Genomic DNA, 72,089 nt, shown 5'->3' with positions numbered 1-72,089 from the left:
GAAAAGATGAACTATGTGTACAAGAGTCGATAGACTATTGTTCTACCTTATTAAATGTAGGATATAAAACAAATATACCAGGCCTTTATTTCGAAAGTATAGAGCGATAATGCCAGTCCAGCCTCGGAAAATAATTCCTGCTACACATGTATACTTACTCAAAGCCTGATATATTTGTATATTACTAACCTAATATTTTAGAAGTAGAAGTATTGTGGTTTGGTGCCTTAAGTTCGCGGAGTGACCCTTGTTTGTGCGTGTGTATGTATGTGTGATTCTAATTAAGAAGACCCGCAACGACCACAAACTTTATACCAAATGCATTGACAAATATGCATTAAAAAATCTTGACTCAAAATGGTGAAACGATATTGCATTTCAGGTATTTTCTGTAACTATCTCAAAAGGCTCTCTTTCTTATAAAAATCCCTGAAACGTGTGTGGTGTTAATGGATGCGCAGACATGGGGCACTATTTATCCCCATCTGGAAATGACTGGCTGCAGGTTTTTTGAAGAAAATTTTAAATTTCTTGCATTTGTAAATATATTTTTGGCAGAATTACTCTTCAGAATATTAAAATTTTTGTGGGATTTTGAAGAAATTTATTTTTTCTCTTCAGTTCAAGTTTTAAGTGTGTAGACATTGGACACCCCTTGATGTACTGTAGATTGCTGACTGTGAATTAATTTATGCTTTCAATGAACAGGCGGTAGGGTTACTAGTAACTGGCGGGGGTAAAAAAAGCCTTCCCAGGGGAGTGTTTCATCAACATTTTCATCCGACAAGTTGTCAGATCTGACATCTTTCTCTGATGTTGATTGGCTGAGAGGTACTGTTACTATGGTAACTGTCAGATAAAATGGGACTTGTCGGATAAAACGTCCGACTAGTCCTTTCATGAAACGCCCCCCTGAAAGTCGCTGAAATTTCACATTTCATATCTTTACGTCCATGAAACGTCCCTCTATTTTCCACATTCCCTTATAAATTTTGTTGGAAATTATTGAGAAAACAAAGAATATTCCCTTCTTTCTTGAATATGAAAGATTGTCATATGATGTCTCACTTGATTTACCTACGTAAAAATCTACATGTAGGAAGACAATTTGCATGTAGACCCACATGGAGACTTTCATGTTAGTTGATGTCACTCATGATCTCTGCATACATGTTGGATTACAATATGCAGTCCCACATACAGTCCTTAAAGTTAGTCATTTTATTTTCACTGATCTTATCTTTTCCATGTAGTGTATCCACTGAGAGGCATAAAGCCGAAGTCCGCAGAGCTGTCAACGATGAGAAACTGACAACAATTGCCGAAAGGTATTTGAGGATTTGTATTCTGAACTGAACTCATACAATCTGTGCACTTAGTTATGAATTGATTTTGACAGGAAAAAAATGGGAAAAGTAATTGTGAGATAATGACTTCTGAAGCTTAAGTACATGTACATAACATCGAAAGTATGAAACCTTGACAAAAAGGCAATTAAGTCTCTCAGATCAGTTTGGCGTAAGTTTCAGGACACACGATCAAGACAAAGGTCAATAGGGTCAATGAACTAAGATTTACATGTATTTATTTTTAATTAATTATCAGTTCACATTCTGTACTCGACTCTCTCCCTCTGTTTGACTGTTGACTCTGTATATCTGTCTCTCTGTATCTCTGTCTCCTTCAGGGTTAGCGGTGAGAATAATTCCATGGAATGGTCATCAGAGGGTAGGAGACTAGCTCCCCTGATGCCGAGGTTCATTCCTCAGACGGCATACACGATGACGGCCAATCAGGTGGCTAATTTGGCCCATGCCCACAATGCATCGCTACCCGATCCAGGGCAAACAGCTAAAAAAGAAGGTAACGACTTTCTTCAATGACGTCATAATTTCCTGATCCAATATTTGCTCCTGCAAACGTTTTGGCTTTTAAAAATAAATTCAAAGAGGTTCTCAAACAGTGTCTTGTCAGGAACTATATTAAAACTTTGGAGATGTACATGTAAACCGAAGTGTGAAAATGAATGAGGGTTGGTTTCAATGAACACTTGTATAGAGGGAATCTGTGCAAACCATGAACTCTGGATGAACCCAGCATGCCTTAGATAAAAGTGAGTACATTCTACCCTGAATAATCTAGAGTTACACACAGAAAGCAGTCAACACAGCCAGCAGACTTGTGGATTTGCAAAAACATGGCATAAGTTACTGCTAAATGCATCTCAGAGACGGTTATCAAATCACTATTTCTGTCTGAATGATAGTTTTTCATCCTATATTTTGGTGTCTTTCAGGGGTTTTGAGGACAATGCACTCATACTCATGTTTCATCTTGGGTTTGAGAATTTTATATCCGCAGCAAACTCTTCTCATGGGTATAAGCCCTCTGTCATTCAGATGACTTCCCCCCTGTACACTGAACTTATGTCATATTCTAAACCAGAAGAGCGTTTCATGAAAGGACTTGTCGGACGTTTTATCCGACAGTCACCATAGGAACAGTACCTCTCAGCCAATCAAAATCAAGGAAAAATGTCAGATCTGACAACTTGTCGGACAAAAAAAAAAAATGTTGATGAAATGCTCCCCAGTTTGTTCGACTTTGTCAACATACATTAGCCGTTTTTATTAGTGTAATAAATGTGGCAAGGCTTCTATGTATTCACTTGCACAGATAAGTTCACATGCTTCCCATTGGAAGATGAGATGAGTAGTGGGGTCCTGTTTCAGAAAAAAACTTGTTATAATATCATGTACAATTTCTGTTACAAATTTATATTAACCAATCAGAATGAAGTATTTTAGCTTTTTTCTGTTGCAAATAATTAAATAATGAATAAAAAAAATGCACAGTTTCTGTAACAAATCTACTATCAGCCAATTAGATTGAAGTATTTCAGTAGCTTTCAACTGTTACTGCATTATAACAAGTTTTATGAAACAGGCCCCTGGTCCTTTATTATTGTTGCTTTCCTTTTAACCTTTGATTAGGAGATGAGTCAAGATCTTCATCGGATGGTTCCAGTGAAAGTAACTACGTTGTACTTCCTCCGGGAACCATCTTGCCAAAGTGTAAGTATTATTATTAATATTATTATAAAGTCTTGTTTATCCAGGATAGCCTCATCAGTGATGTACACTGTTTTCCCAGAGGGCCCTGCTACATTTTAACACATACAAAAGAAAAAAAGCAAAGGACTACAAAATTAGAACGATACAAACAGAATAAAGTTTAGGGAGTTGTGTCGTATAACCTGGGTTAAGATCTACGGTTTCTCCAATAGAATGAAATAAATGATTGCAAGGTTGCAGCCCTTCTTACTGCAGATGGAATATTATTCCACAGAATTGAACCATGTACTGGAATCCTTTTCTTTCCCTTCTCTGTTTTACACTTTTGTATTATGATCCCATAACTAGGGTCTAGGGTTGTACAGTGTTAAAATCAAGGGTTGAAGTTGGTCATTCATTAGTGTATGGAATTCAGAGTGGAGCAACTGTAGCTGGAGCAAATGTGATGGAACCATGTTTTGAGAGTGTTACATCAAAGGGAGTAGTGCTTCTGTTTTACGGTTTATAGAAGTTCACCCTGACACAAAAAGTTTGATGCAGAAATACTAGAAATATATATTGTTGAAGGTTTGAGGAAAATCCATCGAAGATTAAGAAAGTTATTAGAATTCAAAGATTTTTACCCTCAAGGCTGAATATGAGAAGCAAGAGGTCAAATACAAAAGAAATCTTTCCCCATGGGATGGGATGGACGGGAGAAGTCACATGTTATGATTTTTTTTGTAAAGGGTAAAAGTAAAATTTTACAGCTCCTGTTTATGAAACACAAAAATCGCACCTGAAAATTGTGATTCCTTTTTCTTTAATGTTTCCAAAGATCCCTCGTTATATTAGCCTTAAGGCCCCTGATGTCTCCCTTTCTAGGCTTAAAACAAAACAAAAAAATAAAGTGATTCTTGAGGTTTTAAGTTTTTCTGGCTCACTTGGTAGATTGTGATTCCTTTTGTTATCCAGCATCCCCCGATCTTGAGCAGCTCGACGAGTTGGCCAAACGGCGACCTACGTCCTCCTCGTCCTCGTATTCCAGCAGCCCTGCCTCCTTCCTCAGCGCCCTGACCTCTGCTAAGCTCTCCTCGTCGTCAGAGGGAAGGTCAAAGGGTAGGTCGTCTAGTGGCAGCAGTGCGGCGCCCTCTACCATGAAGATCACCTTCACTAAAGTCGGAAGTGGAACCACTCCCACCAGCAGTCAAGCTGCACAGAAGGTAATAGTAATAATAATAATAATGGTCGGATTTTATTTAGCGCATATCACATTATATAACAATGTCTCTATGCACTTCGGAAAAAAACCCGAAAAATATATTGCTGAGCTCACTTTGTTGAATCGAGGTACATTTTCAATAAGGAAGTGTTACGAGCCGTTTTCAAATGTCGACTGAATGAGGGAATTTGGAAGTTTGTTCCATAAAACAGGAGCTGCATGAGCAAATGAACTTTCACCATATGTTTATGTTGATATTGGAAGAACGCTGGTGTGAACATACATGTAGATGACGTTTTGGCTTGTAGACAGTACATGGAACTAAATCATATGTATGAAAGAGCTAGAAACATTGATGTACAAGAAGAAAAATCTTAAATTGGATTCGAAGGCAGTCTGCTTTCAAAGGGAGTTTGATGACATTCAAATGCAAAGTAAAAGTTGTTGTCTATCATCCAGGAAGGATTGAGTTTCACAACAAACGTATTCCTACATGTATATGGTAAGATTAATTTCATTCTGAATGTCGAGGTAGTTCTGAAGCTGAGTTGCTGAATTTCCAGCGTTTGGATGATGAGTTAGCTGGCTCCAATGAAATAAATCCTTTACAATTATTACCTGTTATTTACACAATTCTGGTGTCAGCAAATTACCAACTTTAAAACCTTTGCAACTGGCAAGATTATAAATGCCCCAGGACTACATGCATTAGGGATAATACCTATTCTTCCCTGCTCTTGGGTTTCATGGCTCAGGTTAAATATTTCTTTTAATTCTCATTCGAGGTGCATGCTGTATAGCCATCGGTTATAGTAATCAGTTTTTGTATAGGGCATATCATTATGATATACATGTAACTTCCCTATGTGCTTACAAAGGGTTGGGATGTACGGTGGCTTTAATAGTTCCGCAGCCTTTTCAAGGAATGAATTCCTACCAGGTACTCATTCACCTAACCTGAGTCGAGTGCAGCATAATGTGGATGAATGTCTTGCTGAAGGAAATTACACCATGGCTGGGATTCGAAACCCACAACCCTGTTTCATAGTCAGAAGACTAATCCACTGGGCCAGAACGCTATGATAGTGGACATTGTCAGACTGTTTATTGTGAAATGTTTGAGTTGTCGGTGTCTGCGATTTCACAAAACCCTGACAATTCAAACATTTGATTTTTTTCTTCTCCAATGGCTATTATCTTCTGCTATTTGTTTCTTGGTATCTGCAGCAAGTAATAATAATGTCGAGTGGAAACACCGACCAGGTTCCGCCAGCAGAGATGATGTCTGTCCGCTCTCCTAGCTTTCCTCCATCCAGTAAGGTTGCTATGTCTGATGGTCATCCACCTTTCCAGATGACTTACGAAGGTGAGTCAGGAATAAAGATGAAGTTGATAAAAGTGAATCATCTCTTTATTCAAAATGGATGCATGGTCTTTTTCATCAAAGGTTTTCTGGGAGAAGACTGAATTAACAGGGTTCCGAGCCCATCAGGGAAATCGGGGAAAATTATTTTACTTTTTCCCAGTCAGGGAAATATCAGGGAATATGATAAAAAATCCCTCAAATCAGGGAAAAGTGCCTCAAATGAGGGAAAGAATCAGGGAATTTTGACCGGCCTAAAAGTCAAAAGCACGGTAGTCAGTCAGACTCTGTTATATTTTGTTGCATATAAAAAAACAACATCCATTGAATCACTGGTTATGGTGGTACTAAGTTGTTTTATTATTGTTTTTATACTGAAAATACATGTAATTCACTGCAACAACCTAGAAAACATGGAAAACTGGGAATGGGTTTAAATAATTATTAGGGAATTTTTAAATTTCATCAGGGAAGTTTGTTTTCTTTTCATCAAGCTGGGAACCCTGATTAAGACACTTTAACTTTATTTGAAAGCCTGTCTTTAGTTTTAGCAAAGGGCCGATGATGTGAATTATTCTTGAGTATCTTCCAACCTTGCAACCTTACAAAGTTGTAGTAGCTGGTTGATATTTTTTCAACCGCCAATTAACCGGGGGGGGGGGGGGGGGATTTGGTAAACAAAAGACCCAATTTAAACAAAAGACCCTTCCCAAATTGTTGCTGAAATAACACATTTCACATCTTTACAGCCATGAAATGGACATCTATTTTTCATATTTCCTAGAAATTGTTTTGATTTAGTTGGAAACTATGAAAAAAGAAGAATATTCCCTTTCTTGATTCTGAAAGATCGTCTGTAGTTGATGTTACACTCGCTCTACCTACATGAAAGTCTTTAGGTGGGACTACAATATGTTGCAATATGTGAACAATTCCCATGTTTATTTGTCTTTGTATGTTCTCAACAGATCAGTTGACGGGCGTGGTCACACCCTACCCTCCTCCGACCAAGCACCATCGTAAGGGTTCTAAGCATAAGAGCTCAAAGCCCTTTACCATCATCCAACAAAGCCCAAGTGCAGGTGTGGGCACTTTCACAAGCAGTGGCTACAGCACACAGGTTACCGGCAGTGGCAGTGGTGCACCGATGGTGGTGGGGAGTAAGAGGGCTGGAATGGCACCACAGAGACCAGAACCAGGTTAGGGTCAAAATGATGATGATGATGATGTTGATGATGGTGGTGGTGGTGGTGGTGGTGGTGATGATGATGTTGATGATGATGATGATGATGATGATGGTGGTGGTGGTGGTGGTGGTGGTGGTGGTGATGATGATGATGATGATGGTGGTGATGATGATGATGATGGTGATGGTGATGATGATGATGATGATGATGATGATGAAGGCGGTGGTGATGGTTATAATGATGATGATAATGGACATGGTGGTGGTGGTGGTGATGATGATGATGATGATGGCTGTGCCTGTGATGATGATGATGATGGCCGTGATGATGATAATGATGACTTTATTGATGATGATGTGGAGTTTGTCCACTATCCACAGGGTCTAACACAGGGTCTAATTGTCATTTCGTTCACTCACCATTTCCTCTAACAACGAGTTGGTCCAATAACCAATTACTTTAGCCCATATACCATTTTGTCTAATTAGACTAGATGTTAATTGGGCGATATGAATGGAAAGATAATGGTTATTTGATCAACTGGTTATGACACGGAATGGTCATAGACGAACTGGCGATTAGCGGAAGTGATTCCTGGACCAAATGGTTGTTGATGTTGATGGACGGAATGGCATTAAACTAAATGAAGGTTGACTATGTGATGAGTAAATAAGTTGGCAATAGCAAATTGGTAATTTATCGATCGGATGACTGATAATGTTTAGTTACTGCTATGCAGGTATGAAGTTAATCACCCAGACGGTTGGTAGTAGCACCTCGTCGGGTAGAATGTCTTCTAAGACCGTAACAGCGACCCCATCGACACCGTCGGTTAGAACAACCACCATAGGAGCTCCGAGGAACACGATTTCCTCAGGTAAGGGCTGAATAATTCAATGCCTTATTGCAGACAAAATGGTTTATGTCTATGAATGTTTGCCAGCACCTATACTTGAGCAACTATATTTTTTTGTACAGGGTGGCAAATTGAAATGCTAGAATAAACTTAGGCAATACCTGAAAATATTCAAGAAATATTTTGTAGTATTTCTCTGCATTTCCCATTTATCTCAAAATTATTGAGGCAGTATTCACCGGTATTTACCATAAGTATTCCCCACTCTGGCCAACCCTGCTCTAAATCTTCATGTGAAACCATGTGATGTATCACAGGGCCCGATTCCACTAGTCTAGGAGCTAGGAATATTTTGACATATGTGTCCTACCACCCCAAAACCACCAATAAAGGCGACCGCACACCTTACGACTGTTCGCGATCCGACTTTGGAACAAATCGCATTTTGCTCAATTTCTGAAAATGTGAATGGAACATATCATTTTATTTGAGGTTAATATTAATTGAAAGAATACTAGTATAACCATTTTGAAAGATTGCAAGCCTTTATTTTGGAGTAAAATCCAAATTAGTTTCAAATCGTAGCCAATCGTACGACTGCTATGACGTCATTACGACTAGATATTAAATTCGCTTTTATTCTAAGAAGGATGATAGCATAGTCACAAATTTTATCATAGGTATTCGTACGATGATTTAGAACATTACACAGTAAGATATTCCAAGTCTCAATATTAGCATAAAATTGTATTACATTTTATTCTGAAATCGGGTCGCAGACCAGTCGTAAGGTGTGCAGTGGCCTTAAGTCGCCAGGTGAGGTTCTCTTTAAATAGCCAAAATAGTAATTTAGTCTAAAAAAAAAAAAAAAAAAAAAAAATATCTTGAAGTCATGAAGTTGAATAAAAGAAAAGATGCAAGAGTTTCTTGGACACTACTTTTTCGGACTGCTTGGAAGTTTCACTGAGATTACACAGAATGCACATCTCATGCTTGAGTGAACCCCAAACTTCAAACCTGGTTTTCTCCTTATTTGTTAAGCTCTTGCTGAATTTCCTCTGCATTCAATCAAGTACTTGTAGTGATTATTGTTGGTCAATTTTAACATATTATATATCATTTTAAAGCTTAATAAAAACCTAAATAATCATTTGGGTTGACTTATTGTTGGTTTTAGGGTGTCAGGTCACATCTTCTTCCCCTTAAAAAGATATTGGGTGATTTCAAGTTCAGTGTTGACCTTTTGGTGTTGGTGTTAGGTCAATTTTTACACGATTATAACACCAGATATAAAATGAAGATGGTCCTGAAAAGTCACTCACTGGTTGTTGAGATGTCAATAATGTGATCTGGATCAGTTTTACAAACTCTGAGTAAGGTTTGGAGCAAGGGGAAGCAATCAAAATTTTATCACCAACACCAAGGCCAACACCGGACTTGAAATCACCCATTGTTACTTTAAATCTTCATTTGAAACCACCCCATGTTATCACAGGGCCCCAGTCCACTAGTCTAGGAGCTAGGAATATTGTGACGTCGCCTGGTCCGAGGATTGTAACGGTTCCCGGTCAGATGGGAGGGCGCCATCCGTCTAGCAGCAGTAACGTTATCACGCTGTCGCCCATGTCACTTCAGAAGACAGCAGGGAAGAACACATCCACTACTGGTAAGTCTGTCCTCATTCAGAAAATGTTCAATTCAATTCAATTCAATAATGGTATTTATTTCAAAACTGCATTGCATACATAAGGCAGCAAAATGGCTGATTTTGGCATCCTTACATACTTTGCCACACACAGTACATTTCAAATAAGGAAACATGAGAAAGACATTGGCATGACACCATTATTACACCAATTTTTGAGGGCATCAAATATATTGAATATTAAAACCTAATATTCATTAATTAGAATTGTGTGGAATATAAATTGCTAAAAATTACCAATCCTAAGAATTAATATATTGATTACAAAATTCATACTTGCTAAAAATACATTAAGTACATTAAAAACAAAATAAAGTGAAAGACTGGTAAAATGTATGGCATGGACAGGCATATTGAGAATCCATTACTAAAAAGAAGAAATTTCTGTGAGTTTAGAAGATTTATCATAAAAGGTATTGCACTTTATTAATCTCTTTGTTTTCCACCTAACCTGTTTATATTTCAGTTTATCCTGAGCATGTAATTACTTTCATTTCTGTCATTGATCCAATGGTTGGTATGAACATTGTTTACTATGGCAAGTGCACAATTAAAGGGGAATCCAACCCAAATAAAAACTTGTTTTTATAAGAAAAAGAAAAATCAGACAAGTTGATAGGTGAAAGTTTGAACAATATTGGACAAACAACAAGAAAGTTATGAATTTTCAAAAGTTGTAAATATTGGTAATCCCTATACTCATGGAGACTACAAATTGGCCGCATATGGGATGGCATAGTGATGTAAGGCAAGGACTACTCTTCCATGTACTCCAATACATATTATGGCTAAAATGTCATTTTTCCCAAAAGTTTTATTTCAAATTATATTTTTCTTTCATGAGGACATTAAACAATATACTACCTGGGTTATATTTAGACTACTGCCCCAGGGGAATGGGCACTTGGGAGAAAACTACAAATCCCTGATAATAAAGTACATGGCCTATGGGAAAGTTGTCCTTGCCCCTTGTCATAATTTACTTACCAAGTTGCCAATTTGAAATCTACATACTATTAGTGATCTCAATTTTAAAGCAGCTATAACTTTCTTATTGCTTGTCCGATTTCTTTCAAACTTTCACCATTCTGTTTAATTACTTTTCTCCTTCCCAACACAACATTTGATGGCCAAGGCTGGATTCCCCTTTAAGACATAACTTCCTTCTCTCAAATGTGACCAGCCACCCCCCCCCCTCCAACCAACAACAAGTCACGAGGGAAGGTTCACTGTAAATGGCTCAAACAATAATTCGGTCTTCAGAGAGTAAATGATTAGAAAACTAACTTATTTGAAAGAATAATCCTTCTGCTTCAAACAGTCAAAAATTGAAGTCGTGAATTTAAAGGTCAAGTCCAACCCAGAAAATTGCTGATTTGAATAAATAAAGAAAAATCAAACTAGCATAACGCTGAATATTTCATCAAAAGCGGATGTAAAATAAGAAAGTTTTGCATTTTTTAAAGTTTTGCTTATTTTTCACAAAACAGTGATATGCATAACTCAGTGACATGCAAATGAGTCAGTCGATGATGTCCATCACTCACTATTTTATTGGTTTTTATTGTTTGAATTATACAATATTTCATTTTTGTACAGATTTGACAATAAGGACCAACTTGACTGAACCTTATAACATTAAACAATGCTAATTCCACATGTTCAGAGAGGAATTAATCGTTGTTTCACTTGACAATGAGGAGAAAAGAAGAATATTTCATATAATAAAATACAAAATAAATAGTGAGTGGATGACATCATCAGTCTCCTCATTTGCATACCAACCAGGATGTACATATAACTGTTTTGTAAATTTAAGCAAAACTTTAAAATGCCATAACTTTCTTATTTTACATCCGATTTTGATGAAATTTTCAGTGTTATGCTTGTTTGATTTGTCTCTTTTCTCTCAACTTTTTGTTGGGGTGGACTTGTCCTTTAAATAAGAGATAAGATGTGTATACGAGTTTCTTTTTCCTGAGTGCTTGGAAGTTTGACCTAAATTGTACAGTGTGCACATCTCATGCTTGAGTGAACCCCAAACTTCATACCATCTTTTCTCCTCAATCTTTCGAACTCACAGTGAATCTGATGGATTCTCATCAAACTTTCACCAGTATTTTTTGATCATTTTAATGCCCATTTTACCGTATAATTTTTCATCAGGGTGAGCTTTTCTTTACTTCTTAACCATCAAATCGTGTAATAATAATAATAAGCAGTTCTTAGAGACGCATAATACCATATAAATAGTGTCTATGCGTGTAGAACAATTGTTGTTTACTATAGGGCTAATACAAAAGAGATATGTTTTTAACACAGATTTGAATCTGTTGAAATCTGTTATTGATCTTATATTAGGAGGCAGATTGTTCCACAATTTTGGTGCCATTTTCCCAAAAGCTCAATCACCAAAAGTCTTGGACTTAACTCGTATTTCAGAGAGAAGATCCTTTGATTGTGAGCGAAGATTTCGACTGGGTTGATATTTCTGAATTAAATCACTGAGGTAAGCAGGGGCATTCCCATTAACACACTTAAAAACAAGAGTGGGGACTTTAAACAAAGTGCGAGCCTTTATCGGAAGCCAATGGAGACTATGCAGGATCGGTGTTACATGTTCAAATTTCTTTTTGCGAACTAAGAGACTTGCAGCTGAATTTTGTATGCGCTGGATTTTAGAAAGCTGAATATCTGGTACTCCAAGAAGCAGTCAATTATTACGGTCTAAGTGACTGAATATAAATGCATGAATGAGCCTTTCTGTGGTTGACTTATCCAGAAAATGCCTTATCTTTCTTCTCCTCCTCCTCCCAGTTGTTGTCACCAAGCCCGGTTCTGTAATGCCCGGTAAGACAAACGTCATTGTCGTTCAGAAATCCCAAATCAAATCCAAGATGATCAGCACACCACGTACCGGTGCGCCAGGGGTTGTGGTAAGTTGATATCAAGGCATTAGAAACTTACGTGGAGCGTTGTGGCCCAGTGGATTAGTCTTCGGACTTTGAAACAGAGGGTCGTGGGTTCGAATCCCAGCCATGGCGTAATTTCCTTCGGCAAGAAATTTATCCACATTGTGCTGCACTCGACCCAGGTGAGGTGAATGGGTACCCGGTAGGATTTATTCCTTGAATGCTTTAGCGCCTATATGGCCGCTCAGCTACAGCCGGGGTAATGATAATATACCAAGTATATTTCAGCGCCTTGAGCACATAATCAATGTGGATTTGGCGCTTTATAAATACTCTATATTATTATTATTATTATTACTGTCAAATATATTAGTAACTGTATCAGACATCTGAGCAGGGCAAATTTGCTACATTATTGCCTGCTTAAGTCTGGGATCAAGTTGTCGGTCAGTGAGTTTCTATTTGTTTAACTACATACAAATTTATTGCCCGCTCAGGAAAGTCAATGAGAAAATGCGCGGAAATGTAGGTTGAGAAGGTTGAGCAGAACATCAATATGAAATTATAATGACGCCATATGTATTTTAAAAACGATTGAATAAAAGGAAAGTTGTTTAAACCTGTCTATTAGTACATTGAGTGTTGGCAATCGAAAAAAGGTAAAATCAGTTAACTGGCTAGTGTGAGAGTACCATCAGTCATCTCCACACACACACAATGTATGCACATCATCCACTCCCTGGGGAGCATCCTAGCTAGTTTGCCAATGAGGCACACACAATACTAGACAATCTCGAATAACTTTCACATCCTACCAGGTACATGTATACCCATTGCCAAAGAATGCCTGGCTGCATTGGGATTGAAATGCATGACCTTTTGATTACAAGGCAAGAGTCAGAACAGACATGCCAACCGTTCCCTTTTTAGAGTATTTGTTCCTCTTTTTTGCTATAAATACACCAATACTTTTTTAAAATTTCTGATCATGTAGTAATTATTATACACAGCGTGTGACACTAGCGCTGGTCCGACAGTCCCAGACCGGTAAAAATCACTGCCGGGCTAGTAACTTGGTGCAGGAAAAGAACAAGTAAATTCTTGCCTATGAGCACATGTTTAAAAGGGTGAATTATCAGGTTTTCAAGAAGAGTCATTTCACTCGTTTTTTCAGCGATCTCACTACAACAGGCTGGCGATTGTTACGTTGAGACAAATTCTTAAAAATACTCTTTTTTTTAAATCAAAAAATACTTTTTTTTCCTAATAAGGATACTTTCGTTTGGTTTAGAAGGTTGGCAGGTCTGTCAGAACCACTGCACCATGGCTCTTCCACATTAAAAAGAGTTAATCACTTCAGTACAAGATGATCATTATCGTTGTATGAATCCAGCTATATCTCCTTTTGAATTGCACTCTTATTTCTCCCCTTCGTTCGTAGTCACACACCACGTCCGTTCTGACCCGTCCGAAGATCGCCATGACCATGACCGGCGGTCTCGCGAGCAGCGTGTCGCCAAACACACCCACCTCCCCAGGTACCATGGCTATGCATTCCATCCGGTTCCCATCGCCGCCGTCCTCCGCCCAGCAGAAGACTGTCCGTGGCCCGTCGCCCGTTTCCATGTCAACCATAATGGGTGGAGTCTCTGGGCGTGGTCCAAGTGCCGGACAGGGAGGGTTGGGAGCACTAGGCAAAAGTCAGGTTAGTTTCAAGCATCTTGCAGACACTATTGTGAAAGCATGCTCGTAAGAATAGTGGATAGCTAGATGGACTTTATTTCCAAATCAATTCAAAACATTGGACAAAACAATTACAAATTAGATAATATACGCACATTACTAGATTGAAAAATGATATGAGATAAAATAGAACTGTTTTGTGATGACTGAGGAATCTGTTGTGAGATCAACATCGAAATCTGATTGAATTTTGGTGTTACAAGTTCAAAGGTCACCGAGGTCATCATTTAATAAGTTTAGAAGTTAGGTTTGTAAGATATTCTTGATCTGTAATGTATTCTTGATCAGGAATTTCTACCGCATGCTTTTGGGGATCCATCAAGTTGTCCAGAAAATATAATTCTGAGTACAATGAAGCATTCATGGGCAAAAGCCTTATGCAGAGCTAAAAGAATGTACTTTCAGCATTATTTTATGAGAAAATCTTTTGAAAATAAATTTGGGGTTGATTGTCACCTCATCATCATAGATCTACATGTAGATCTGATACATTAATGTAAACCTAATTCTGTGAAGGCATAGAATCTTGGCTGAAAAAACAATCACACTGAATATCGCCAACACAGATAAGTACATGTGGGACAATGTATTACTACAGCTCGGAAAAAGAGCTGACATCTGGCTGGAATGTCATGCTTATTTTGATCATTTCTCAGCAGTCACTCATTTTCTTCCACTGTCACTTGGCACATATTCTTTATTTGTACATACCTCATAAACACTTGGGTGGTCATTTTATTGGATTATCGGAGCGTTGTGGCCCAGTGGATTAGTCTCCGGACTTCGAAACAAGAGGTTCGTGGGTTCGAATCCCAGCCATGGCATGATATTCTTCAGCAAGAACTTGATCCACATTGTGCTGTTCTCAACCCAGGTGAGGTGAATGGGTACCTGGCAAAAATTTATCCCTTGAAATGCTTGAGCGCGTAACAGCTGCTCGGCTATTCAAAAGCTAGGGTAATGATGCTGCATTTATTGAAAAGCGCTTTATAGAGATTTCTGATAAAGAGGTATTAGGCGCTATATAAGCAAGTACGATTATTATGCTCAAACTCATCTTGTGATGGTCAACAACTGAAGTTTATCTTGAATCATTTACCACTGACCAGGGTATGGTACGATCCAAGTCTCCCATCGCCCAGAGTATGTCTATGCTATCAGCTGATCTAGAGCTTCACAGCAAGGCCAAGGGTCATAGGAGGTCATCAGCGGGGTCATTAGGTCATGGGTCATCCAAGGTTGTAGTGGAAGAGGTTCCTAGCTGCGCCATGAGGAGTGCCAGCCTTGGTAAGTTGATTATGCATTCAACCTCCAGCTTTCTTACATTTCATTTTTACCAATCATGAACCTGTTTCAATAGCCTATAATCAAAGCAGAGGCTTCTGTTTTTGTCTTTGCCTTTGTGTGTCTGATGCTGTTTCGCGAAACATCACCAACAAGTCTTTTGATGCGGAAGACTATCGTAGTCAGCGCCTATACACATTGGTCTTGTGTCAGTTCTCTTTTTTAATCAACAAATGTCCGCTGGCAGTTTTTTTCGTAACAAAAAGCCCACAGCGAATCCTAGTAAAAAAAACAATAACTAACGCAAGGCCTGAGTGTTTAGGCAATGGCTGCTTTGTAGCAAAGGCTTCTGTTTTCGTCTTTGCCTTAGTGAATCTGATGCTGTTTCGCAAAACATCACCAACACGTCTTTTGATGCGAAAGACTATCGTAGTCAGCGCCTATACACATTGGTCTTGTGTCGGTTCTCTTTTTGAATCAACAAATGTCCGCTGGCAGTTTTTCCGTAACAAAAAGCCCACAGAGAATCCTAGTAAAAAAAACAATAACTAACGCAAGGCCTGAGTGTTTAGGCAATGGCTGCTTCGTAGCAGAGGCTTCTGTTTTCGTCTTTGCCTTTGTGAGTCTGATGCTGTTTCGCGAAACATCACCAACACGTCTTTTGATGCGGAAGACTATCGTAGTCAGCGCCTACATGTATACACATTGGTCTGGTCTTGTGTAAGTTCTTTTTTTTAATCAACAAATGTCCGCTGGCAGTTTTTTTCGTAACAAAAAGCCCACAGCGAATCCTAGTAAAAAAAACAATGACTAACGCAAGGCCTGAGTGTTTAGGCAATGGCTGCTTCGTAGCAAAGGTTTCTGTTTTTGTCTTTGCCTTTGTGAGTCTGATGCTGTTTCGCGAAACATCACCAACACGTCTTTTGATGCGAAAGACTATCGTAGTCAGCGCCTACATGTATACACATTGGTCTTGTGTCAGTTTTTTTTTTTTTTATCAACAAATGTCCGCTGGCAGTTTTTTTCGTAACAAAAAGCCCACAGCGAATCCTAGTAAAAAAACACACAATAACTAACGCAAGGCCGGAGTGTTTAGGCAATGGCTGCTTCGTACCAGAGTCTCCTGCATCAGACACACTACGGTCGTTTGGCCTACCGGCTTCAGATTCATAAAGGCAAAGACAAAAGCTGCAGTCTCTGCCTAGATTATAGGCTACTGTTTCACATTTGTCAGCTCTGAAGCCGGCCCTGGTCCTTAATTGCTCCAGCAGTTTTTGATATTACATTGGTTGTATTCAAATATCAAATAATAGTAGGTGTTTCATAAAGCTGTTCGTACTGTAAGAGCGACTTTAAGAACGACTGTTGATCCTTTCTTGTGGTAAAAGGTATATTCATTGGCGATGATTATGTGCGTAAGAAAGGTTCACCAGTCATTCTTAAAGTCGCTTTTAACTTACGAACAGCTTTATGAAACGGCCCCCAGGTGCCTTATTTAGTTACTTGCCCCTTGGCCTACACCCTTTTTGTCTTCTTACCATGTAGGATGAGACCAATGGTAAGAAGACAAAAAGGATGTAGGCCAAGTGGCAATTAACTAAATAAGGTACCTGGGGGCCGTTTCATAAAGCTGTTCGTAAGTTAAAAGCGACTTTGGTCTCGTCCTACATGGTCTAATCCTAGTTCGTCTACAAGCAGTTTATTTATCATTTGGTCTTATTAATATCGAGCCCATGTATCATTTTGTCCAATGTCCAGGGGGCCGTTTCATAAAGCTGTTCGTAAGTTAAGAGCGACTTTAAGAACGACTGGTGATCCTTTCTTGCGCGCTAGATCATCGCCAATGGTGTGTACTATTTACCACAATAAAGGATCACCAGTCGTTCTTATAGTCGCTCTTAACTTACGAACAGCTTTATGAAACACCCGCCAGGTGGGCTATGCCTATTTCGTCTTTGCGGACGCTTTCTACAACGTTGATAGTCCATGGAACATGCCGTCAAATCACAGTGGACAGATTAGTGGTCATTGTGAAAAGTTGGTAGACCGGGACAGCGCAACGTCTTAAGATTCGGACTTGGCGAAAAATTGCAAAAATGTTGTTTGTCCTGAGTCTTGTACTGACTGCACAGAAATGTTAGAGCTAACAATGAGCTAACAGAGACCCTGTTACAACCGGTAATGTGGCAGCCATGCCTTATGTACAACAATGCATTGCCTTCACATTGAAAGATGTGACTGGGCTTACTGTGAGGGCCCTGTTATTAGGCTAACAACGTTTCTGTGCGGCCGGCACAGCTGTTTTGATTCACTGATTTTCAACAAAGGCTGCCTTGTTATGAAGGGCTTTTGATTAAGGTTTCTTTGCATTATAGAAAGCATCTGTGTAGTGATTGCTAAAATGCCCTAATATCTACTTGGTCTAACACTCTGTGAACTGTTAATCCATTGACTACTGAATTCTATGATTCTCATATACGTTTGTACAGGGAAGGGTTAATGAATCAAAATTTAATTTGACAAAGTGCAAAATAATAAGTAGACAAAGACGATATTAGACCAACTGGAAATTAGACTAAATTATAGTAAGACAGTGCGTATAGGACCAAGTGATGGTTATACCAAATAGTAAGTTGGTTTAGCCATGATGGTGTTTAAATTAGACCATTTAAATAAGACTATATTGCAGAAGACCGAGTGGATATGAAGCCCTAATTCCCCTTGGTTGCATGTCAGAGTATGAATTCATAAAATCTGTATGAATTTGCCAGTGTTGGAATTTCCAAAGTGATTTTTTTTTCTTCCTTTCAGGCCGCGACCCCTCCCTTATTTTCCAATCCTCTGTCGGGAAGCCGAATACAGAATGGATTGAGTACGATGGGTCCCCCCCAGCCAGCCAATCCGCTTCCTCGGCCATCAAAGCTTTGCTTGAGATCAGAGGGCAGCCTTTACCCCCTGCTACTGCTGGTAAGTGTTCTCTGCAATCACTTCTATTCTATGTGGAGCGTTTGGTGGCCCAGTGGATTAGTCTCCGGACTTTGAAACGGAGGGTCATGGGTTCAAATCTCAGCCATGGCGTAGTCTCCTTCAGCAAGAAACTAATCCACATTGTGCTGCACTCAACCCAGGTGAGGTGAATGGGTACCTGGCAGGATTAATTCCTTGAATGCATGAGCGCTGAAAGGCTGCTTGAGCTAAAGCTGGGGTAATAATAATAATCACATCGCGCCTCGGAATAGAATATTTCTAGATAGATGGCGCTATATAAATGCCTATTATTATTATTATCCTATAATGGTGAAGAAAACTAATTCAGGGGGCCGTTTCATAAAGCTGTTCGTAAGTTAAGAGCGACTTCAATAACGACTGGTGATCCCTTCTTACGCGCTAAACCGTCGCCAATGAATATACCATTTACCACAAGAAAGGATCACCAGTCGTTCTTAAAGTCAATCTTAACTTACGAACAGCTTTATGAAACACCCACCAGGTCTTATTCCCAGACAGTTATGAATGATCTGAGTGACAGATGGACTGACATTCAATCGGACCTGTACTGTTAGATATCTGTGTCACAAATGGCTATCCATAGTTAAGCCGCAACTTCAGAATAAATTTTGAATGAATACTTGCCGACTGACCCTGATGTCCGTCATTCTTTCATTTTTTTAATACAAAAAATGTGTAGAAAAACTGGCCACCCTCGATCTCCATTTTACATGTATCATGTGCACACTCGGATATATGATCCATGTATGTGAAGAGTTCCTGCCACATGCACAAGAGCAATTAGATCTAGGAGTGTTCATGTAATATATTTATTTATTAGAACATATTTATTCAGGTACAAAAGATCAGCATAAAACTGTTTTTCATCAATAACCTGATGAAAACATAAAGAACAATAAAAATTATCATATCATACATGAAAATAAAGTCAAAATCTGAGTCAAGGATAACAACGCTTGGTAACATAAATAAACAAATATTTTTACTTAAATGATAATATGAATCAAACTGAAATATTTAAGTTATCAAAATGGAACAGTTACTAATTATAAAACTACTAATTGTATAATTTATTCACTGATAAAAAACACTGAAATGAAAGCAATGAATTAATTATGGCATTATAGGAAATATATAGAAAATTGAGTGAAACAATGACAATAAGGTATTAATGTACATGTATGTCTAAAACTATAAAATATCAAAGGGTTAAGATCATTACAAATAATAGCAAAGTGACATCAGTGTTAAAGAGGAATAAGGGAATTGTGTATATATATAATTATATTTGATTTAATGATATATAACCCCCCTCCAAAAAAAAAACCATGACTGACCCTATTTTTTTCCTGTTCATTATGGCAAACAGTAACTTTATGGTTGACCTAAGTTTGATATTTTATTTGTTTATCTGATTTCAGTGAAACAAGTTCCTTTCTCTGGAGTATCACCGGGCCTCCCGACGTCCTCAATGAGCAAACCGTCCTCAGTCACACGCAGAATTCCGTCATCATCACCATCATCGTCTTACGTCTCTGGCTCTGACAACACCAAAGACCTCTCTCAGAGTCTTAACGTAATCACCGTAGACCCCAAGACGGCATCGACAGCCGAACGTCTCGAATTCTCGTCCGATCAACTCTCGAGCGTCGTTGACCAGTTCGAGCAGTTCCTGGAGAGCGAGGAGGCGTTAGGGAGCGGGAAGCAGTCGTCCGAGGGAGATCCTGGGTTGAAGTCACCCGAACAGGGAGACCCAAAGGGGGTGGAGGACAGCTCTAAGATTGATCCGTTTGAGTTTGTAGAGGAGATCATCTCCAAGGAGTCCGAATCGAGCGTGCCGTCAAGGTCAAAGGTCAACTATGGGCAGGAGATACCTAAAGCAGCAGTGATGGACAGGGCGCAGGTCATAGGTCATAAGATCACACCCCAGGTGAGTGTCAGGATTTATGTTATTAAGTTTGATCCAAATCAGAGACAGATTAAAATGTGAGAGAAGGAATCTTGATAGGAATATTGCTACATATAGACTGATTGCCATAGGATTTCCTACCTCTAAGTGGTTTCTGCAAACATACTGAATAATGTGCTACTGTGTAAGATATGAAGGTAGCATAATAGGTATAATGATGTTGTAAGCTGCTAAAGCTTCAAACTTAAAACTTAAAATCCTTTTCCTGACTTTCAAGGCTGTCCATGGTGTAGCCCCAGATTACATGATTTCCCTAATAGAACAACGACGTCTGTGTCCTGGCTTGCGCTCATCTGGTACTGGTGTCACTCTTCACGTACCCTTCACACACCTAAAGGGATATGGAGACCGTGCCTTTTAATATAAATGCTTTGGATCTTCATCATCGAGATGGCCAGATATGTTATCCCGTTTAGTCGTCACATGAACACTTGCACATCAACATGGCGAGACACATTATCTTGCCAGGTTGACTTTACAAAAAGTTGTATGTCAACATGCTAAGATAACAAATCTTGCAAAGTTGACATTGAATTTTATGTCTCGACTTGGCAGGGGCAAGGGGGGGGGGACTCCCCGCCTTTGGGGGCAATTTTGCTCCCAAAATGCTCAAAAGTATCTTTGAAAATTAAAAGAAGAGTACTGAAAAATTCCCCTTCACTGCAGTATCAAAGCTTATCTGATTTTGTAGATTCAGGCAGGAAGTTGTGAAGAGTAGTCCCCCCCCCCAAAAAAAAAAAATTGCTATTTGCTTGTTTTATACATTGTGTCAGATTTCATTTTCCAGTGTCATGTTTTCAGTTTCTAGTTTTGTAAAGTTGGCAGCACTTATAAGGCTTTGCCTTTCTAGTTCCTTCCTCATTCGACATGAATATGTACTCGTTTTCAAACTTTCTCCAGATTTTGATCAATATTGCATTATTTTATGATTCTCATGTACATATGAATGAATGTAACTTGTAACTTGTTTTATTTTGTATTTTATGATGAATTGAATAAATATCAATCTAAACTAATCTAATCTAATCCAATCCAATCTAATCTAATCTAATCTTATCTAATCCATCCAATCTAATCTAATTATTCATTCAGGCGACACCGACAGCAGAGTCCGATCAACCATCGGTAACAAGCGTAGTGATGGAATCGGCATCATCCTTTGATATCACCCAAATGAATCTAGAGGATCTCTCGTGTCAGAGGATGAGAGAGGATGAGGACGACGATGAGGAGGACGATGACAAGAGAGGAGATGATCTGGGAAGTTCCAGTGAATTGATGTCATTCATGGGTAAGACTTTGATCAAAGTTGCTTACAAATATGATTATCCCTAATGGGGCTGGTCATTTTCGGCTGTTTTCTAGTTGGGGGTGGGGAGTGGGAGGGGGCATCTTGGCCACCAATTACCGTTACGTGCGCTCCGCAAAATTGGCATGATAATAGTTTGTGATTTAATCTGCAAAGCTGTATGAATAATTCTATTTCCGGAAATGATAAGATGTCTGTTATATGAATTAATTGTGCTATTTATGCACAATTTATGGTGGAGGGGATCTTGGCCACCAATCACATGAGCACCGCAAAAATGTGGACGATACTAGGGTGTGATGTTATCTACAAGGCTCTATGACTAAACTTTTTTTCAAAAATATTTTGATGTTTTTTTATATGAATTTAATTGTGTTATTTATGCATAAATCATACTTTTTTGCTGCATATAGCTCCTAGAATAGAATGCTATTTGTAAATATTCTTTGTAGCATTCCCAACAATAATTGTTTGAAAAAAAAATGGTTTTAAAATCAATATCTTATGTATTTATTGTTGTATGAATTTCTTTTTATTAAACCTCATATTTTTTTGTGCCAAATTTATTGTAGAACCATTTTGAAGCATAATCCTGAATATTCTTCATTGATTTTCAGATACCAGCAGTGGAGGGTCGGGCTCAGAGGGTGCTATTGGTCCAGATGGACTGCGGGTCAGCCGTCGGAAGCGGAAAGCGCCCACACCCATCGACGAAGAGACGGGCCCATCTAGCATGCCAAGCTGGGCAAGAGCAGCATGGAAGTAAATACAAAGTTTTTTGTTAATAATAATAATAATAATAAGAGGCATTTATATAGCGCCATCTATCAAGAAATATTCCATTCCCAGGCGCGTTGTTATTATTATTATGGCTGGGATTCAAACCCACGACCCTCTGTTTCAAGTCAGAAGACTAAGCCACTGGGCCACAACGCTCCACAAAGATGAATACCAGTTGTGGTAGTGGTTTCAAAATGATTTCATAAAGAATACAAAAAAAAATGGCCGCCCTTGTCTGTATGTATGTATAAAAAGAAATATGTGACAAAGGATTGTGGAAGAAATTATTTTTAAATGCTGAGAAATAAGTAAAACAAGTATGGGATTCATGTCAATTGTTGGATAATTTCCAAGCTATGATATAATAATGCACAGTCCGGGGGGGGGGGGGGGGGGGGGTGTTTGGTGGGGGGGGCACTCGATATTATATTTCTATGTGGGTGTGCCTCACAAAACCCTGAAAATATCGGGTTCTAACGAACATACTACAAGGGCAAAATACAGGCTTCTGGGAACTACATGTGAAATTATACCAAGGTTTGTTGTCAAAGCTTGTTGCTGAGGTGTGCTGCTGAATCTTGTGATATGTCTCGACAAATTCCTTTTTTCTTTTCTTTTTGCTCCCTCAGCTTATTGCAGAGAGTAATGCGTTTCCGGGGTGCCAACCGACCCAAAGGAGGGATCAACGCAGCATCATGGTTCACTAGACCTGGTAGATAAACCCTCCTATTGAATTTTGGGAAAAATCTGGAGGACATAGACCTACATGTACATTAATTCAGCTCAGTTCAGTTTAAAAAGTGTTCTTTCTTTCTTTCCTTATTTATTTATTTTTTAAATTGTTCTTTGGGCCTGATGATGCCATCATAAAATGATGACTGCCACATAATAAACTTTATAAAATGAAAATTAAATAATGTGACAATAGTAATTAGATAGAATGGGCAGTCAACCCAAACAAATTATAACCAGGGGCCGAAGCCACTTGTTCCTCAACTGTCTTTACTATTTTCCTTTAACTCTTTATCGGAGAAGGTTTAATAGATGGGGGTAATGTCTAAGCAATAATAATCAGTACCAATAGTGCAATATGGAAATGTAGATTCATAGAAGATATAAAAACAATTGCCATTATTCGTCCAGAATCAACTCAGCAGCCTCTGATGCCTTCTTGTCACAGGCTCGGTATTTCCATTAATTTCATAGACGTATAATGATTTTGTAGAACCATTTCATTTTGATATTTGCCTTTTTTATTGTAAGTTATATTGTGTTTATATGTCTGTATTATACCGTTTGTAAATTGAATGTAATTCAGCCTTTTGGATGCTATTTTTAGAGTAGACTTGATTTGTCAAAGTGATTTTAAAGGTAAATACCAGTTGTGGTAACGATCTCAAAATGAGTTAAAACGGAATCCAATGAAATTACTACCAAAGTGTTGGTACGTATAAATAACAATCTGTGCCAAATAGCTCTGGAATGAAACAGTAATTGCAGAGAAATTAGCAAAATAAGCTTGGAATTCCATCAAATGTTGGGTATTTTTTTAAGCAATATCAGTGCTCTGTCCCACATATGCTTTTCTGTGTAAGTGATCATCAGAATTATCGATTTTGGGCTAAGATTTCGTGATTTTACAAAAACAAGTTTACATTATTGTACCAGATCTAGATGTATGATAACATGTTGACAATTAGCCTTGATTTAAAAGACTTTCTCATGAAAGAATTGTTTGTTGCAACTACTATCTTTTACCTTTAAGCTATGTAACTGTTTCTTTCCAGTTGACCCTTCTGAGGCACCAGGATACCACAAGGTGATTAAGAAACCAATGGACTTTGGTACCATCAAGAGAAATCTAGAGGTGAGATATCAAAGCACTAAATGATAATAATTATATTATATTGGATGGCTCAGAATGGAATACCAGAAATATTCCAAGAGTTCGGGCAAATATTCCACTAATCGCAGATGAGTGGAATATTGGCCCTAACAAGTGCAATATTTCATGAAATAAAGCCATCCAATATAATTATTATCATCTACCCACTTCCCCCCCAAAAAAGAGGGAGCAATTTGGTTGAACAAGTCATAGATTACTTATCACATTATGCCATAATCACTTCATATGGGATCAGTTTTGGTCGTGCTCATTATGACATCATCAAGCGTAATTGTGCTCTATGATGCGCATTGCTTTGCTTTCATTGTTGTACGCGTTGTATATTTCACGCATTCGTGAATGCGCATTAAACTGAAATATGCTCTCATATTCAATAGCAAATTTTGTACAGGAGCCTATGGGATATTCGTCGGATTTCGGTCCTTTTTAGGGATACGCTCTGATACTGCAGGGGCAATTGATGCAGACCAAAATACATGTTTTTAATGCTTCGCTAGAACACTCTATATAGATGATAATAATAATGATTATACTTGCGTATGTAGTGCTTAACACTTACTCTATCTGGGCCCCATTGCATAAAAGTTACCATTATGGTAACTTTGCCATACAATGGTAACTTGAATGGAATCCCTGATTTTGATTGGCTGTTGATCATCGTTACCATGGTAGTTACCATAACTTTTATGCAACGGGGCTCAGAAGTTTCTAAGCGCTCTACAGTAATGCGGCATAATTACCCTGGCTTTAGCAGCGCGGCTGTTACCTGCACTGCATTTCAAGGAATGTATTCCTCGAGGTACCCATTCGACTCATCTGGACGGAGTGCAGCACGATGTGGGTGAATTTCTTGCTGGAGGAAAGCACGCCATGGCTGGGAATCGAACCCCACATCTCTCAGATTGAAAGACAAGAGTCATAACCACCAGACCACGACGGGGTGATTCAGTATATAGGGTTCTTGGTTTTGATCCAAATTATTCTTGATATGGCTATGTGGCAGGATGCGGGCCAGGGCCCCGTCTTACAAAGAGTTACGATTGATCCAAGCGATCGTAACTCTATGGAAATCCATCAGTGTCATGATTTTTTCTACAGGAAATTTGCAAAATGTCCTTTGTAAACAAAGGAAACCAGTCACAACACACCAAATTGTCAAGAAATCGATGACTTTATGGATATGCATTCATATCTCGAACAATTTTTAAAATAAACATGCATTTCATATGTTTACTTTGTTGGCTTTCCATAGTTGCGATTGATCAGATCAATCACAACTCTTTGTAAGACGGGGCCCAGGGGGGCGTTTCATGAAAGGACTCGTCGGACGTTTTATCCGACAAGTCCCATTTTATCAGACAGTTAACATAGTAACAGTACCTCTCAGCCAATCAACATCAGAGAAAGATGTCAGATCTGACAACTTGTCGGATGAAAATGTTGATGAAACACTCCCCTTGACTCATCAGGAGGAGATGCCTCCTCCAGCTGCTCGTTTGGTAGACTAGCTTTGTATTTTTTTTATTCCATAGCCGCTTATGACCTTTTTTTTTCCCTCAGGCTGCGACATACCAAGACTTTGCAGAGTTCCACCATGACATGATGCTGGTGAGAGGGAACTGTTTACAGTACAACCCTCCTGGGCATGCAGCAAGAAGAGACTGTGAAGAAGTCTTTCAATTCTATTCTTCGGAGTACTCCAAGACACTTGACAGATGGCAAAAGGTAAGAATCCTATTTTCTGTTGCCTTAAGCCTGGCTCCAAAGAGCCTTGGACACCAAAGCAAGGAGTCCTGGAAATCCCATTTCATTGCAATCCGATGTTCCAGATGTAGGCAATAAGTTTTGCAAAGTAGCCCCCGAAATAAAAATTACGTGCTTGTTATAATAACAAATGCACAGTTCTGTAACAAGTTTACCATCAGCCAATTGTGTCGAATGATTTCAGTTGCTTTATAAACGGTTATTGGAAGTTTTTATCATTATAAGAAGTTTTATGAAATGGGCCGCAGGAGGGGATTGAGAACTCTTGTGTGAATCTAGGTATTTGAGGTGCAGTTGGGTATATGAGTATGTTATAGAGAGATGATTTAAGGTAAGATCGCCTTCATATAATCGATTCTACTCCATTTCTTGTCTTTTAGCAACTTCTCTCGATGCCAAAGTCCCCTAAGAGAATACGAGCCGATCCGCCAGCTGCACTCCAGCCCCCAACACCAACACAGCAGCAGTGAGATCTTAACTTGACAGCCGGTATGTGGTGAAGAACATGTTTCCTGACTGAGTCTGGCTGCTTTAATAGCAGCTAGAGAACTAAGGACTTTCAATCCATTCCTAGGATGTCATTATGAGATAAATGAATGCCTTTGCTCAAGAAAACTGTAAGCCAGTTCATAGATCCTTTTCTGCGCCTGATCAGAAGAAGGTCATTTTAACTCGAATGGCGTGATGGTTTAATGTTCAAGGAGATGAGCACCAGCTTTCATGGTCCTTTTTCTACCTCCTGGGCACATCAGCAACAACACAAAAACTCAATTGCATACTCTTATTCTATACTTCCTACGCAACCTCCACACACCTCTCCAAAACCTACTTGGTAACTCTCCATGATTGCAATTTCGAGCCTTCAATGAATTATGGCCCTTCCAATGGTGCTGTTGATCTCCGATCTTAGTGGAGGAAGAACAAAGGAGAGAGAGAGATATCTTGATTATTCATATATTCTTTTGAATTGTGCTTTTCAGTGGATCCACTGGAAAGCACCCAATGTGTTCACTAACAAAAAGTACAGGTATAATAATAATAATATGCAATTCTTGTATAGCGCATATCACATTATGAATAATGTCTCTATGCGCTTCCAAAGGACTTGGATATTATTACCCCAGCTGTAGCTTGGCAGCCGTAATTACTAAGATTACAGCGCACACGCATTTCAAGGAATAAATTCCTGCCAGGTACCCATTCACCTCACCTGGGTTGAGTGCAGCACAATGTGGATGAATTTCTTGCTGAAGGAAATTATGCCATGGCTGGGATTTGAACCCACGACCCTCTGTTTCAAAGTCAGAAGACTAATCCACTGGGCCACAATGCTCCACAACAGCAGTATTTAACCGTTGGCCAAGTACATCATTGTAATATGCGAATGCATTCAAAAGTAGAAATGCAACAATAAAACGTTCATTGTTCATTGCTGTGCTATTCTAGTCACCTGGTCTATGCAATTTCTGCATCCTTCTATATCAGACATGCTTACATAATATCTTGCTTTGAGATGTGCCCGTCCTAATGAAAGAATGGAAACTTGCCTATTAGGTAACTATGAACTGGTCTATGGCATTGAACTTACATGATTGAGGAGCCGTGGTGTAGTGGTTCTGTCTGAATCTTGCCTTGTAAACAGAGGGTCGTGTGTTTGAATCCCACCGCGGTCTGGCGTCCTTTGGCAAGGCGTTAATCCACACTTTGCCACTTTCGACCCAGGTGCCAAATGGGTACCCGGTAGGATGTAAAAGTAATTGTAGCTTGTCCAGTACTGTGTGCGCCTCACCGGCGACTGACTGGAATACTCCCCAGGGAGTGGAGGATGTGCATACATTGTGTGCGGGAATGACTGATTGAATCCGATGACCGGGGTAATAATATATATCTGTAAAGCGCTTAGACACATCGTTCCGATGTATTAAGCGCTATGTAAAAGCGGATTATTATTAATTTTTTATAAAAGTTCAGTGACTGTAACTGTATTGGAGGTAGATTATGATGATATAATGAAAATTAACCTTGGTTTTACAGACTTCCTCATGAAATCGGTGTTCATTATATCCTACATAAATTAAATCATGCATGCTGATTTGTTTAAATAGCATCATATGGCCAAACATATCGTTACTATTTTTGTGATGATGTTGATATTGAAACGACCACTGAAGAAAAATTGCTATTCCGTGACGTCAATGATGGAACAGTGCACTATTCCATCATTGATGTCACAGATCATGATGGCGCAAGCACTAATACGCAATCCGCGCACTGAGCGTGTGGCTTCAGGAAAAGTAGGTCAGTCAGATAAAAAAAAAAAAAGTACAAGAACTAGATTGTCAAAATCTGTTGCTCTAAATTTTTAAAGTAGGATATAAAACAAATATACCAGGCCTTTATTTTGAAAGTGTAGAAGGAATTATTTATCCTCGGTTGTACCGGCAAAGTTACTATTTTCCCCATGGGGGCTTCGCACCTCGTTAAAAAATAGTAATGCCAGTCCAACCTCAGATTAATAATTCCCGCTATACTTACTCAAAGCCTGGTATATGTACAGTTGAGGCCAGAAGTTTACATACACCAATGAAATTCAAAGAAAAGTTTACACTTACCAAACGTAACTCAAATTTACAATATGTTTTAAAATATTTGTGCTGTCATGACGAATTTGATTTTAAAAAAAAATGAGTATGTCATGCCCCTTCATCACATTGCTTTATCAGGAGCTGAAAGATATTTAGGTGTCATTTATGCTCCCAAAATCTTCATATTTTAAACAAATTAAAAATAAAAACTTGACAAAAACAATTCATATTTGTGCTAGTTACTTCTCAACACAAACATTTTAGATCACATTTTTTGTTCAGTGGTTACATATCATGATAGAAAATACAATATAAATCATAGATTTGACATTTATGTATTTCTATGAAACAATGTTTGAAAATATATTAACAAACAACAGAATACATTTGGCATGAATATTAACTTCTTTCTTCAAAGAAATTTCCACCCGAAATATACCTTGATTCCAACGACATCCCAATCATGTGAAAGAGCTTAATATGCTCTTTCATTTGATACCAAATTTGTCATGGTAGTATTTATATTTCTGAAGATATAGTAAATTTACAATGTTTGGCAAGCGAACAAATTTCACTGAATTCCATGGCCCGTATTCTGAAGTCGGGTTTAACTTAAACTCAGGTTTAAAGTTGTGGTCTAAGTATGGGAAGCCAAAAGTATCAACATTTTTATTAAGTTGTATGTTTCATATGTTTACTGTGCTCTTTCCTGATTCTTCGATGGTGAAGACAATCATCTATTTATACTTCCTACACAATTATGAATGATTTGAGAGCCGAATGAGTTGAAAGTATGATATCTGTACTGTTAGTGATTATGTAACAATTGGCTGTCCATACTTAAACCACAACTTTAAACCTGAGTTTAAGTTAAACCCGACTTCAGAATACGGGCCTAAGGGTGTATGTAAACTTTTGGCCTCAACTGTATGTATTGTAACTGCTTTCATTTATCTTTAACTTGCGTGGTTCAATAAGGAGTAAGATAAAGAGAGGTGTTTGCAGGAGTTCGACCCATCCAAGATATCTGTAGGAGTGATTGATATCCAGGGGCGGTATTCTGAATATTGTCTTTTCTCCACATTTTGTCTTTTCCCCAGAGATATCATGACAGAATGGGTATACTGGTAGATGTCATAACTTTTGTCATAAAAATTGTCATAAATTCTGACCCTTCTCTTTAGCACCAATCAGAAATATGCGGTTCTTAAACGATACATGTATGACAAACTTTATGACAAGGTCGAGCAGTCATAAATTTTGTCATATCTTTTAGTACCAGATATCCATATACCCTGCTGACTCAATATCAAGCATACAATTATATTTGATTAGATTGTGGTATTAGTTTCACTCATCATCCATGACTATTTTCAAAATATTTGTTCATGCTAAAATTAGGTAGGCCCTACATTTTAATTCCTCCTTTTTTCCTCTGTTTTCCCTTTTTTTCTATCTCTCTTCTAAAAATCCTTCACAGCTCCCTGTCTCTCTTTGTAATTAAGCACATCAATATATGCGCTTATTATGCGCTTAATTGAGGATACGCCCACGTGCCACCGGGCCTCCTATTGGTTAGAAGGGCTCCCACTGGAAACTAACGGTGAATTTTATTGGTTTGCCTCCGAAAAGATGGGCAGGAACTTAGAGAGATATGACAGGGAAATGACAATGTTCAGAGTACCGATTTGTGACAATCAAAGCAGTGTCACATCTGGAAGAGAAATTATAAAATTTATGACAAAAGTTATGACAGTGTTCCATACCACCCCTGGCAATCATATATTCTTATGCATCATGAGGAACTAGTGATTTGAACAGTCCCATATTCACTTGTCAATTTGTATCATAAATGTAAATATATGCCAATTGAAAGCAATTACAGCTGTGTAAATGTTGATTTTCTTTATTGTCCGACTCTTTGGAATCGCCCACGCCACAATGTTCCCTTATATATTGCCTGTTACTGACGGATGTGCAGGATATCGTGTGTGGGAGAGAGAGAGAGGGGGGGGGAAGGAAAGGGGGAGGGGGAGAAGGAAAGGGGGAGGGGGGAGAAGGAAAGGGGGAGGGGGAGGGGGGAGAAGGAAAGGGGGAGGGGGGAGGGAATGAGAGAGCAGCAGAAGGGGAAGACAGAATGCGAAAGAGGTTGCAAGAGTCAGAGGGTAAGGTGGGGAAGAAAGGGGGGGGGTGGAGTTAGAGATGATGAAAGGACAGAGATAAAGAAAGAGAGAGAAAATGAAAGAGAGAGGAGGAGAGAAGGTAGAAAGGAAGGGACATGGGATGGAGGGAAAGAAGAGGGGAGCGGACAGAAAGATACATAGATAGAAATATAGATAGATGGATAGATAGGTTGGTAGGTAGATAGATAAGATAAATACATGTAGATAGAGAGATAGAAATATAGATAGTTAGAAATATAGATAGAAATATAGATAGATAGAATATAGATAGAAAGATAGATATATAGAGATAGATAGGTAGGTAGATAGATAAATAGATAGAGAGATTGATAGAAATATAGATCAATAGATAGAAATAAAGATAGAAATATATATACATGTAGATAGATATAAATATAGATATAAATATAGATAGACAAATAAATAGATATGATAGATAGAGGAGGAAAGAGCAAGTAGGGGAGACGAGGCAGAGGAAGAGAGGGAAAGATGCAATTAATTATAAAGAACATGAGATTGGTAACTAGTGAACCCTGCATAAACGTAAATACATAATTATAAATGAGAACATTACTAGGTTACTAGTATTATGAAATATTGCTAAACATAAACCACTTGTGATATCTTTACTATGATGTGGAGGCGTCGTGGTCTAGTGGTTATGACTCTCATCTTTCAATCTGAAGGACGTGGGTTCGATTCCCCCGCCCTCGAGTATTTCCGGTGTATCAGAGTCGGGTCACTCACGGGGTCACAAGCCTACACGTGTTTTGTTACGGAGGTCATAAAAATAACCCGCTGCTGTGTGAATGGATACATACAAATTTATCCTGGGACACTGTGCCGGGATAACTTCTCCCGTGGATGTATATTTGTAGCGGGTTTATATGCTGTCCCGCGACAGCACCGGGGTAAATTTGAAAACCAGAAAAACGGTATAATTCAACAGGGAGAAATCAAAGGCGTTCTAAGGCAAACTTGCCATTCGGGCTTACAACGCAGTGACATTTCTGGAAATTGCGATAAAGCACAGGAAACAAACAAACAAACCAGTAAATAAATTACTTGAAAATATCTAGATTTTTCGAAAAGCTTTGAAAATTCTGAATAAGTCATGGGCCCCATTAATTCTTGGAAAGAACATTTGAAAGAAAGCTTCTTAGAAAACCCTCTTTACAATGCTTCGAATCTATGTAGGTGATCAATAAAAGGGAAATACCCCAACCTGCCCCGAATATCGGATAGCTGATCGAGATTGGCTGACGACTGACGTCATTCCCGCCTTTCAACCATTACGATTTCGGGGTCATCGTCAACGGGGTCATTTATTGATAGCCAACGCGTCATTGCATTGTAATAATCTACCAAGAATTTTTTTATTTTTACAAGTTCAATTCACGGTGGTGGATGTGTAGGTGAAGTAAAGCCTACGAAAGAAAATATGAATCCCACGTACTCTTAAACAAACCCCAATAGTCCAGGCTAGAGGAAGCATGGTAATAATACTACAGATGATAATAACAATAACAATGATGATGATGATGATAATAATAATAATAATGATCATAATAATAGTAATAATAACAATTAATTTACCCAGGGTAGCCACTTATGCTCTACCAGCGGGTCCTGCATAACATAATAATTACGTCATTATCATCCTTCTCCAATGCTGAGCGCCTACCAAGATGACCAAGGCAAGAAGAAAGTTTACTTTTTTAAAGTCTTTGGTAGGACTCGGCCGAGGATCACGCGATCTCCCGCACATTAGGCGGACGCTATACCACTGATCCACCACGCCTGGTATAGAAAAAGGAGGTGAATAAAAAGTACTAAAAAGAAGAATAAGAAAAAGAGGAAGAAGAGGAATAATGTTAATGATATAGAAGAATATGAAAAAGAATTAGAAAAAATAAAGAAGCCGAAAACTGAGAAGAAAAAGGAGAAAGAGAGTAGAAAAGAAGGAGATAACAAATAGGGGGAAAATAAAACGAATAGAGGAGCTACACGTACAGGTAAAGGGGATGAAGCTTAGAAGAGGGCATGAAATTTAAGGGGGGGGGTGAAAATAAAGAAAAATAGAAAGGTCCATAAACAACAAATGAAGCCTATAAATCATTGGAAGTTAAAATGAGTGCTGTAGCGCCAGCCCCGGTCACGTACGTATACATACTTAAAGGGATGGTCCGGGCTGAGAGTATTTAAAGTTTAATAAATAGAGTAGAATTCACTGAGCAAACTGCCGAAAATTTCATCAAAATCGGATAACAAGTAACAAAGTTATTGAATTTTTAAGTTTAGCAATATTTTGTGAAAACAGTCGTCATGAATATTCATTAGGTGGACTGATGATGTCACATCTCCACTTGTTCTTTTGTATTTTATTATATGAAATTAGGTTTATTCTAATTTTTTCCTCCAAGAACTAGAAAAATTGGATTGACAACTGATTTAGTGCATTAGATATATATTGCTGCAACTTATTTCATTATAAGGGAGACATATTATTCACACAAGTATGAAATAATGAAAAAAATATGATTTTAAGTAATAACATAAGAAAACAGAAAGTGGAGATGTGACATCATCTGCCCACCTAATGAATATTCATGATGACTGTTTTCACAAAATATTGCTAAACTTTAAACTTCAATAACTTTACTATTTGTTATCCGATTTTGATGACATTTTCGGCATTTTGCTTAGTGAATTCCCTAGATTACCCTATACGCCACACATCCCGAGCGGCGCCGCTGGTAGTACCTAACATGAAGTCACGCACCACGCCCTTTATTTTCTGACAGCTTCTATATTTAGTGTTCATTTTGACAAAACAAACCACAGACTTTGTATATTCTTCGAATTCCTTGTCGTTTTACCTTTCCATTCTTTTAAAATAAGACCAAAATAGAAAATCCAGTGCGTTGTCGTCCTTTCAAACGAGCTCACTTGAGCGTGAGACACTATTGTGACGTCCCGATATCATATTAGGTTATTATGAATCACCAAAAATGGATTCATCACGGAATGAATTGGGTTCCATTGGGTTTCAGTCATAATGGTTTCAGTTAGACCATGAAATGGTGCAGGTATGGTATGTACGCAGGAGGCTATTATTGCCCGGATATTATGTACATGAACTCCGCAAACAAATCAGTATACTCGGCAAACAAAAAATATGTCAAGTGTGAAACATACTATCCAGGATTCCGGGTGTCTTTTGACTTTCATGGCTTGAAATTTTCATAAAAATAGTCCGGTGTGTTTTGGAAGTAGCGCCTGCATGAGCACAGTCAGTTACTGGTAGTTAGCCGTAAAGTACTGTGACACGTGATATGGTAATTATAAGGCCTCAGTTCCCCGTTAGTTCCGCTGGCAGCAAAATGATAATAAACAAGGATCATTTCCGTCGATTCCTTCCTCCGAGTCAAACTTTGGACGATACCCCTTTTGACTGATAAATCAAATATGTCGTTGTATGGATGTTGACTGCTAGCGCTAGCTCCCTGATCACATTGCTGATCAGCAACCATTTGAGAAACCGGGTTCTGGAGGAACCGATCGATGCACATGGTCTATCCTTAACGCATCATGATCATTGGACATTCTTTTAGGATTGGCAAATATATTTGATTAAGCTAGTGACAAGAACGCACACGAACAGCGCAGTCTCCGTTTCATTTCATTTAATTTAATTTAATTTCATTTATTTCGAAACGGTACACGTACATCAGCCAAAAGGCTGTTCTTCAGAACGTCCGTCCGTCCGTCACATCGCTTTGGCTATAGTACAGGCACTTGTATTTTCCTTACCAATTCGTCAGCTTCAAGGTATACAGATCTCATTTTTCAAGTTCGGAGACTCTTTGATTCTTGACCAAGTCTAAGAAAGTGAGGGTGACTCCATATGGTTCAAGCATGGTTCGTCTTCATTTTACAACACGACTTGTGATTCTTTGGTTTGGTACCTGTTGGTTTGGTCTTGGTGTTCACGCCTTGGTGGGGTGCCTGCACGAAGGTGACGGTGAGTGGGCTAATAGGCCCTATATATTTCATAAATTATTAAAGGAGAATGAAACTCTTGGAGCAAGTTAGCTTTTGTGAAAGCAGAAAAATCAAAGAATAAGATCAACAAAATTTTGAGTAAAATAGGACTAGCAATAGAAGAGTTATGAGCATTTGAATGTCGAGATCACTAATGCTATATGGAGATCCTCCCGTTGGCAATGCGACCAAGATCTATGATGTCACAGATGAACAACTCTCCCCTTTTGGACACTGAAAATATACCCCAAAACATCTCCTTTTGCTTATTCTAATCATATGACAAACAATTCATCAATGATATAATGTTGTGAAACCTCTGTACTTGTCCTCTCATAAAGAGAACACCTCACCTTGTGATAGACTCTATAAAAGTGAGAATATAAGTGAAATAAGTACTAAAGTAATGAGGGAGTTGTACGTGTGTGACATCACAAATCTTGGTCGCATTGCCAATGGGAGAATCTACATGGCATTAGTGATCTCAATATTCAAATGCTCATAACTTTCTTATTATTCATTCAATCTTCCTCAAACTTTCAACAATATGTTTCTTTGATTTTTCTCTTTGATATGGATTCAGCTGGTTTCAAGGGTTTCATTCTCCTTTAATATTCCCTATTTCAATGTATGCCTTTATAGTGAAGTCCGGGGTACATTCCTTCTTTAACATTATACACAGTAAAAAAAAATAGCATGTTGTAATGTTTAAACCTGTCACTCTAACCAAAAGTTGTTTAAACTTTTTAAACAACTTGTTTAAAAAGTTTGAACAGTTGTTTAACAAGTTTAAACAGTAGTTGTTAGAGTTTTTTTTTCAAGTTTTTCTATTTCCCTCCGATAGGGCATATATTTGCATAAACATTTTAACAATTGACATAATACAAAGCATTTCTCATACACACTTAATATAATTTTGAACAAGGTATAACCCTACAGTGCGTTTCAAACAAAAGGCAACCAATCCCTAGAGTGGCCATGCCCTACGCACATCCGTTCCGTCGCCGACACATGCAACATAAAAAAAAACAAATGAGCACCGAACACGGCCCCTCCAACAATAATTGATCCCCTCTCACCCGAAACACACTGCATATTGATCATGATAATATGTTTACATTAAACAGAAATACATATCAAGGTCCGGAAATCTTATTACAAAATGACAAGTATTCTTTCGAAATTTACAAATTTTTTATCAAATTTATGTGTTTTGTTTTCCAAAATACTATTTTGCCTCTCATATTTGTAACATTTTCTTATATATTGTTTAATTTTCTCAAAAGTAGGTATGGTCTTTTTCACACGAGCTGAGTATACTTGTTGTTTCGTCCAAATTATTAAACAATTTAAAGCATCGTTTCTTATTTCTATGAAACCAAACAAAACATGTACAGCAGAAAGATTTATTCTAAAGCTTGTTAAATTGTATAACCAGTCTGTAAATCGTTCCCAGATAAGATTTACCACATGACATTGATAGAAAAAATGAATAGCGTTTTCTTCTTCCCTTCCACAAAAAGAGCATTTTGCATCTACAATTATTTTCATCTTTACAAGATCCTTATTCAAATATAATATATTATTTAGTAGTCGGTACTGAAAGTACCTCATTGTAGTATAAGTTGTATATCGAAACATCATTTTAAAATATTTGTTCATATCTCTGGTGTCCATCGAAATGCCATTGACAAGCCATCTATTACACAATTTAATCAAGTTATCATCATTTTTGTTAGAGTGACAAGATTAAACACCGTGCTTGAGTTCAATGCTCTAACCACTAGACCACACGACCATAGTAGATACTCCATACCATCCCATTAACTCTACAATGATAATCAAGGAGAAATTGTGCGATTACACGACTTTTTTTGTGGGATGAGAAATAAACATTACAAATTTCCAGGACCAAAATCCAGTTGAAACCAATTAGAGCAAAACCAATTAAAACCAGTTGGCCAACTGGTTTCAATAGGGAAATTGGAACAACTGGTTCCAATTGTTTGAGAAAGGCAAAAGGTGAATGAAAATGTATATTTAAAAGGTCTACGAAATCCTCGTGGACATGCAATATAATAGTCGATTTGACAGTCCCATAGGCTCAATACACCAGCCTAGAAATGTTTTTTCCGATGAAGTTTTTTTCTTGATTCGTGTTCCTATGGGGTCCTAGAACAAATACAGCTTGGTTGCCCAAAGTTGCCGTTTAGGCAATTTTGCTAATTTGCATAAATCCAAAATGGCCGCCAGGTGACATCTTGAAAACCTAACTTTTGAACCCCTTGCCCCAAAATTATGAGGAATGACTCTTTTTAGGGCTTTAGGGGTGTGTAGAACCGATTTCTATCATCATTTTTGCAATATAATGTCATCTTCAGGTCAAATCCAAGATGGCCGCCAGATGATGCCATTTTGAAAAATTAACTTAATGATTCCTTTGTTCCAGAATTATGAATAATACCATTTTTCGTGAGTTATTTGGTATGTTGATTCCATTCCTGTTAATAATTTTGCAATATTGGATCATCTTCAGATCAAATCCAACATGTTCAAGATGGCCGCTACACGCCATATTAAAAAAAATACTTCCCGAAACTATTGAACCGTAAAGAAGTACTCTCCCAAAAAGCGTACACGCTTTCCTGAAGAGGTTACTATTATGTATAGGAGCTCATTTAAGAGTATTTCAGTAAGAATGATTCATATCTTTTAATTACTCCATTTTTAGTTCGAGGTTAAGTCATGTCTAAGATGGTCAGAAGGTTAATAGATTTCGTCATTAACCGCTCACTTTAGTTTGAAACAATTCAAGGTTCGGGCTATGATCTATTTCGGGAGTCCATATCATTTTTTCCATCCAACAATATTTTTCTAGTGAAAGGACTTCGAAGTGTTATTTGAATTAAAAAGTGATTTTTCAGAAAATTATTTAACTTATTACCTTCCTTTTTTCGTCCTGACAAGAGCCAATGACTTGGTTAGCAGGAGTGCACTATTTAGCCTCCTGCAGAAGATAGGCTCCCCCAAGACAGTTCCATGGTCGTATCATTCCATGACAACGGTTTGCTACAACGCTGGAACATCTGGTAGCTTCTCTCAGTTCCTGTGAGCAGTGGCGTGAAGCAAGGCTGCGCCTGGCCCTAGCTCTTTGGGATCTTCTTCTCCATGCTTCACCAGTATGCATTTGGCGAATGCACAGAAGGCTTCTATATCCGTACCAGAGATCGACTACGTGCCAAAACAATGGTCAGGATGGTTGTCATTCGTAAGACGTTGTACGGAAACGATGTTGCCCTTGCCTCTCAAGAAGCGGGAGTACAAGAAACAGTCATACAGCCGCCTGTCCTGTGCATATAAGGAGTTTGGATCACCCATCAGCATGTGAGACAGAAACCCTGATCGACTCAAGACACTGACTGTCCTCCAGATATCTCTATCAACAGCATGCACTCGTCTAGTTGTGGAGGACTCTTTACCTACTTTGGATCGACTATCTGTCTCTAGCTTCTTTTCCCTGGACAATGAGATAAGCACCAGAATAGGATAATCTGCCACAGTCATGGCAAAGCTCCTGTACGGAAGAAAGTCCTGGAAAACGTACGCCGACCAAGAAAAGCGGCTAAACACCTTTCATGTCAGCTGCCTCGGACGTATCATGCACATTGAATGGCAGGACAAAGTGAAAAATACAGAGGCCCTTCAGCGTACGTGCTGGCATCCTCAGTTTATTCTCGCTCTCTAGTCAAAGGCGCCTCAAGCGGTTGGGGCATGTTCGCCGCATGAAACCTTGGTGAATCTCAGAAGCGATTCGCCAAGGTAAGGTGAGCTGTGTGATTGGTCTCATCCCAGTCTCATTCCAGACACCTGCAAACGTAACATAAAACTTGCCGGCATTGACACTAACACTTATGAAGATGTAGATGATAGTCGCCATTCTATGAAGAGCTACTAAGTACAGGGGTCAAGACGTCAGAAAATAATCGGAATGCTAAATTGGCAGACCAAAGACCTAGGAGGAAGGCTAGGACAACATCTCTATCTAAACCAGCTTCAGCGTCATTCGCCTTCATCTGCACAAATTGGTTCTAGAGACTGCCACTTACAGCCACTCTCGAAAATGTAAGACCTAGCACTAAACCATCGTCTTTTAAGACGAACTGATGCCTACCAATCATTGGACACATTGATTTCGGAAAAATATGGAGAAAACACTTTCAAATTCAAATAAGACTCTAAAAGCCTCTTCAGTACAAAAGTATGGATGGACATTAAAACAACTAAAAATACACGCGAAATGGATCATAGCCCAAACTTAAAGAGGGTTCATTCTAAGGTGAGCAGTTAATGCCGAAATCTGACATCTCAGATGTGACTCCACCTTGACCTAAGACTTGAGAATTAACAAAACAAATGGATATTCTTACTGAAATCCCTTTACGTTAGCTCTTACACGTATAAGCCTCGGAATATATTTTTTCAAGATGGCGTTTGGCGGCCATCTTGGATTTGATCTGAAGATTTTCCTTTATGAAATATCACAGCATAAATTGAATCAACATACCAAATGACTCACGAATAGAGTTATTATTCATAATTCTGGGGCAAAGGGTTCAAAGGTTAATATTTCAAGATGGCGGCCATCTTGGATTTGACCTGAAGATGACATTATATTGCAAAATAGATAGCAGAAATAGGTTCTACACACCCCAAAACCCCGAAACAAAGGTATTCCTCATAATTCTGGGGCAAAGGGTTCAAATTTATTGTTTCAAGCCATCTGATGGCGGCCATCTTGGATTTGACATGAAGATGACCTTATATTGCAAAAATAATAACAGAAATGGATTCTACACAACCCTAAACCCCTGAAATGAGTTATTCCTCGTCAATTTGGGGCAAGTGGTTCAAAACTTAGGTTTTTAAGACGGCATATGTGGCGGCCATTTTGTATTTATGCAAATAAGCAAAATTGCCCAAACGGCAACTTTGGGCAACCAAGCTGAATTTGTTCTAGGACCCCATAGGAACATGAATCAAGAAAAAAACTTCATCGGAAAGAACATGTCTAGGTTTGGAAAATGTCAAATCGACTATAATCCTTATTGAGAATATCAGCACGTCCCCTATCTCAGGCTATTGACACTGATATGAATATGTCCGGGAATATGTACTTGTTATCAGTTTTAAACGATAACATCTCATTTGCTACATGTGGCATAATATGCAGTGCGTCCCACAAAAAAGGAAACCCGCTTTCAGAGATAGATTTCACAGTTATCAAACATGTTTTTACTATGAATTTGATACTTATATGGTAAGAGTGGAATCTCATCTTTCGTTGTGGAAGAAATATTCACCTAAACAGCTGAATCACGCCCTGTTATCAAAGTTTCATATAAACAAGGAAATTTATCAACATCAGGATCATCTTTAAGTGCTTCCGATTCACTTTCATTTTCATTTCTATTTTATTTTTTGAAATTATATTTGTAGAATTTTTTTGAGGGGCAATGCACCTCGGGTGAACAACCAATAGATGATAATATATACAGTGTGGAAGACATATACGTTAGATCGTAATCGCGTGATGTGATATTTTTTTGCCTGGGTCGTTGGGTGATCGCGTGACAAACTTTCGAGAGAAAAAGAAGATATTTTTTTTATCGATGAATACGCTGATTATGCTGGTAACACTGTTGATTATACCATGGTCACATTTGCTCTACGGCGGCCGTACGGCGAGTCGAAAACAGCCGTTTCAACATTTTTTGTACCAAATACATATAGGTGGTTTGAATTAAAACTAATAAAACGGCTGTTTTCGACTCGCCGTACGGCAGCCGTAGAACAAATGTGACCAAGGTATAATGACATTTGCTTCTGCGACAATTGCTATTGCTTTTGCAAATTCAACACATTAAATTGAATGACTAACTTCGATCAACCTTATTTGATTGATTGAATTTATTCTTTTCATTTCAAAGTCAAACAGGTTAACAAAGTGAAAGTATGCAATGTAGAATATAAATAAAAGAATGAAAACAACAACAACAAATAATGATAATAACTGGATTCATAAAGCGCTTTTTGCCCGAGGACATTAACCCCGGCTTTTTTTTATAGCTGTGCTGCCATATCGCATACATTCGTAATTCCGAAGGTTCGGATATTCCGAAGGTTCGTTATTCCGAAGGTTCGTAATTCCGAAGGTTCGTTAGTCCGAAAACGAAATGAGGTTCGTAATTCCGAAGGTTCGTTAGTCCGAAAATGAAGCAAGGTTCGTAATTCCGAAGGTTCGTTAATCCGAAAACGAAATGAGGTTCGTAATTCCGAAGGTTCGTTAGTCCGAAAACTAAATGATTAACGAACCTTATTTCGTTTTCGGACTAACGAACCTTCGGAACAGCGAACCTTATTTCGTTTTCGGATTAACGAACCTTCGGAACAACGAACCTTATTTCGTTTTCGGATTAACGAATCTTCGGAACATCGAACCTTATTTCGTTTTCGGATTATCGAACCTTCGGAATAACGAACCTTCGGAATAACGCCACAAATGTTCGGATTAACGAACCCTTTTACGTTTTCGGATTAACGAACATCGAAGTATAGGCAATTTACGTGTTTCGGAGTTACGAACCTTCGGAATAAAGAACCTTCGGAATTACGAACCTTCGGAATTACGAAGTGTAACCTTCTTATATCGCTGAAGCATTCAAGGAATTTCTTCATACCGGGTATCAGGGCACTGGGAATGAGTTTTTACGTGGGGGTGCTGATGTTAATTTGAAAAGGAATAGAAAGAAATAGGTTTTCACTACAAAGTGGAAGTCAAATTGGTCTTGAGAAATTTGGAAAAAAAAAGTAAGAGAGAAAAAAAAGGTTTCGCTACAAAGTGAAGGCCATTTTGGTAACATTTTTCAATTTTTACACATCTTCCAGAATATTTGGGGGTGCTGCGTTGGGCTTTCGCGGCGGAAGCCAAAAAATTTAAGGGGGGGGGGACCACCAAAATTTTGACAAGCAAAAAAAAAAGAAAAGGTTATCAACCTAAAATTTTAGGGGGGGGGGGGGACGTAGGAAAAAAAAAGGATTTCAGGGAGGGATCACCAAAAATTTTTGACAAGCAAAAAAAAAAGAAAAAAAAGAAGGTAATCTGAAAAGGCTGAAAAGGGGACAAGCTCTTGGTCCTCATATTGAATTTTTTAGGTTTTGACTTTATGGTTTTTTTTCGATGATGACAACGACGACAATGATAACGATTTTTCTAATAGAACGGTAGTGTTAATGATGATAGCAATAATGATAATGGTGAAAAATCGTAACAATATTGATAACGGAAAGTATTTCAGTTCAACTCATTGGAAAAACAATGACACAGGAATCAATACTTGCAGTAAAAGCATAATTTGAATTCGTGTTCCTAGCATTATTACGAACTTGAAATAAGTTAATTTTGCCAAATTCAACCTTCCTAGTTAATGGGGAAATACGATTTGTTGAAGAAGTATTAATATCTGTAATTTTTTAAAAAGTTATACCACGTTCCCACTGTTGCGAAATCCGTTACGATACAACCACTAATACGACCTCTCCACGATTAAAGGCCCCCGACTGGTCTAGTCTGCTATGCAGACTCTGAATGGCTCGTGAAGTGGGATCTGCAGCTGGTTTGCGAAGCAAACCAGCCTGAAAGGGCGAGCGAAGCGACATCTGCAGCTCTAGTAGACCTAGTCTGCTATGCAGACTCCTTGAATCAGCTGTGATACACACACTGCAGATGTGGGTCTACAGTTGTAGACTACGACTGGTCTACCGTCCGATTTGGATTAAAACGCGTTTTGCTCATTTTCTGAAAATGTGAATGAAAAGTATCTTTTTATTTGAGGTTTATATTAACTGAGAGAATTATAATGTAACGATTCTGGATGATTACAGACCTTTATTTTGGAGCAAAGGCCAAATTATGTTTCAAATCGTAACCAATCGTACGATTGCTATGACGTCATTACGACTAGATATTGAATTCGCTTTTATTCTGATAAGGAAGATAGCATAGTCACAGATTGGAACATAGGTATTCGTGCGATGGCTTAGAACATTACACAGTAAGATATTCCATGTCTCAATATTAGCACCATACTATGTTTTATTCCAAAATCGTGTAGCAAACCACTCGTAAGGTGTGCGGTGGCCTTAATGCCACCGTTTTAATCGTGGCTCGAATCATGACAATAGGAACTATAGTATTACGCCTCGTCCCCATTGTAGTGCTATCCTTTACGAACTCTACGTTTGGCCTTTCGTGACTGATCGCGACAATTTTTCGACGATCAATACGATTGTCACGACTGAGCTGATATAATCTGATACGATCTGATATGATCACTACGATAAGACCACATTGTCAATCGTGGTGCGATTCGTCACAGTGGGAAATAGGTATTAACTATGTTATGTTTCGAATCCTCGTTCCCACAGATGAGGTCAATGGCCTTTCTTTTCTGCATGAGACCTCGCCCCTCGTGTTCTCGACGGAGTGCGAGTATCGCGTTCTCCAATGCAGGAGCATCAACTTCTGCAGGATCCGGTGGTTCTTTAACGGGATCCCCTACGATTCATGGAGCCTGGGAGAGGAGTCCGACACGAAGTATCGTCTGGAAGATCACAACCAAACCATCAGGTTTCATTCTACGGATGTTGACGCAGAAGGAACGTTTACCTGCGTGGTATCCAACGGCTTGAGGAATATCACCCGAAGCATCGATCTTAAAGTCCAAGGTAAACTTACACTAGAGGAGGCAGAGGGAAGGGAGGTCGTGAAGGATAGGCATTAAAAAGGATATATGTTGTCATAATTTTTCAACGAAAGAAGGAATAACAGTAGGCCTAATGTTGAAAATTGATTTGACAATTTTTTCATTATATTCGGACCCGAAAACTAGACATTTCAATTACTTTTCGTATTAATTCCATAGACCTCTCTAACTTCAAGCGCGAGCTGAAATCTTTGTATAATGACTTCCAAACAGGATAGCCTGTGTGCCGTCATTGCCTTCAATAAGTATATCGCAATCATGATTGAAAAGGCCAAATAATTTTGTATTCTCTCTCCCTCTTTACATTTCTCTTCTTTTCTCTCCAACTCTCTCCGTCCCCTCCCCTCTCCCTTTCCCTTCCTTCCCCCACTCCCCACCCCCCTCTGTCTCCACAGAGGGTATATGGCTCAACATGCCCACCCCGTACCAGTCATCCAGTCTAGTGTGTAAGAACCAGACAGCTCTCCTCGGTGGGACCGCGTCTTTCTTCTGCCAGTTCAGGTACCGAAGCCCCGGAGCCTTCCTCCAGCACAGTTGGAGAAAGTTTAACGACACCATCCAGGGTTACGAGTTAGTGGACTTCTATAACGCGCCTGGTACGGAGTTCTCGGAGGGAAGCAGCAAAGACGATGAAATCACCACCCAAAGGAAGAAGTGTCCCGGGTAAGCTCCGTTTGTTTTCTCATCATTAGGAAGTTTTAGCAACTGCAACAGGGACGGATATTCTACAACATAGTAAATATATTGTCCGTCAAATCACAATAAACAGCTGAGAGGTCTTTGTCGAAAATTGGTGAACCGGGACAGCATCGTCTTAAGATTTGAAGCTGGTGAAAATTCACAAATATGTCGTTTGTCCAGAGTCCAGGACGAACCTGCTGTTTCGATTCACCAATTTTCGACAAAGACTTTTTTGTCATTAAGGGCTTTTGACAATAGATTCTCAATGCTCCAGAAAGCGCCTGCGTAGTGTTGGGATAACTCCCTGCTAAGCTGGTAAAGCGCTATCCCACAAACGCTATCAGCCCCGTAGCTAGGATTGTTTTTTTTTACAGGGGGGGGGGGGGGGCGGAGGGGGAGTTCAATTTATTTAAAGGTTCGATCCGGTTTTTGCCAGTATGAAGGCCGGAAATATTTTGATCCACATTTCCCCCCGATCGGCAGATAAAAGCTAATACTAACCTTGAAACTCGATATTCTTAGCGCTGTTTGTAATCATGACCAGGCTGGGAATATAAATAAACAACAATTATTTAATCGCAAAGCGCGAGGTGAAATGCTTAGCGACTTAGACCACGGGCCTGGATATTTCATAAGAAAACAGAGAAATAAATTGAACAATGATAAATTGAAAATATCTTCCGAGTTGGATTTAGAATAGGAAAGTTATTGCATTTCGAAGTTTCGCACATTTTGTCACAAAGCAGTTATTATGATAATTTTTTTTATAATAGCCAATGAGAGAGTTGATGATAGAAATAATCAAAGAGCTACATTTTTGTAATGTTTTACTCAGAATAATTTATTCATAATTACAGGAAGCCTCCTAAAATTTTGTCTACATGGTTAAACATCACGAATGTGACTGAAGAGGCATTAGGAATGTACCAAGTACGATGTCGGATTGCACAATTCGTAACCAAAGTCAACCTAACACTCTCGCTTGGTAAGCCAACTACGATTTCCGTACGACCTAACGAAAAAAGACACCGTTTTAACTACGATTCACTTACGATGACGGCCTAACTTCAATTGTAATTTTTCATGTTTTCCTATAATTTTCTTTGTCACTGATTCCTTCATACTTGTTCTTTTATTAATAAAAAATACGTTTTCATCTTCTAGTTGCTTTTGTAGAAGTAACTGTTGCAGCTCCCTTTCCCTTGTACTTCCTCTCCTTATTCTTTTTATTATCTTCTTTTGAGTGTTTTCTTCTTCTCCACCTCCTTCTTTTCGTTCTTTTCTTTTTCGTCTTCAACTTCTTCGGTAATTACAAAAGGAAGGAAACCTGTTTTCAGAATAGATTTCAAATTCATTAATTATTATCATTATTAACTCGACTTGATCTCTTCTCTGATTTGATACCAAATACCTAGCAAAGCGTTCACGTATGGGAGAATCAGTTTGCTCAGAACGTCACGTTTGAATCGGAATGTATTTTCATTCAGTGATAAGTGAAAGAAACTTATACCCCCGTCACACTTATTTGGAATCAGCAGGAATCGAGCAGAAGCTGGAAAGAAAAAATATTCAAAAAATCTAGAAATTTTTGGGAGGAACTTATGAATTCATCAAACTGGAGTTGAAATTCAGTAAATTGACCAGGTGTATCATCATACACTAGTCAAAATGAACCGCAATGGAGTCAGATTGATAATTCGTGCTACGTTCTTGGACATTCTAGGGGCATTCTAAATATTCTGACTGCATTCTGAGTGCATTCGAAATATTTTTGTCATTTCTTTTGGCCGTCCCGAAGGTTTTGGTCATGTTCAAAACATTCGAGGGGTATTCTCGAACGATGTTGGAAGTAGATTTAAATGACCAATTGGTGGTCAAACAATCGTCCTTTCATTCAGGCCAATTCTGCTTGATTCGGAATAAGTGTGATGGGGGCTTTAACAAGAAGAATACAAAAAAAAATAATGCTGATCAGCTGTTTGTGGAATTAGCTCAGTCGTCGTATCGTTAACACTTAATCTTGTCCCATTCCTCAGCGGCAACTTTGTTTTGACATTAAAATTTTAAATCCATCTTCCTCATGATTAATCAGTGGCGTTAAGAGCAAAAAAAAAAAAAATGAGGGGAATGGCAGACGCGGCATATTGGATGCCGAGAATGAGCGAAATTATCAAGTTTTTAATACAAAAGTAAAAAACATTTATTTTGTGATAATAAATAAAATGATAATAATATAGGATTTGTATAGCGCACGTATCCACCTTGCTAGGTGCTCAAGGCGCTCATATATTACCCTGGCTAAGCTAGTCTACCGATTCTGGTGCGCACAGTTTTTTGAGGAGTTACTTCCTGCCGGTACCCATTTACCCCACCTGGGTCGAGTGCAGCACAGTGTGGATAAATTTCTTGCTGAAGGAAAACACGCCATGATGATGGCTAGGATTCGAATCCACGACCCTCTGTTTGAAAGGCGAGAGTCAGAACCACTAGACCACGACGCGCCAACTGATAGATGTTGACATAATATTTAGAAAATAGTACTTTTCCTTTTCCCCTTCCTTTTTCTTCCATTTCTCATTTTGTTCATTTGTCATGACTTTTTTATTTGGGGGGGGGGGGGGTCCATGGACCCAAACCCCCATCTTTTCGCCAGTGGGATTAATGCGTGAAGTGATCGCCTCATATCAGCTATTGGCATATAGACGAATAATGGAAATTTATGTTGATGTAAAACGAAATATCAGAATTCAATTTCAAATTCAAATTTGCTTTATTTCATTTTCACAGAACAAATTTTGCTTATATAAAGAATGACATTCTTTCTGCGTCTTACTACCAGCATACCCCACCCCCGATTCTGTCCATGTAGGTTTTCCCCCTGGTTCTTGTTAAAATTAAATGTTTAGCTTTTATTCCAGGCTCATTACACTGATTAATGAATTTGCTTATAAAGAAAAGAGAACTGAGAATCAGGTTTCTTTTTTTTAGGTTCAGCTGCACTTCTGTTCTGTGGTTCTTTTACCCAAAGTTAAATACCCGATGACATGACTGTATATCCAATTCTCACCTTGAACTATATGTTATGAGTATATCAATTCAGTACGTTTCCTTCCTCCTTCCGTCTGGATTCATCCTTATTTGACTCGTCTGAACATAATTCTATATATATATATATATACATCCGGATGATCCGGTTATGTTTAGACAATTTCCTCTTTATTTATCATCACGATGATGTTAAAGTGGAGTTTGAATTACTAATTTTGTAGATCCGGCCCATTTCACCTATCATTTTTTTTTGGTACAATAATGATAATTTAGCTGGATTGGGAAAGTGTCTTAGTTTGACATTCTTTCTGCTTCTTTCTACCAGCATACCCCCATTTTGTTTATACGGTGTTTTTTTTTAGTTTGTTGAAATTAAAGGACAAGTCCACTCCAAGCAAAAGTTGATTTGAATAAAAAGAGAAAAATAAAACAAGCATAACACTGAAAATTTCATCGAAATCGAATGTAAAATAAGAAAGTTATGACATTTTAAAGTTTTGCTTAATTTCACAAAATAGTTATATTCACATCCCGGTCGGTATGCAGATGAGGGAACTGATGACATCACTCACTCACTATTTCTTTTGTATTTTATTACATGAAATATGAAATATTCAAATTTAATCACGATTGTCCTGTTAAAAAAAGGCTTATTTCTCCCTGAACATGTGGAATTATCATTGTTTATCTTGTTATGGTTCAGTCAAGATGGTTCTTATTGCCAAATCTGTAAAAAAAATAAATATTGTATAATCAAAACAATAAAAAGCAATAGGTAATAGTGAGTGAGTGGGGGACATCGTCGATTTTCTCATTTGCATGTGACTAAACTGTGCATATAACTATTTTGTGAAAAATAAGCGCAACTTTTAAATTTCACAACTTTTTTTTTTTCGTGGGTTAATTACCTTATTTTTTTTGGTCGTTTGTTCTTTGGGCATGGTGTTGCCATCATAAAATAATGAAAAATGACCCATATTTAGCACATAAACCACAGTTACAATAAATAGTAGAAAGGTTGTATAAAACTAAATCAATATCACATCTGTCCATGTTGGGAGCTAAAGGAAATTTATTAGCAGGAAGTGAGTTCCAAAACGGAGTGGCCTTTGCATGGTAGGTTTTATTTGTTTCGTTTTCTATATGCTATTTATATTTTTTATATGTTTGATTTATATGCTTTCCAACAGCAACTACGGAAGAGCCTCTTGTTGTCACAAATACTTCTACCGTAGTGATCTTGGTTGTGACAATGATCATCGTCGTACTCCTTTTCATGTTGTCATGGAAACGATATGGCACAGACATCAAACTTCTGTTTCATGACCAACACGCCAAACAAGAAACAGAAGGTAAGACAATAATTTTATTTTATTCTATTAATCGATCCACCTCTCTCTCTCTTCATGGAGTTGTTTCTCACTGTCTTTCTACATTTAAGTATATTAAGTCTTCTCTCCGAAAAAAAAAGTTTTCAACTTTATTAACTCAACGGAAAAGTTTAGTCCATTGGCACAACACTGCCGACAGGGGGCGCACATACACATGTGATTCAGCCGTCACTCGTTTCGGGTTTGTCAAAAAAGTGTGGCTGATCACAAAACACCAAATTATGGGATATTTTTTAATTTCTCAAGATAAGAATGTCTCATAAAGCCGTTGTTTTAATTTTACCCGCGAAAATTATTATTTTTCGATGATTTTCTCGGTAATAAATGTAAATCTCAATTTAAGTTCATGTCAATATATGGATGTTAAAAGAATATACATCAGTTGACACAACATTAACTGATTGTATTTCGTCTTGCAATTAATGCTCACATAATATGACTTTCCAAAAGATTTAAACAAGCAAAGCTTGACGCAATAATTGAAGATAATAAAATACTTTATAGATATGGTTAGATCCTGCCTCGGCTTACTTTAACCTGGTTAGAGCATTAATAATAGAAGCTGAGGAGTGCCACAAGGCTCAATACTTGGTCCGTTAGTTTTTTCGAAATTTGTACTTCTAATGATAATACCAATATTTTGACTAGTTATTACAACACACATTTACAGTTTATGCTCTATATATAGGGAACTGTAATAATAGTCATTCAAATAAGCTTTCTATTGATGTAGAAAGATATGCATAGTGTATTTTAACAGTTTTAACCCTATCTAGGCCGGGGGGCTCGGAAGCCCTCGTCAACGATACGCGTAATATTTTCGCCGCGCGAGTTTTTTTACCGCGCCGCTCGCAGACTTTTTACTTTCAAGTCTTGCGCATCTTTTCGAGACCAAATTCGCGACGCCTGGGTGCGCGGTTCCGAAATTACACAACATTTTGTGAGTGCATTTAGATCGAGGTTGCTCAAAGTCAATGTACAAATGTACCAAGTCAATGTATACGAAGTCAATGCAAATTGTGTTTTCAACCAAAAATCATAAATGTATGATTATTTTTAGTTTTGCTGGTCTAAATGGATTTATTTTATGCTGTTTATGATCTCAAAATAGTCCCCGACAAAGTGCATCGTGAAAACAAAAGGTCCGAAAAACTAAGAAATACATAAGAAATTGAAAAAATATAATACATAACAAATTATCTGATATCGCAATTTTTCTACGTACACTTGCTAAAAACACCACAAAGAGTTTCTACACCAAAAATTAGGACATTTGGAACTTTATTTAGGGAGTTAGAGGAAAAAGTATGATTTTACATACTAATTATGCATAAACAAGCATAATAATTAACAACAATTTGCATGAAATAAATTAATATAGAAAGATCTCCCAAAATACCCGGCCTAGATAGGGTTGAAAGCTACAAAATATAATGTCCATAATTTGTAGTGTCAAGATTACTTTTATAATGAATTTGTAAATTTTCTCTTCTCTATTATAATGACGAGTAAGTTTATTACTTATCCAAATATTTCGATTATAAAAAAAAACCATATTTGATTCCAATTTCAACATACTTTTGCAGTGACGAATTTCAATTTGATTATTTTTTGACTAGTAAAAGTCAACAACCACTTCATGTTCGTATAATTTGCATTTTTCTTTGGTATAATTGCTGATTTTTGTATCGCCTGCATAACAGAGCGAGACTATAGGCGCTGCTTTTCCGACGGCGGCGGCGTCAACATCAAGGTTAAGTTTTTTAATGACATCATAACTTAAAAAGTATATAGACCTAGTTCATAAATAAGGGTAGTCAAGTATTACTAAACATCCTGCCTTGGTTTCAGGTCACAAGATTAAGGTCAAAGGTCATTTAGGGTCAATGAACTTAGACCATGTTGGGGGAATCAATATCGAAATCTTGACCTAAGGTTAAGTTTTTGAAATTACATCATAACTTAGAAAGTATATAGACTTAGTTCATGAAACTTACACATAAAGATAATGAAGTATTACTTCACATCCTGTTTGAGTTTCAGGTCACATGAATATGGTCAAAGGTCATTTAGGGTCAATGACCTTTGGGCATGTTAGGGGTATTTGTTGAATTTCCATCGTAACTTTGAAAGTATATGGATCTAGTTCATAAAACTTAGACATAAGAGTAATCAAGCATCACTGAACATCCCGTGCGAGTTTCAGGTCACATGACCAAGGTCAAAGATTAATTAGGGTCAATGGACATAGTATTTTATTATCATATGAATGTTTTCTTTTGTCAGTAATTATTCAATAGCTGTTTTCAAAGTCAGCACTGCTGCTACATCGAATCGCGTAATGCAGGCGAGACTGCCAGAGGCGGTCCACTTGTTATTATGTGTATATTATGTTTTAGATAGAATGGAATGAATATAATTATATTAAAGTTAATATATCATATAACTATACTGCTTTTGTGTCTGTATACTACCTCATTCGTTGTCTATTTTCTCCCTCTCTGTCTTTTTCCCCTTCCTCTTATAACATTCATATCCTGTCCCTCTCTTTCCAATATATCTATCCGGGTTCGAATCCCAACTCGCGTTCTTTGGCAAGGGGTTAATCTACATTTGCCACTCTCCACCCAGGTGTAGTAAATGGGTAATCTGTATGAGACAATTCCTCGAATGCTCGAGCGCCCGATCAAGGTAGCCGATGCTGAAGCAGGGGTAATAATAACGTTATCGTGTTAAGCAGGGTCCGTTGGGAGAACAGTTTTCGGAACTGAAGTGGCTACCCTGGCTAAGAATATGACGTTATTATTATTATTATGGTGATGATTATTATAATTTTCTCTCTGTATCTTATTCAACAGAAATTGATGACAAACTCTACGACGCTTACATCGTTTCGTGCTATGAGGGCGAGGATAGGTCCTTTGTTGAGAACATTCTTTGTCCCAGTTTGACGGATCACTATAAGCTATACATCCATGAGAGAGATAAATTATTTGGTTCTGGTGGGTTCAGCTCTTTATTACAATCATGATATAATTACATTAATTAAGGGGGGGGGGGGTGTTTCACAAGAGGTAAATGTGACATAGGCCCGTATTCTGAAGTCAGGTTTAACTTAGACCATGGTCTAACTCTGTGCTAAAATTATGGAAAGCCAAAAGGGTAAGAAATTTCCTTATATTGTATGTTTCCTATGTTAACTGTGCTCTTTCCTAGCTCGTGAATGGCGAAGAAGTCTATTTATTTATCCTTCCGAAGCAGTTAAGAATGATTTGAGAAAAAACGAGTTGATACATTGAAATTATACCACCATTGGCTATCCATAGTTAAACCACAACTTTAAACCTGTGTTTAAATTAAACTCGACTTCAGAATATGGGCCATAGTGTCATGATTATGATTACGACGACGCGCACATTGAATGTGATGCGCAATCTTATTGATTGATAAGAGGTAGCGAGCCGCGTTCTTAGTAATTTAGTAAATTTACTTTAAAAAAAACCCATTTAATTCCAATTTCAACACACTTTTGCAGTGACCGAATTTCAATTAGTTTTTTTGCCTAGTATAAGTCAACAACCTCTTTATGTTCGTATAATTTGCTTTTTTCTTTTTTTTAATTGCTGATTTTTGTCTCGCCTGCATAGCAGAGCGAGACTTTTCCGACGGCGGCGTCAACATCAAATCTTAACCTAAGGTTAAGTGTTTGAAACGACATAATAACTTAGAAAGTATATGGACCTAGTTCATGAAACTTGGATGTAAGGGTAATCAGGTATTACTGAACATCCTGCCTTGGTCATGATTATAATTACGACGACGCGCGCATTGTATGTAACGCGCAATCTTATTGATTGATACGAGGTAGCGCGCCGCGTCCTTAGTAATGTATTAAATTTACTGTATATGATATGGGAATCAGCTAAAATATACTTGCCTTATTAAATAACCTTTCTGACAGATTAGGAACTGTATGTTCCTTCATTTTCACGTAAAGGCTTTTATGATCATGCTTCTTTTATTCAGCAATTTTGGAAGCCCTTCTGTGGCATATGATTTTGAAGAATCCAAGATGAAACATTAATCTCTTTTGTACGTCTTGTAATCTTGTATCCTCAGTTGAAAGCGAGGAAATAATTGAAGCAATGACGAAAAGCCGGCGATGTATCGTGGTATTATCTGCTGATTTCTACACGCAATCATCGACCTCGTCATCGCAATTGACATCGGCAAGTAATCCATCATCATCAACGTCGCCATCATCTTCAGTGAAACTGTCAGATGACAGTATTCCAGAAAATCAGTGGCATTTATTTGAACTCCATTACGCATTGGACACCATGCACCCACACCTCATCCCCCTCCTCTACCGAGACTCAGGACCGACTTCCTTGTCGAACACCGATTCGAACGCAGAGCTGATCAATCACGTCCTCAGTGATGTCGAATGCATAAAATGGAAGCAAAAAGGAAAGACTCGTCTGGATGATTGGGCGATGAAGCAGTTGCGACTTCGACTACCGCCGCGTCGACGAGGAAGCGAATTCTCTCGTGGACAATCGTTACGTATTACAATGCCATCGTCGTCGTCACCGATGACGTGTCCATCACCTTTAGACACTCGTTGTACTGTAAATTTAAACCCACATGATCTGAGATTAGCAGGGACAGAGACGTCATGCCGTGACGAAAAAGAATCTCCTAGTTCGTCCGGGCATAATCAATCATCTCAAAGGTCACAACTATCCTCCATGCCATCGACGACGTCTCCGTCATCATCGTCCTCGCCAATGTCCTTATCATCCTCATCCGGTTTTGAATCGTGCCCAGCCAGCTCCCTATCACATCGCAGTCCTACTTCAAAATCATCGCTGTCTTCACGCAAATCGTCCCAATCTTCCTCGCCTGCACATTCTTCTACCCACTCGATCCATGAGTTCGAGCCTGAAAATCTGAACTCGTTCCAAGAGTATAGATCGAATCCCAACAGATTCAACTCTTCTCTTTCTGTCTTCAAATTCTTACCAAGATCAAAAAAGGAACCTTACTTGATTGATAACGAAACAAAACCAGGTTACATCTAGTATAATTATGTGAACTGTTAAAAGAAAACACAACAAGTATCCAAATTGGACAAATCTACTTGATATTTCTTTTAATCAGCTATGCTTGTATAAAATGAAATATTGCTTAGAGTGGTGTTACAGAATTGATCGTACTTCGTTTTTATACTCAATCAGTTTATCCCATTATTAAGGGAGTTAGAAAACTGGTAATGCAACACGCTAAAAATGAAAGGTTAAATAAGCAAGAAAGTATTGAGGAGTGAAAACCTTTTTCGAATTTTGCATTTTACCCCTTTAAATAGTTAGATCTTCCGTTAAATCTGTTCGTTTCAACTTTATCCTATCAAAGGTTGGATATGAAATTAGGAAACGAATGTCACTCATCCAATCTTTCAACTGTTGAATGAACAATATAATTTGAAAAGTGACAAGCCAATGTAAATATTGTCTTATAACTTCAAAGATGTTATGCTGGGTAATTAGCATGTTATAACTACGACTGTAAGATTGTTTAATGAATATTTCCATTACATAAAATGTCTTTACCTCAATTTTAATTGTAATGACCTTTTCGTTTAGAATTTAATGTTTATAATTTAATTATTTTGATTATATTTCTATTTTCAGATGTTTATTTTGAAGAATAAAATACGTTTTTTTATTTTTATAAATTATATTTGTAATGAAGAAGAACATACTTAAATTCTGATATCAAATGAATTCATCTTAGCCTCAAATGGTGCACTAAAAGCCTCGATTGTAAGTATTACAAAAATAATACTTGATTGTCTAGATCGTTGCTATATCGTTAACTCAACTTAATAGTCTATTGTTTATGATGGTGTATGTACAAATAGATTATAATGATGTAAAATAAAATGCAGCTCTTTCTGAGAGTGTCTTGGTTAAATATACAACTAAATTGCCGTTTCGAAAGATGTGGAAACTACAAAATATACACGACTTTGCCGTCTATACTGGCATATTTAGTATTCGTGCTTTCGCAAACACGGGAAACACATGATCTTACCGGCGAATTGCCATTTGACATTGCGCCAAGTGGACAAATGCCAGCAGGGGTCCGTTGCAGAAAGAGTTGCGTTTAAACGCAAGTCAAAAAATCAATCGCAAGTCCCAAATGCGCGCTGTTAATTGGTTGAAAATCAAGTTGCGCGTGATTTTTAGAGTTGCGATTGATTGCAACTCTTTCTGCAACGGGCCCCTGGTCTAACAGCCAAATGCATCATCATCGTTATCATTATACTTTAATTATCATTATTAACATACTTAGCTCTATTATATATTTTTCAAAAATTATTTCCATTTAAAGCAATAATAAGCAAAATATGCAGATACATAATTGTGTCGAATATCTTACTGTATCAGAATTTGCGAAAAAAAATTACAATCAACTCTTATCATCATAGTTATTTTTGTTGGTATTTTCATTATTGCTATAATGGTGACGATGTATCATCATCAATATAGTTGTTACTTCTACTTTTGTCATTATCGTTGTCGCAATTATGGTTATTTATATTATTGTTATGAATAGAAATCGTTCAAAAGGAATGAGTAATCACAGTGCCGTTACCTATTACCAGAGTCGATAAAACACCAGGCAAGATTACTCCTACACACAAACAAACAAACATCCACCCACCCTTACCCCCCCTCACTACTCCCCCACACACTCCTACGCACACGCACACACACCCAACCTCACAGACACACACGAACGGCTGCAGGCAGCGGAGGGAGAGGGGGCAGATGCACCCCCAGAATTCTTGAGAACTTTTTTTTAATGAAAGGACTAACAAAATTCTCCAAAAGTGGGCACGAAATCCTTCAATTTCACTTTAGAAAATGCAATTTGAGCGTTCCCATGACAGGCTCGTTTACTTCACGCTCTCGCTTTGTACTTTTTTTTTTCGATTTTTGTTCAATGCGTCCCGCCTCCAGGAAAAAAAGTAAAAAAAAAAATCCGCGTACGGCCATGAATACACGAAAACAAACCTTTTCCAAACCTACTGAATTGAAACATAACAAAAAAGAATCTATAATCATTTTCTGGTGTGTCAAGTATGACAATGCTGGAGACCTAAATGACTGGTGAAATTAAGAAATATGAATCGATAAAACTGCAATAAAGTAGTTTTATCTCTTGGTCAATATTTGCTGTTCACAGAATGACTTGGCACACGGTTTGAGGAATGGATGCTTTGGCGTGATAGTTGAAATTGAACCATTTGACCTCACTAGAATAATTTAGTTGGTAGGCAGTATCACCGTTCCCGGTTGGCTCAGTAGTGTGCCAATCTGAAATAAAGATAAGATCACAACGGAAAAATGTGAGAACTGGCTATGATGATGACTAAATTAGTATAACAACAGTTTAGGCAAGAAAGCACGCTCCAAACACAGAGCATGCCTATATAATTAAATAGATTATTTGTTAAACAAACAGAACCAAGGGAAGATGAAAAAAAATCTTCGTCCTGCAAAAAAGGGGTTGATTAAGGTTACAAAGTGTCAGACTTACTCCTGTAAGTTGAAATTGTCCCGTTCGCGTCTTTCTCACATATCCATACCCCTCCAGTGTGCATGTCATTGCAATTGATCCAAATCCTTCCCGCTCCATCCTCGCCGGGAAATCGTTGAACCACTTCATCGGCTTCGTCTTGACTCTCTGGAAAAAGCATCGATGGTCGCCGATTCACGGCCTCGCCATAAAACCGCACTGTCAGAGAGCTACACGCTCGAATAGCCACGGTCCATGTTGTGTGTTGATGCAGAAATACGTAGTAGCACTTGTTTCCGTAGTAAAACCACTTTTCAGGACAGATAACTGCAATAATGAACAATAAGGACAGAAAATTGTCATAAATAAACTACCATATTCACGTCTATCGACGGCAAATAATGTATCTGGGTCAGGGGTGCAGCTTGGTATGGTGGCCCTGAAGGGACATCGCAAATAGACCAAATCGCGAATATTCACGACGAAAGTGGCGACGAAATTCACGACGTCGCCAATTTCGTCGTCAATTTGAATATTCACGACGAAATTGGCGACGAAATTCACGACATCGTGAATTTCGTCGCAAATTATTCACGACGAAATTAACGACGTCGTGAATTTGTTTTGCTTGCCTGGGCGGTATGCGGGTTGAAACCAATTCGTCTGCTGCGAATTCCTCCACTCACAACAGGGTCTACATTCAATTAGTCTAATGCAATTCTGCCCATTAACTTTTCGCCTAACAACCATATGGTCCAATAACCATTTGGTCCAGTCATCACTTCGTCTAATCACCAGTTCGTCTATGACCATTTCGTCTCATAACTAGTTGGTCTAATATCAATTTTATTTTCCTTAATTTCACCCAATTAACACTTAGTTCAATTAGACCAAATGGCATATGGAATAAATGGCAATTGGACCAACTTGGTTATTAGACGAAATGGCAGTTAGACCATGTGGAAAGTGGACGAACTAATGGTAGACCAAATGATAGCAGACGAGCTGGCATTTGACCAATTGAAAATAAACCATTGAAACGACAGAACGATGTCCACTGCTATCCATATGCATAGCCGGATCCAGGGGGGAGGGGGGCCTAAGAAGCCCGCCCCCCTCCTATTGGCGGAGCAAAAAAAAAGGAAAAAAGGAAAGAAAAAAAAAAGGAGGGAAAAGAGAAGAGAAAAAAAAGAAGAGGAGGAAGACGAGTGAAAAAAATAAGATGCGGGGAAGAATAAAAAAAATCTTTCATGTCACTATATAAAATTTTCGCTCGCGCTTCGCGCTCGCATTGCCTGTTAGGTGTTCCAGGGGCGGATCCAGCCTTCGCCAATAGGGGGGGGGGCCGGAATTATTTTTTAGCCATATTTTCCCCGATAGGCCGCTCGAAGATCATTTTTTGTTTCTGTGAAGGGGTGGTCTTCTTAGCTTTATTCTTATAAATCAACATAAATATATAATATCATAATCCTTATTTATATAATGTGAGCGCAAAGCGCGAGCTAAATTTTTTTGGAAATCTTATGTATTTTCCCTAAAATTTGAACATTCTGGGCAATGTTTGTTTTCCTAAAAAAGATGTGTATGCAAATAAATAATTACTACCAACGCAAAGCGCGAGCAGAAATGAACTGGTGGAAAAGGTACCTGTTAAAGACTGCATGCAGTTAGTCATGGAGACGTTATATATTTCAAAAATCATATAATGCGAGCGCGATGCGTGAGCTGATTTTTTTTGACATTTTTACCTAAAGAATGGAAATTCTAAGGACTTTTTGTAACCTAAACCGAATAGGTATATAATAAACAATTGATGCGAGCGCGAAGCGCGAGCTGATAATTTTGACATTTCTACATAAAGAATGGAAAATTTTAATCAATTTTTGTAATCGTGAACAGGATAGCTATATAACTAGACAATTGATGCGAGCGCGAAGCGCGAGCGGAAAAATCGAGATTTAGACCTAAATACTGGACACTCTATTCATGTTTTGTAAATTTTGAAAAGAATGAGTAATTCCTACATTAATGATGCGAGGAAAAGCGCGAGCAGAAAATTGTTTTTATTGTGATCTGAAACTGGATAATGATTTAAATAGAGAACAAGTTGAATATCTGAATAAACATGCGCGCGCGTATTTCATATTTAGACCTAGAATCTAGGCATTCTAAATACATCTCTCATCATGAAAATCAAAGCGAGCGCGAAGCGCGTGCTTAAACTATTTGATATTCCGATCTGAAAAAAAAGAGTCAATTTCAACTCTATATTTCAAGCACTTTGTAAGAAAATTGTAAGGTGGATATGGATTGCACAGAGCTGATTTTTTCATTATAATTACTTTGAGTTTTGACATAGGACAATGTAGGATATGTAGGTACATCCTTCGGACATGTAGGACATGTCATCATATGAAAATGATGACTGTCTTTCTATTCCTCTTGCTAAGCGTGAGATGAAACAAAAGGGACAATTCAATTATTAAATTAATATCTTATTCATTAATGCCTAATGAGGGCGCGAAGTCTGATGACATTTCAAGCACTTTTGTAATTATAAATAGGATGCATCATTTAATATATTTTTAACAATTAATGCGAGCGCAAATTGTGAGCCTATATCTTTGTATACATTGTCATGAAAAGGGATTGTATAATCAATATTGAGACATACAATCAAAATGCGAGCGTGCAGCGCTAGCTGATACGTTTTGACAATCAGACCTGAAAAGGGATATTTTGAAAACTTTATGGAATACACGAAAATAATAGGTACCTGATAAATCGAAATTTGCGAGCGCGCAGCGCGAGCGGAAAATATTAATATTCAGACCATAAAAAACTCATATTTACCATGTTTACAGAGCACTTTTTAAAAATCAATTGGTAAATCACGCAAAATAATGAAACTTTGAATTTCAAGATGAAATATGTTTTGTATATTGACTTCCAAACTTGATATTTAAACTCTATATTGAACAAGATATGAAAATCACCCAACAGGCAATGTGAGCGCGAAGCGCGAGCGAAAATTTTATATAGTGACATGAAAGATTCTTTTTATTTCCATGTCTTCCCCTCATCTTACTTAATTCACTCGTCTCCTTCTCTTTTTTTTCTACTCTTTTTTCCCTCCTTTTTTTCTTTCTTTCCTTTTTTCCTTTTTTTTGCTCCGCCAATAGGGGGGGGGGGGGGGGGCCTCGGCCCCCTCCCCCCTGGATCCGCCTATGCATATGGATAGCAGTGAACATCATTCTGTCGTTTCAATGGTTTATTTTCAATTGATCTAATGCCAGCTCGTCTGCTATCATTTGGTCTACCATTAGTTCGTCCACTATCCACATGGTCTAACTGCCATTTCGTCTAATAACCAAGTTGGTCCAATTGCCATTTATTCCATATGCCATTTGGTCTAATTGAACTAAGTGTTAATTGGGTGAAATTAAGGAAAATAAAATTGATATTAGACCAACTAGTTATGAGACGAAATTGTCATAGACGAACTGGTGATTAGACGAAGTGATGACTGGACCAAATGGTTATTGGACCATATGGTTGTTAGGCGAAAAGTTAATGGACAGAATTGCATTAGACTAAATGAATGTAGACCCTGTTGTGAGTGGAGGAATTCGCAGCAGACGAATTGGTTTCAATCCGCATACCGCCCAGGCAAGCAAAACAAATTCACGACGAAATTGGCGACGAAATTCACGACGTCGCCAATTTCGGCGTGAATATTCAAATTGACGACGAAATTCACGACGAAATTGGCGACGTCGTGAATTTCGTCGTGAATATTCGCGATTTGGTCTATTTGCGATGTCCCTTCAGGGCCACCATAGCTTGGTAACTAGAATTTAACTTCATGAAATGAGAGGGGGGGGGGGCGGTGAGTACTGACGCCTGAAAATGCGTACCCTGCAAACGGGGGAGAACGGGTTGCTCAATCTTAGGAACAGTTGGCAAGACGTATAAAAGGGGGTCCGAAGGGCTTCATATACCCATTTTGCCATTATACTTGAGTGCCCCTCCTCCACAGGATATGTAAAATGACTCTCTCTCTATCTCTCTCTAAAAGAAAAAAGAGTGAATTTTCAATCGCTTTTCACTCCGTTGGTAGTGTCTTGTGAATTTATAGTTAACATAAATTTCAAATGTTGAAGGGATTAAAGTTACCAAACAAGAGAAATTCTCTCTTAATCTAGTGAATTTATTCCGAGATTTTATTCACTTTTTTTAAGGGAGGAAATCTTTTTTCTCAATTGCATACTTACGAAATTCACAGTGCGTTCCAGTGTGTCCTGCGTTACATGTGCACTTATACATCGACGGTGCTGTGCTTGAGCAAGTACCTCCATTTCTACAAGGCTTGAGGTCACAGGCATTAAGGCCTAGAATAGAAAGAGCAGAATGGAATAAAAAATAACCTTTTGTGTTTTCGATGGGTGAATGGCATGTGCGCTGTCATTGGACCTCAAGATCGAATTTTCTTTTGAACTCTTCTTGGACAAAGTAATTTTCAGGAAAAATCTCCAAGATCTCTTAAATAGGTTTACCTGCCTACTATCCCTTTGTGCTGTTACATGTTCTTTCTTTTATTATAGTTTTTTTTTCTTTCTTTCTCTCTTAATGATAATCAAAACCTTGATTAAACAAAACCTACTTGGTTGACTGGTGTTAGGGTTAAATATGGTGGTCCAAGCTTCTGTAGACTCCGATTTGATGGTCGAGGATATTTGTGACGTATAATTTGTTACAATCGCTGTATAGGATGAGATATATCAAATTGAATGTATAATGCATTTGAATAACTTATTTTTGTTGTTCAGTCCTTCTTTTAAACACCCGCAAATCGGTCACAAATTATAAGTTACAGGCCTAAAATCATATCATGTAATATTTACTCCATTTACTGTAGAAACGCTGTTTAAAATGATAAGCACCTTGTTTAAGCCCGTCACTCTAACAACTATTTTTTGTATGTTAAACAACTGTTAAACATTTTAAATCGACTTGTTCAAAAGTTTAAATGACTTTTTCACGTTGTCTAAAAGTTCCAATAGGAAGTTTAAGCCCGTCTTTCTAACATCCATTTTTTTAACAGTTTTAAGCAATTGTTTATACTTCCCCCAAAAATCTAAAATTTCAACTTGTTTAAAAGTTCAAACAGATTGTCTTAAAGATAAACAATAGTTGCCATAGTGACGGGCTAAATCAATGTGCTTAAAATTTCAAAGCAGCGTTTTGACAGTGTACAACAGTGCTTCAACATGCAAGAAATTTTCCTTGTTTTGGGGAATATGACGGAATTTTTGACACCGCAAGGATTTTTCCAAGGAATTTTGAAAATTCAAGGAATTGCGAGGAAAAATGAAAAAAGTCAAAAAATGTTCAAGGAAATCAAAGTAAAAATCTAGGAAAATAAACTATAATGAAATAAATATGAGAAAATGTGCAATTTTCACCTAATACAAGGCTGGATATCAGCCTAGCGAAACCGTAAAGACGTACGCATCACGATTATATGGTTATTGTCAATGATAAAAGATAGTGCTGGATATTTTTTTTTTTTTTTTTGAATAATATATAATTGAATAATTTTGAATAATATATCATTTTTGGATATAAAAAAAAATCTGCTAGCGCTACGCCCTCGCATTATTCTGCATGAGTCCTTGTAAAATTATTGATCCTTAAACTGCCCCCTTTGACTGGGATCGATTGATCGATTATTAAAATTAAATAAGCATGCTATTATCATAGAGCTTATTAATAATGCCCCGTTTTCAGGTCGGAATACTAGAAATAAAATTAAGTTTTGTACCACACAACACTCCCCTACAGATGAGTGAGAGGGTTGGGGCATGAACCCCCCCCCCCAAAAAAAAAAAAGAATGGGGGAAGGGGGTAAAATATCATTTTAATAATAATCTGTTAAAATATAAGACAATACATACACATACACACACACCCTCACACACACACGCACCCTCACCCTCCTTCACACACACCCTCACACACACCCTCACCCACACACACACACAAATATATATATATATATATATAAATATATATATATAAAATCAATACAAGGAATTGTAACCAAATCTAAGGAATTTTCGAAGCTCAAAAAGGAATTTAAGTTTTAAGTTGTGGAAGCACTGGTGTACAAGGTTATGTTCAATCCAAAGGATATTAAGAACATTAGTCTAGAACCTTAATCTGGGGGCGGTAACACAAACCTTAGCATTCATCGTAGAACATTTTTAACTATTGATTACAATGTACAATTAATCATGAAAATCAAGCGTAAGATTAATCACTTATCATTGTGTTACGGGACCTTGGACTTACTTGGTAGAGTGGTTTGTGGTTTGGGAGAGGTTGTCTCGGGTTCTGGAGAAGAAGTTGATGTGATGTTTTTGGTGTCAACATTCTGTCTTGTAGTCATGGTAGTCGTCACAGAGCGAGGGAGAGTGACTGCAGTAGATAATTATAATTAATGCATTATCATTGTTGTTTGAACCTTAATCTAGGGGCGGTAACACAAAACTCAGCATTCCTCGTAGAGCATTTTTTAACGATTGGTTACATTGAGTACAATTAATCATGAAAATCAAGCGTAAGATTAACCACTTATCATTGTGTTACGGGACCTTGGACTTACTTGGTAGAGTGGTTTGTGGTTTGGGAGAGGTTGTCTCGGGTTCTGGAGAAGAAGTTGATGTGATGTTTTTGGTGTCAACATTCTGTCTTGTAGTCATGTTAGTCGTCACAGAACGAGGGAGAGTGGCTGCAGTAGATAATTATAATTAATGCATTATCATTGTTGTTTGAACCTTAATCTAGGGGCGGTAACACAAAACTCAGCATTCTTCGTAGAGCATTTTTTAACGATTGATTACATTGAGTACAATGTACAATTAATCATGAAAATCAAGCGTAAGATTAATCACTTATCATTGTGTTACGGGACATTGGACTTACTTGGTAGAGTGGTTTGTGGTTTGGGAGAGGTTGTCTCGGGTTCTGGAGAAGAAGTTGATGTGATGTTTTTGGTGTCAACATTCTGTCTTGTAGTCATGGTAGTCGTCACAGAACGAGGGAGAGTGGCTGCAGTAGATAATTATAATTAATGCATTATCATTGTTGTTTGAACCTTAATCTAGGGGCGGTAACACAAAACTCAGCACTCTTCGTAGAGCATTTTTTAACGATTGATTACATTGAGTACAATGTACAATTAATCATGAAAATCAAGCGTAAGATTAATCACTTATCATTGTGTTACGGGACCTTGGACTTACTTGGTAGAGTGGTTTGTGGTTCGGGAGAGGTTGTCTCGGGTTCTGGAGAAGAAGTTGATGTGATGTTTTTGGTGTCAACGTTCTGTCTTGTAGTCATGGTAGTCGTCACAGAGCGAGGGAGAGTGACTGCAGTAGATGATTATAGTTAATGCATTATCATTGTTGTTTGAACCTTAATCTTTGGGCGGTAACACAAACCTCAGCATTCTTCGTAGAGCATTTTTTAACGATTGATTACATCGAGTACAATGTACAATTAATCATGAAAATCAAGCGTAAGATTAATCACGTATCATTGTGTTACGGGACCCTGGACTTACTTGGTAGAGTGGTTTGTGGTTTGGGAGAGGTTGTCTCGGGTTCTGGAGAAGAAGTTGATGTGATGTTTTTGGTGTCAACGTTCTGTCTTGTAGTCATGGCAGTCGTCACAGAACGTGGGAGAGTGGCTGCAGTAGATAATTATAATTAATGCATCATCATTGTTGTTTGAACCTTAATCTGGGGGCGGTAACAAAAAACTCAGCATTCTTCGTTGAACATTTTTTAACGATTGATTACATTGAGTACAATGTACAATTAATCACTAATCTTTGTGTTACGGGACCTTGGACTTACTTGGTAGAGTGGTTTGTGGTTCGGGAGAGGTTGTCTCGGGTTCTGGAGAAGAAGTTGATGTGATATTTTTGGTTTCAACGTTCTGTCTTGTAGTCATGGCAGTCGTCACAGAACGAGGGAGAGTGGCTGCATTAAATAATTATAGTTAATGCATTATCATTGTTGTTTGAACCTTAATTTTGCTCTTCTTCGTAGAGCATTTTTTAACGATTGATTACATTGAGTACAATGTACAATTAATCACTAATCTTTGTGTTACGGGACCCTGGACTTACTTGGTAGAGTGGTTTGTGGTTTGGGAGAGGTTGTCTCGGGTTCTGGAGAAGACGTTGATGTGATGTTTTTGGTGTCAACGTCCTGTCTTGTAGTCATGGTAGTCGTCACAGAGCGAGGGAGAGTGACTGCAGTAGATAATTATAGTAAATGCATTATCATTGTTGTTTGAACCTTAATCTGGGGGCGGTAACACAAACCTCAGCATTCATCATAGAACATTTTTTAACGATTGATTACATTGAGTACAATGTACAATTAATCACTAATCTTTGTTTTACGGGACCCTGGACTTACTTGGTAGAGTGGTTTGTGGTTTGGGAGAGGTTGTCTCGGGTTCTGGAGAAGACGTTGATGTGATGTTTTTGGTGTCAACGTTCTGTCTTGTAGTCATGGCAGTCGTCACAGAACGAGTGAGAGTGACTGCAGTAGATAATTATAGTTAATGCATTATCATTGTTGTTTGAACCTTAATCTGGGGGCGGTAACACAAACCTCAGCATTCATCATAGAACATTTTTTAACGATTGATTACATTGAGTACAATGTACAATTAATCACTAATCTTTGTTTTACGGGACCCTGGACTTACTTGGTAGAGTGGTTTGTGGTTTGGGAGAGGTTGTCTCGGGTTCTGGAGAAGACGTTGATGTGATGTTTTTGGTGTCAACGTTCTGTCTTGTAGTCATGGCAGTCGTCACAGAACGAGTGAGAGTGACTGCAGTAGATAATTATAGTTAATGCATTATCATTGTTGTTTGAACCTTAATCTGGGGGCGGTAACACAAAACTCAGCACTCTTCGTAGAGCATTATTTAACGATTGATTACATTGAGTACAATGTACAATTAATCACTAATCTTTGTGTTACGGGACCTTGGACTTACTTGGTAGAGTGGTTTGTGGTTTGGGAGAGGTTGTCTCGGGTTCTGGAGAAGACATTGATGTGATGTTTTTGGTGTCAACATTTTGTCTTGTAGTCATGGTAGTCGTCACAGAACGAGGGAGAGTGGCTGCTGTAGATAATTATAATTAATGCATTATCATTGTTGTTTGAACCTTAATCTTGGGGCGGTAACACAAACATCAGCACTCTTCGTATGGCATTTTTTAAAGATTGATTACATTGAGAACAATGTACAATTAATCATGAAAATCAAGCGTTAGATTAATCACTTATCATTGTGTTACGGGACCCTTGACTTACTTGGTAGAGTGGTTTGTGGTTTGGGAGGGGTTGTCTCGGGTTCTGGAGAAGAAGTTGATGTGATGTTTTTGGTGTCAACGTTCTGTCTTGTAGTCATGGTAGTCGTCACAGAACGAGGGAGAGTGGCTGCAGTAGATAATTATAGTTAATGCATTATCATTGTTGTGTGAACCTTAATCTGGGGGCGGTAACACAAACCTTAGCATTCTTCGTAGAACATTTTTTAACGATTGATTACATTGAGTACAATGTACAATTAATCATGAAAATCAAGCGTAAGATTAATCACTTATCATTGTGTTACGGGACCTTGGACTTACTTGGTAGAGTGGTTTGTGGTTTGGGAGAGGTTGTCTCGGGTTCTGGAGAAGAAGTTGATGTGATGTTTTTGGTGTCAACGTTCTGTCTTGTAGTCATGGTAGTCGTCACAGAGCGAGGGAGAGTGGCTGCAGTAGATAATTATAGTTAATGCATTATCATTGTTGTTTGAACCTTAATCTTGGGGCGGTAACACAAACCTCAGCATTCATCGTAGAACATTTTTTAACGATTGATTACATTGAGTACAATGTACAATTAATCATGAAAATCAAGCGTAAGATTAATCACTAATCTTTGTGTTACGGGACCTTGGACTTACTTGGTAGAGTGGTTTGTGGTTTGCGAGAGGTGGTCTCGGGTTCTGGAGAAGAAGGTGATGTGATGTTTTTGGTGTCAACGTTCTGTCTTGTAGTCATGGTAGTCGTCACAGAACGAGGGAGAGTGGCTGCAAGAGAGAGAGAGAGAGAGAGAGAGAGAGAGAGAGAGAGAGAGAGAAACCCCCCATTAATTATGGTGACTATATGACTTAAAGTAGGCCCTATTAAAACATAGAGAAGTGGGGTGCTCTTATCGCCGTTTATCAAAATTCATTTATTTCACATCTCTATATATTACAAATACGATACAGTATATGGAGATCAATCAATCAATCAAATGATTCCTTAATAGAATAAAATAACATGAATTGTAAAATGTGGACAAAATAACAAATTACATATTAAGGCAATAAATGGGAGGAAGTAGCAGACAGCCAATAGGCCTATCTACGCTACTCCCTGATTAAAATTCATTACTGACACGACTGATAATCTTCCTATTAACTACTTTGAATTTCCTTACTTAGCATAAGTGCTAAGACCAGGAAAACCCATCGATAAAGTGTGCAAGAATGCACAATTTAATGTAAGTTTTCTTTAGCCTTTTTCGGTAAAACAAAGTGCCCCTCCCCTCCAAATTTTTACTTGTACCCCCAGTTTGTTAATGCAATAAATACACTATTGTTGTATATTTCATTCCTTTTTGGGTCATGTACGTTGATTTTTTTAAAGAACATCTAGGCCAATCTATCATGTATTTGTTTTTCATCCCGTGTAGTGATGACGTCCAAACCTCCAATAAAGATATACGTAGTCCACACTTTTCTGGTAAAGATGACAAGATTCTTGTCAAATCAAAACATTTAATCATCACTTACCAGAATTCTCTGCTGGACTATGGCATTTGAAACCGATCATAGTCTCCTCACACCAGCCGTTTTCACATGGATTACTATGACAATCTGTAAAAAGAAAAAGAAATCACGTATGTACGTGTTGGCGTATTAATAGTTTCTAGTTTAATTTCTTAAAGTGATAGATAATTCAATTCAATTCCATGAAATAATTCAATTCTATATTTCATTTCCATCCAAAGAAAGTTATATAAATGAGATTAAAATGAATTGATTAACATTTTAAAACGCAGTAAAAAATATAGCATATGGAAATGAAAATGAGGGGATACAATAAAGCAATGCTTGTAAAATGTGGATCCCCCTTGAAAATAAAAAAAAATGGGTACTTAATATTGTTAAGTTTAAATACGAAAAAAGATGAAAAGAACGTGGAAAGATCAAGCTACATTTTTTTCTAATGGAAATCATTTGCATTCTAGTCGTTTTTCAATGAATATTGTTTTTTTTATTGAAATTTATTAAAATGCAAGTATTAAATGGGTTCAATTGAAGAAATTAATACTTATTGTGGCCACAAGCATGAAAAGTATCTGACCTTCGAGTCGAGTCTGACCCCTGAGGACCAATCTAACCCCAGGGACCAACTTCTGATCCTCGGGGTCCAATCTTACCCCTGAGGAACAATCTGACACCACGGACTAATCTGACCCACGGGGTCCAATGACCTCCCCCTCCGGACCTATTTGACAACCGGCCCCAGGGACCACCCCAGGGAGCAAACTACCCAAAATATCTTGATCAATTCATCAGAATTGAAATAATGTTCAAGACTGAACATGAGTCTTTAACTTTCCTGGGAGTCGACATATTCGATGTCCTGACACTCGCTTCTTGGGTTGGCTCTCGCATCCGTGTCCCTGTGGTAGGGAAGATGGAATCATCTTCGGGATACTTGGCCTCACCTCGCCATTTTCACCAAGCATTTGTGGACAGATCTCAAACATTGGTATGGTGTAGTTGAGATTGAAGCCCTCGCCGCATGATTCACTCCCTCTGGTTGCCATGGCAATACGTGTCATTTCTACAAAAGTGTATTTTTTTAACAGTGGAAATGTCACATTTATTATGTTTCCATAATGTATATAGAGGTATAGACAAACAATGGTACTTACCAGTGTTTATTCTATTTCATCATCCATTGGAGATTTCTACTTTAACGGCTATTTTCAAGAGGCCCTCATAAATGTTTGAATTGTGATCCACAAACAGATATATATACATAGTTCCTTTAAAATTAATATTAGCTTAAATTTCATTCTGTTTTGTCATTTACGTTGATTTTTGTTTTAAAGAACATCTAGGCTTTGCTATCATGTATGTGATTTTCATCCCGTGTAGTGATGTTGTCCAAACCTCCCTTATAGATACGTACACAAGTCCACACTTTTCTGGTAAAGATGACAAGATTCTTGTCAAATCAAAACATTCAATTATCACCTACCAGAATTCTCTGCTCGACTATGGCATTTGAAACCGATCATAGTCTCCTCACACCAGCCGTTTTCACATGGATTACTATGACAATCTGTAAAAAGAAAAAAAAATCACGTATGTACGTGATTTTTAATAGTTTCTAGTTTAATTTCTTAAAGTGATAGATAATTCAATTCCATAAAATAATTCAATTCTTTATTTCATTTCCATCCAAAGAAAGTTATAAAGTGCATATCAAAAAAAAGTTTACACTTAGAAAAAATCCTGTAAAATTTTATGTTTGTAATATCCTGAAGATTTTTCCACTCTTTAATATTGATACAGATCCATTTAAGCAAATGACGATATAACTGTCGAAAAATATTTCCGCTGGAGTGAGCACCACTTACTTTTGAAAAGTTAGTGAAAATGATTTGCGCAGAGCTTTGAAATATTTATGCGAATAAAAGTAAACCTTAATCATGAAGAACGCGTGGAATTTAGCTAGTAAAATTGATTTGAAGATATCTTTTACCTTTTTTAACTTGTTTCCTTGCCCAAAACACTCTGAAGAGTGCATTGCGCCCCACCACACTCCCCCACACACCGAGGCCATCGTGACGATATTTGCTTTACACTGAGCTGTGATTTACATGAAGTGGCTTAGGCTTGATTTTCATGTTGTTAATCATTGCCAAGCTTGGGAAAAGTGTGGAGAAACAAGTATTAAATGAAAAATAAAATGTAAACCTACTTTAAATGATAAAAACTTAGTAAAAAAATGCTGGAGATGTCTGATATAAACTTCTGTTAAGATTCAGTTATGTCCTGAGATCCAGCTGGCACAAAAAAGGTAAAGGTTGTGCTTACTAAGTGTTGAAATTTCAATTTGGGTGGCAAAATTGTTACAAAATGCTTGAATGTATCCGTTTTATTTCTATTGACTAAAAGTGCAAGGGTAATGTATGAGAAATGTTTCGCTGGGTAAGTTTGATTTCGCACTTTCCCCTTAACACAGCGTGAAAACGAGCATTTCTGCGCAAACAGATTTCTGCGAGCTTTAGAAAAAATGAACAGTGCTCACTCAAGTGTGACATTCTGTCAAAACTTTTACTTTCATTGGATAGATGAGACCCAAACCCAAGATTATATGTGAAAAAAATACCCACATGTTGTATATTTTTTAATTCCCAGGGCTTTTTTAAAGTGTAAACCTTTTTTTGATACGCACTGTATAAATGAAATTAAAATAAATTGATTAACATTTTAAAAAGCAGTAAAAAATATAGCATATGGAAATGAAAATGAGGGGATACAATAAAGCAATGCTTGTAAAGTGTGGATCCCCTTGAAAATTAAAAAAATGGGTACTTAATATCGTTAAGTTTAAATACAAAAAAAGAGGAAAAAGAACGTGTAAAAATCAAGCTACATTTTTTTTCTAATGGAAATCATTTGCATTCTAGTCGTTTTTCAATGAATATTGTTTTTTTAATTGAAATGCAAGTATTAATTGGGTTCAATTGAAGAAATTAATACTTATTGTGGCCACAAGCATGAAAAGTATCTGACCTTCGAGTCGAGTCTGACCCCTGAGGACCAATCTAACCCCAGGGACCAACTTCTGACCCTCGGGGTCCAATCTTACCCCTGAGGAGCAATCTGACACCACGGACTAATCTGACCCACGGGGTCCAATGACCTCCACCCTCCGGACCTATTTGACAACCGGCCCCGGGGACCACCCCAGGGAGCAAACTACCCAAAATATCTTGATCAATGTCGATCAGCAGAATTGAAATAATGTTCAAGACTGAACATGAGTCTTTAACTTTCCTGGGAGTCGACATATTCGATGTCCTGACACTCGCTTCTTGGGTTGGCTCTCGCATCCGTGTCCCTGTGGTAGGGAAGATGGAATCAGCTTCGGGATACTTGGCCTCATCTCGCCATCTTTACCAAGCATTTGTGGACAGATCTCAAACATTGGTATGGTGAAGTTGAGATTGAAGCCCTCGCCGCATGATTCACTCCCTCTGGTTGCCATGGCAATACGTGTCATTTCTACAAAAGTGTAGTTTTTTTTAACAGAGGAAATGTCACATTTAGTGTGTTTCCATAATGTATGTATATAGATGTATAGACAAACAATGGTACTTACCAGTGTTTATTCTATTTCATCATCCATTGGAGATTTCTACTTTAACGGCTATTTTCAAGAGGCCCTCATAAATTTTTAGATAGTGATCCACAGACATATATAAATACATAGTTCCTTTAAAATTAATATTAGCTTATTACGGTTTGGCCTGTCCCCATGAGGCGTTAGAAAACTCACCTGCTATAAGTAACACAGTCAAGATAGAAAGAAACCCTGCCAATGAAATGGTATTCTTCATGGTTAAATATAACAACTTGATCGGTTAAAACAAATGTTACGACTTTGTACTCGACTGGTTTGCGGGACAGAATGATGATTCCTCCGTATCGTTTATCGGACAATGTTCTGAGAACAACTAGACGTTGTGCAATGTCTTCTGCCAAGACGACACGATCATTAATGGGCCAGATACATCCACAACAACTCTCACTAATTAAACCCCCTCTCTCACACTCTTGCGAATATTGTAGAGATGGAAAGCTGTAAAAGTCGTTATTGCCTTGATTATACACGGTAAGATGGTGAAAATTTAACAACACTAATAAAAAGTTAATTATTCCACGACAATGATTTCTCTTCGTATACAATTCACGTCCCACAGACAAAATGTGCAGTACGGTAAAGAAAATACAACTAATTTCACCATATTCATTATATTATTCTCAAAAGAAAAGGTCTACGAACAACAGATAGAGAAAGAAGGGGAAATAATGAGAGAAAATGATTATTACTGTTGAAGGATAATGCGTTCATTAAATCGTAAAGCATTAATATATTGTTTTGAATCTAGTCTCATTGCCAGAAATACATTGTACGTACGACCAGTGGTGGATCCACGGGGGTGGGGCACAGCCGGCCCGTGCCCCCTTTTTGAGAGCCATAATCAAAACTGGTAATGTAAATATACCGTTTTTACTCAAGTGTGCCCCCCACTTTGAAAGTGAGGACTTTTTTTTGGGTTGTCAAATTTTCATCGGGAAAATGTACCCTCTCCCGATTGGAAAATCCTGGGGCGGTATTCTGGAACACTGTCATAACTTTTGTCATAAATTTTGTCATTTCTCTCCGAGATGTGACACCGCTATGATTGTCACAAATCGGTATTCTGAACATTGTCTTTTCCCTGTCATATCTGTCAAAGTTCCCGCCCATCTT

General features: G+C 38.0%; 3 protein-coding genes across 7 annotated transcripts in view; 2 read left to right on the top strand and 1 right to left on the bottom strand.

Moving 5' to 3' along the window:
* Positions 1 to 30,526, top strand: part of LOC129279169 (BRCA2-interacting transcriptional repressor EMSY-like) — a 37,267-nt gene extending 6,741 nt beyond the window's left edge. Inside the window, exons 3-21 of the mRNA XM_064110914.1 lie at positions 1,254 to 1,328; positions 1,688 to 1,863; positions 2,994 to 3,074; positions 4,029 to 4,276; positions 5,503 to 5,641; positions 6,607 to 6,837; positions 7,565 to 7,702; positions 9,177 to 9,347; positions 12,204 to 12,322; positions 13,740 to 14,003; positions 15,151 to 15,328; positions 18,137 to 18,292; positions 19,756 to 20,264; positions 21,396 to 21,594; positions 22,230 to 22,374; positions 23,022 to 23,104; positions 24,180 to 24,259; positions 25,859 to 26,023; positions 26,443 to 30,526. Coding sequence (XP_063966984.1) covers positions 1,254 to 1,328; positions 1,688 to 1,863; positions 2,994 to 3,074; positions 4,029 to 4,276; positions 5,503 to 5,641; positions 6,607 to 6,837; positions 7,565 to 7,702; positions 9,177 to 9,347; positions 12,204 to 12,322; positions 13,740 to 14,003; positions 15,151 to 15,328; positions 18,137 to 18,292; positions 19,756 to 20,264; positions 21,396 to 21,594; positions 22,230 to 22,374; positions 23,022 to 23,104; positions 24,180 to 24,259; positions 25,859 to 26,023; positions 26,443 to 26,532 — 3,247 coding nt within the window. The 3' untranslated portion in view covers positions 26,533 to 30,526. The remainder of the gene's footprint in view (positions 1 to 1,253; positions 1,329 to 1,687; positions 1,864 to 2,993; positions 3,075 to 4,028; positions 4,277 to 5,502; positions 5,642 to 6,606; positions 6,838 to 7,564; positions 7,703 to 9,176; positions 9,348 to 12,203; positions 12,323 to 13,739; positions 14,004 to 15,150; positions 15,329 to 18,136; positions 18,293 to 19,755; positions 20,265 to 21,395; positions 21,595 to 22,229; positions 22,375 to 23,021; positions 23,105 to 24,179; positions 24,260 to 25,858; positions 26,024 to 26,442) is intronic.
* Positions 30,527 to 33,881: 3,355 nt separating this feature from the next.
* Positions 33,882 to 55,307, top strand: LOC129279171 (uncharacterized). Its single transcript, XM_054915272.2, has 7 exons — positions 33,882 to 34,854; positions 43,359 to 43,658; positions 44,092 to 44,359; positions 45,235 to 45,362; positions 48,616 to 48,777; positions 51,675 to 51,818; positions 52,936 to 55,307. The coding sequence occupies exons 1-7, from the start codon at positions 34,749 to 34,751 to the stop codon at positions 53,898 to 53,900; spliced, it is 2,073 nt and encodes a 690-aa protein (XP_054771247.2). The 5' UTR covers positions 33,882 to 34,748; the 3' UTR covers positions 53,901 to 55,307.
* On the bottom strand, positions 53,957 to 68,882 carry LOC135157044 (mucin-2-like). Of its 5 annotated transcripts, none has more exons than XM_064111455.1 (20): positions 68,802 to 68,882; positions 68,157 to 68,381; positions 67,322 to 67,408; positions 66,446 to 66,571; positions 66,126 to 66,251; positions 65,806 to 65,931; positions 65,486 to 65,614; positions 65,191 to 65,316; positions 64,896 to 65,021; positions 64,601 to 64,726; positions 64,326 to 64,451; positions 64,031 to 64,156; positions 63,711 to 63,836; positions 63,391 to 63,516; positions 63,071 to 63,196; positions 62,758 to 62,883; positions 61,067 to 61,165; positions 60,678 to 60,794; positions 56,425 to 56,730; positions 53,957 to 56,201 (listed from the first exon to the last, which is right to left on the bottom strand). In XM_064111455.1, the coding sequence occupies exons 1-20, from the start codon at positions 68,839 to 68,841 to the stop codon at positions 56,065 to 56,067; spliced, it is 2,652 nt and encodes an 883-aa protein (XP_063967525.1). In that variant the 5' UTR covers positions 68,842 to 68,882; the 3' UTR covers positions 53,957 to 56,064. The 5 variants fall into 5 exon arrangements, with proteins under 5 accessions (XP_063967525.1, XP_063967526.1, XP_063967529.1 ...); XM_064111456.1 differs by having other exon boundaries at positions 65,486 to 65,611; XM_064111459.1 differs by lacking the exon at positions 63,711 to 63,836.
* Positions 68,883 to 72,089: the final 3,207 nt, after the last annotated feature.

The sequence above is a fragment of the Lytechinus pictus genome, chromosome 16, assembly GCF_037042905.1.
Source record: "Lytechinus pictus isolate F3 Inbred chromosome 16, Lp3.0, whole genome shotgun sequence".
In the NCBI taxonomy this organism is placed as follows: Eukaryota; Metazoa; Echinodermata; class Echinoidea; order Temnopleuroida; family Toxopneustidae; genus Lytechinus; species Lytechinus pictus.
The sequence above is the reverse complement of the archived record's forward strand: the minus strand, read 5'-3'. Positions and strand labels throughout refer to the sequence as shown.

Coding starts and splice junctions, on each gene's coding strand:
- LOC129279171 (XM_054915272.2), top strand. CDS start 34,749: ATGGTTCGTCTTCATTTTACAACACGACTTGTGATTCTTTGGTTTGGT. Junction 34,855..43,358: donor GTGCCTGCACGAAGGTGACG/GTGAGTGGGCTA, acceptor TCGTTCCCACAG/ATGAGGTCAATGGCCTTTCT. Junction 45,363..48,615: donor CAACCTAACACTCTCGCTTG/GTAAGCCAACTA, acceptor GCTTTCCAACAG/CAACTACGGAAGAGCCTCTT.
- LOC135157044 (XM_064111455.1), bottom strand. CDS start 68,841: ATGATCGGTTTCAAATGCCATAGTCGAGCAGAGAATTCTG. Junction 66,572..67,321: donor TAGTCCAGCAGAGAATTCTG/GTAAGTGATGAT, acceptor TCTCTCTTGCAG/CCACTCTCCCTCGTTCTGTG. Junction 64,727..64,895: donor ACCACAAACCACTCTACCAA/GTAAGTCCAGGG, acceptor TATCTACTGCAG/TCACTCTCCCTCGCTCTGTG.